We start from the raw sequence: 71,813 nt of genomic DNA, 5'->3' as shown, positions 1-71,813 counted from the left end.
TTGAATGATTGAATGAATGAATGAATAAAAGTCAATAATGATGATGACAATAAAGAGCCCAAAAGCCAGGTTTTTTCATGCAATTTACCATGGAAATATGTGGGCACAAAGAAATTACTTAATTTGCTCAAAACCACCACATTCCCTCCTTCACAGCCTTGTATACAGAGTTCTGTTACCATTCTAAGGTGTAAAAACCTCCTTTCCAAGCAGTTTGCCTCAGGAAAATAACTCATTAGCAAGTGACCCTGCTACAGTGCTTCATTATAGGGAAAGATTTTACAGTTGACATATGGAAGCTGACTTTCTTTTTCATTTTTGGCAATTTGAGCCCCAATTTCAGGTCGCAAATCTGTTGAAAAGATACATTTGAGAAGGGTTGGATTCCAGATGCTGGGCTTTTGGCATTATTAGGCACTTTTGCAGAAAGCAACTATTTCTAAGACACCAGGCCTGCCTCAAACTCTGTATTGGAAAAGGATCATAATGAATATACCGGGACCCTAACCAGTGACCCCTCTGACCAGTTACCAAGACTTCAGCCTTGGCTTTTTCGGGGCTTTTAGCTGGACTTTCTTCTTCTTGGAAAATCATGAAGGACTTTCATGCACTGCAGGCAGTTTTGGAGGTGTTCACGGTGACCTTCACTAACTTTCAAGGAAGATTAATTCTACCACTTAGAGTCAATCACTAATCAATATGGATAGGCCAATGGCTAGCTAGTCAGTCAGTGAATCATATTTATTGAGTGCTTACTGTGTGCTAAGTACTGTACTAAACATTGGGAGAGTACAATATAACAATGTAACAGAAGCAGCGTGGCTTAGTGGAAAGAGCATGGGCTTGGGAGTCAGAGGTCATGGGTTCCAATCCCAGTTCCACCACTTGTCATCTGTGTGACTTTGGGCAAGCCACTTAACTTCTCTGTGCCTCAGTTACCTCATCTGTAAAAATGGGGATTAATACCGTGAGCCCCACATGGGACAACCTGATTACCCTGTATCTACCCCAGCGCTTAGAACAGTGCATGGCACATAGTAAGCACTTAACAGATACCATCATTATTATTATTATTGTTACCTACAGTGAGCTTACAGTCTAGAGGGGTGAGACAGACTTCAATATAAATGAATAAATTATGGGTATTCATTCACTAAATAAATTCAATAGTATTTTTTGAGCACTTAATGTGGGCAGAGCACCTTACTAAGTGCTTGGAAAAGTATAATACAGCAATAAAGAGTGAGAATCCCTGCCCACAGTGAGCTCACAGTCTAGAGGGGGAGACAGACATCAATACAAATAAACAGAAAGCAATATAAATAAATAAAATTACAGATATATGCATAAGTGCCATAGTTTGGGGGAGAACAAAGGGAGTGAGTCAGGTTGACGTGGAAGGGAGTGGGAGATGAGGAAAATTGGGGCTTAGTTTGGGAAGGCCTTTTGGAGGAGATGTGCCTTCAGTAAGGCTTTGAAGCGGGGAGTAGGACATGGGCCACGGGTCGGCAGTGAGACAGGCGAGACTGAGGTACAGTGAGATGGTTGTCATTAGAGAAACAATGAGTGTGGGCTGGGTTGTAGTAGGAGAGTAGGGAGGTCCGGTAGGAGGGGGCAAGGTGATTGAATGTCTTAAAGTCAATGGTAAGGAGTTTCTGTATGATGAAGAGGTAAGGGCCCACCACGTCTGAAAAGTATTTGTCACCATCAAACTACACTTCAGACAAAAGTTTCAACCTCTTCCTTTCAGCCTTTTTCCCATCTGCCTCTGCATCAAGTAGAAACTCCTTGCCATCTGCTTTAAAACACACTATCAGCCCTTCCTACCTTAACTCACTGATCTCTAACTACAAGCCAACCCACACACTCCGCTCCTCTGGCACCAGCTTGCTCACTGTGTCCCGATCTCGTCTATCTCACTGCTGACCCCTTTTCTGTGTCCTCCCCTTCTCCTGAAACTCCCCCCAGCCCTCCCCCAAATACATCAGACCACCACTCCCCACACTTTCAAAGCATTACTAAGGTCATAACTCCTCAAAGAAGCTTTCCCCAATTAAGCCCTCTTGTCCCCTGCTCTGAGACTCCTATGAACTTGAGTATGTGCTGTTTGAGAATTTGATATTCTCTGGATCACTGTTTCCTCATCTGTAAAAAATAAGAATGTTGTGGAGATAAAATGAGATCATAGATGCAAAAGTGCTTGGAAATTTAAAGAACTGTTTGGATATTGTAGATCGCTATTATATTATTCTATCTTCCCTGAATCCACTCCTCTGACCAGCTTCTGAGTCCCGGGAGGAAGGAATCTCATCATTATGGTAGGCATCTAGGCTCAAATAATAATAATAATAATAGCTATTATTATTGTGGCATTTATTAAGTGCTTACTATCAATCAATCAATCAATCGTATTTATTGAGCGCTTACTATGTGCAGAGCACTGTACTAAGCGCTTGGGAAGTACAAATTGGCATCACATAGAGACAGTCCCTACCCAACAGTGGGCTCACAGTCTAAAAGGGGGAGACAGAGAACAGAACCAAACATACCAACAAAATAAAATAAGTAGGATAGAAATGTACAAGTAAAATAAATAAATAAATAAATAAATAGAGTAATAAATATGTACAACCATATATACATATATACAGGTGCTGTGGGGAAGGGAAGGAGGTAAGACGGGGGGATGGAGAGGGGGACAAGGGGGAGAGGAAAGAAGGGGCTCAGTCTGGGAAGTCCTCCTGGAGGAGGTGAGCTCTCAGCAGGGCCTTGAAGGGAGGAAGAGAGCTAGCTTGGCAGAGGGGCAGAGGGAGGGCATTCCAGGCCCGGGGGATGACATGGGCCGGGGGTCGATGGCGGGACAGGCGAGAGCGAGGTACGGTGAGGAGAATAGCGGTGGAGGAGCGGAGGGTGCGGGCTGGGCAGTAGAAGGAGAGAAGGGAGGTGAGGTAGGAGGGGGCAAGGTGATGGAGAGCCTTGAAGCCCAGGGTGAGGAGTTTCTGCTTGATGCGCAGATTGATCGGTAGCCATTGGAGGTTTTTGAGGAGGGGAGTAATATGTCCAGAGTGTGTCAAGCACTATTCTCAGCAGTGGGGTAGATGCAAGTAAATCAAGTTGAACACAGTCCCTGCCCCACACGGGGCTCACAGTCTAAATAGAAGGGAGATCAGGTATTCATTCATTCATTCAATCATTCATTCAATTGTATTTACTGAGCACTTACTGTGTGCAGAGCACTGTACTAAGTGCTCAGAAAGTACAATTCAGCAATAAAGAGAGAGACAATCCCTGCCCACATCAGGCTTACGGTCTAGAAAGGGGGAGACAGATATCAAAACAAGTAAACAGGCATCAATATAAACAAAGAGAATTATAGATATATACCCACCAAAACAAGTAAACAGGCATTAATATCAATAAATAAAATCATAGATATATACATATATACACAAGTGCTGTGCAGCGGGGAGGGGGGTAGAACAAAGGGAGCGAGTCAGAGCGATGCGGAGGGGAGGAGGAGCTGAGGAAAGGGGGGCCTTAGTCTGGGAAGGCCTCTTGGAGAAGGTGAGCCTTCAGTAGGGCTTTGAAGGGGGGAAGTGTGATTGAATCCCCATTTTACAGATGAAGAAACTGAGGCACCAAGAAGTTAAGTAACTTGCCTAAGGTCATGCAACAGGCAAGTGGAGGAGGTAGAATTAGAACTCAGGTCCTCTGACTCCCAAGCCAGTGCTCCTTCCACTAAGCCATGGCTACTCCTAATCAGCTCGCTCTCTTTCCCTCTCTCTCCTCTCTCCCTCTCTCTTCCCCACCCATCCTTTTCTCTACATTCTAGTGGTTGCTCAAAGTTGCCACATCTTCCCCTTACTGTTCTCCTCAGCCACCTAGTGAAATCTCTGGTTGCTGTTAGATCATAAAGCTTGTTGAGGGCAGGGACCATGTCTTTCTTAATAGTAGAAATAGTATGATTAATAGTAGTGCTAGTTGTATCTATTGAGCACCCACTTGGTGAAATGCACTGTACTGGGCACTTCGGAAATTCAGAATAGCAATGTGGAAGACTCCCGTCCCATAAAGAATTTGTTCATTCATTTATTCATTTCATCACATTTATTGAATGCTTACTGTGTGCAGAGCACTGTACTAAGCACTTGGGAGAGTACAACAATGAACAGTCACACTCCCTGCCCACAACAAGCTTAAAGTCTAGAGCGGGGGAGACATTCATCAATACAAATAAATAAAATTACAGATATGCACACAAATGCTGTGGGACTGGGACTGGGACAGGGGAACAACAAAAGGAGCAAGTCAGGGCAACACAGAAGGGAGAGGGAGATGAGGAAAAGTGGGGCTTATTCTGGGAAAGCCTCTTGGAAGAGATGTGCCTTCAATAAGGCTTTGAAGGAGGGGAGAGTCATCATCTGTCAGATTTGAGGAGGGAGGGCCTTCCAGGACAGAGGTAGGACACGGGCTAGGGGTTTGTGGCAAGACAGGCAAGATCAAGGCATAGTAAAAAAATTAGCACTAGAGGAGAGAGGTATGCCAGCTGGTTGTAGAAAGAGAGAAGAGAGGTGAAGTAGGAGGGGACAAGGCGGTGGAGTGCTTTAAAGCCAGTGGTGAGGAGTTTTTGTTTGATGTGGAGATGGATGGACAACCACTGGAGTTTTTTGAAGAATGGGGTGACATGTCCTGAACATTTCTGTAGAAAAATGATCTGGGCAGCAGAGTGAAGTATGGACTGGAGTGGAGAGACAGGAAGCGAGGAGGCCAGCAAGGAGGCTGATGCAGTAATCCAGATGGGATAGGATGAGTGATTGGATTAGCATGGTACCAGTTTTAATGGAGAGGAAAGGGAGGATTTTAGTGATGTTGTAAAGGTGGGACCTACTGGATTTAGTGGAGGATTTAATATGTGGGTTGAATGACAGAGTGAAGTCAAGGATAACACCAAGGGTACGGGCTTGTGAGACAGGAAGGATGGTGGTGCTGACTACAGAGATGGGAAAGTCAGGGGGAGGACACGGTTTGGGTGGGAAGATAAGGAGTTCTGTTATGTACATGTTAAATTTGAGGTGACAGAAGGACTTCCAAGTAGAGTTGTCTTGAAAGCAGGAGGAGATGTGAGACTGGAGAGAGGGAGAGAGATCAGGGCTGGAGATGTAGATTTGAGTATCATCCGCATAGAAGTGGAAGTTGAAGCCATGGGAGCAAATGAGCTCTCCAAGGGAGTGGGTGTAGATGGAAAATAGAAGGGGACCCAGAACCGAACCTTGAGGGACTCCCACAGTTAGGAGTTGGGAGGTAGAGGAGGAGCCCATGAAGGAGACTGAGAATGAATGGCCACAGAGACAAAAGGAGAACCAGGAGAAGACAGAATCAGTGAAACCTAGGCTGGTTAACATTCCAGGAGAAGGGGTTGGTCCACGGTGTTGAAGGCAGCTGAGAGGTCGAGGAGGATTAGGATGGAGTAGAGGCTGTTGGATTTGGCAAGAGGGAGATCATTGGTGACCTTCGAGAGAGTGATTTATGTGAAGTGAAGGGGTGGAAGTCAGATTGAAGAGGGTCAAAGAGAGAACTGGAGGAGAGGAATTTAGTAAAACCTAAGAAAGTTTACAACTAGAGTGATCAAAATAAATAAAGAGGGTGTGTGTGTGGTGGGGGGGTGAGTGTATGTGTGCTTTATAAGGAGTAAATTCATATGTGCTAGAGATGACTGAGGCAAAGCCAAATCAGGCAAAGCTTGTTAGAGAGATGGGATTTTGAGAGGACATTGACTGTAGGAAGAGCTTTAGTCTGTCTGATGTGGAGAAGGAAGAAGTTTCAAGATGGGAGAACAGCAAAAGCCAGGGAATGAGAAGCAGCATGGATAGAGAATGGGCCTGAAACTCAGAAGGACCTGGGTTCTCATCCCGTCTCTGCCACTTGTCAGCTGTGTGACCTTGGGCTCAAATCCCGGCTTCGCCAATTGTCAGCTGTGTGCCTTTGGGCAAGTCACTTAAATTCTCTGTGCCTCAGTTACCTCATCTGTAAAACAAGGATTAAGACTGTGAGCCTCCCGAGGGACAACCTGATCACCTTGTAGCCTCCCCAGTGCTTAGAACAGTGCTTTTCACGTAGTAAGTGCTTAATAAATGCCATCATTATTATTACTACTGGGCAACTCACTTCATCTTTGAAATGGGGATTATGACTGTGAACCCCGTGTGGGACACAAACTGCGTCCAACTCGATTCACCCTTGTGCTTAGTAAAGTGCCTAGCACATGTTGAATGCTTAACAAATACCACAATTATTATTATTGAGAAAACAGTATGGTCTAGCAGATGGAGCATGGGCCCGGGAATCAGAAGGTTTTGGATTCTAATCCTGGCTCCTCCACTTGTCTGCTGTGTGACCTTGGGCAAGTCACTCCGCCAATCGGTGTCTCAGTTATCCTGACTGTAAAATGGGGATTAAGACTGTGAGCCCCAAGTGGGACAGGGACTGTGTCCAATCTGATTACCTTGTATCTACCTAGTGCTTAATACTGTGTCTGGCACATAGTAAGCACTTTTTTTTCAATCGTATTTATTGAGCACTTACTGCGTGCAGAGCACTGTACTAAGTGCTTGGGAAGTACAAGTTGGCAACAAGCCAAGCACTTAACAAATAACATACAAAAAAAAAAAAATAGTACCTAATCTGGTCTGTGACCTTGGGAATCAGAGGATGTGAGTTCTATCCCCAGCTCTGCCACTTGTGTCCTCGGCGACCTGGGGCAAGTTACAACTTTTCTGTGCTTCAGTTACCTCATCTGAAAAATGGGGATTAAGATTGTGAGCCCTATGAGGGTCAGGGACTGTGTCCAACCCGATTGTCTTGTACCTACTCCTGTGATTAGCCTGGAATATAGTAAGTGCTTACCACAAAAAAAAATGTGGACGAATAGAAAGTGAGGTATAGCTACAGGGTTTGCTTGAGAGGAGCCATGACAGCAAATTGGGGAATAGTGGTTGAAGAGTGCAGATAGATAAAGTGTGGTCAGAAAGTGAAGGGTCCTGAAGCAGACTGTGAAGAGATAATAATAATAATAATAATGATAATATTTGTTAAGCACCTACTATGTGACCAGCACTGTTCAAAGGGCTGGGGTAGATTCATTCATTCATTCATTCATTCATTCATTCAATTGTATTTATTGAGCGCTTACTGTGTGCAGAGCACTGAACTAAGCGCTTGGGAAGTACAAGTTGGTAACATATAGAGACGGTCCCTACCCAACAGTGGGCTCACAGTCTAGAAGGGGAAGACAGAGAACAAAACAAAACATATTAACAAAATAAAATAAATAGAATAAATATGTACAAATAAAATAGAGTAACAAATACGTACAAACACAAGCACATGGTGCTCACAGACTTAATTCCCATTTCACAGATGAAGTAACTGAGGCACAAAGAAGTTTAGTAACTTGTCCAAGGTCACACAGCACACAAGTGGTGGAGCTGGAATTAGAACCCTCATCCTCTGACTCCCAAAACCGGGCTCTGGACGCTAGGCTATGCTTATTTCCAATGCTAAGAGTCGGTGTTTGATGGAGAGAGACACAGGGACCCAGTTATGAGGAAAGGAGAGTTGTGAGCCAAGTGATGTCTTTTACTTTAATTTTATATGGCCAAGTGCCTACATACTTGTCCTTCATACTTAAGGAAGACTCCCAACAGTAAAATTCATTGCCAGGTGGGTGTGTGCTAAGGCCCAGTGTGAGACCCACACTTGAACAGACATAAAGACGGGGCCTTCTTTTGTTCTTAGGTTTTCTTTTGCAGCCTCTGGTGCTGTTTTTGTTTTGGCCTCCTTATCTCATTATTCTTATGAAGTTTCTGCCTTCTAAAGAGTTTCTTCTTTCCTATTGGCAGGTGCACCTGGATAGGGTGGCCAGTCACTCAGTCGCTTGTATTTATTGAGCGCTTACTGTATGCAGAGCCCTGAACTAAACACTTGGGAGAGTATAGTATAAATAAAGAGAAGCAGCGTGGCTCGGTGGAAAGAGTCCGGGCTCTGGAGTCAGAAGTCATGGGTTCAGATCCCGGCTCCGCTACTTGTCAGCTGTGTGACTTTGGGCAAGTCACTTAACTTCTCTGTGCCTCATTTCCCTTATCTGTAAAAGGGGGATTAAGACTATGAGCCCACTGTGGGACAATCTGATCACCTTGTAACCTCCCCAGTGCTTAGAACAGTGCTTTTCAGTGCTTAGAACATTGCTTTGCACATAGTAAACACTTAATAAATGCCATTATTATTATTATTATTAACATAGCAGACACATTCCCTGCCCACAACAAGCTTACAGTCTAGAGGGGGTCAGTCAATCTATATGACACTGGGATATTTAGGCTTTAACAGTTACCAGCGGGTTGGATCCAGCCCCACTGAGAAGCAGCATGGCCTAGTAGATAGAGCCCGGGTCTGGGAGACAGAAAGACCTGGGTTCTAATCCTGGCTCTGCCACTTGCCTGCTGTATGGCCTTGGGGCAAGTCACTTCACTTCTCTGTGTCTCAGTTACCTCATCTGTAAAATGGGGATGAATGCTGTGAGCTGTGTCCAATCTGATTAACTTGTATCTACCCCAAAGCCAAGAACAGTGCTTGACACATAGTAAGAGCTTAACAAATGCCATCATTATTATAATAATTATGACTATTATTACCACCAGGTGCCTGGAGTTCACTCCCGGCCCCTCAGCAGCTCCTCTTGCTGCCATCCAGAGCCCAGAGGCACCAGCCGGGCTCAGAGGGATGTGGGTGAGGAGTGCAAAGGCCCGAGAACTGAGTCAACTTGGCATACAGCCACCAGACGGAAGACAGGATGGCATTACCTGCAGCACTGTGCCCTGAGGGATGCATGTGCAATCCTGGGCGTCTCCTCGTCCAGTCTTCGTGAGGACTGTCTTGAGACCTAGGGCAGAGAGCTCTAATAACAGGAAGTCAGTGCATTGCTCTGTTCTCAGAAAGCTCCCAGTACCACCCTCTGTCCTCAAATAGGCCCCCAGAGAGTGCCCTGCTCTCAGAACGGAGATTCATCACAATTGAAGGAATTTCTTCTTTGGCTCCTCTCTTTCCCTCTTTCTCCCTTACAGTCTCTTCTTTGGAGAAGCAGCATAGCCAAGTGGATAGACCAAGTGGGAGTCAGAAGGAACTGGGTTCTAATTCCAGCTCTTCCTCTTGTCTGCTCTGTGACCTTGGGCAAGTCACTTCTCTTCACTGGACCTCAGTTACCTCATCTGTAAAATGGGGATTAAGATTGTGAGCCCCATGGGAATGTTTCCAACCTGATTTACTTGTGTCTACCCCAGTGCTTAGTACAGCTCCTGGCACATAATAAGTGCTTAACAAAAGCCTTCAAAACAAAGTCAACCCAAATGCAGTGGCCAAAATGATCTTCCTTTGCCATGATCTATGAGACCTCCACCCTACTCTCCTCTTAAAGCTCTTCACCCAAACGGGGAATTGGATTCGCTGAGCGCTTTCTGATCCAGGATGGGGAATCACTGGCCATTTAACTTCTGGGACAACTTGGCAGAAAATCTCAATCGAGGTCTTCTCCAAAATCCCCCTGTCCAGAACAGTGATGTTTGTTCAGCCGGCACAACTTGGCAGAGAAAAGTCGTCAAGGAGTGGCGTTGTGGGATGAGTTCAGTAACTTCCTCAAAAGAACTTTGGACACAGTACTCTTGGGGTTTCAGAGGCTGCTGTTTTTGGAAAGAGAATTAGACACTTCACTTCTGTTCTCATAACCCCTCCCCTCTCTCCCCCATCCCCCCCAAGGGGTCTGGAGACAGAAGAATAAAAAGCCCAACTTGGGTGGGGAAAACCAGCTGACCATAGCTTTGGACTTGCTTGTTTTTCAGTTCAAGCAGGGAAACAGAAGTGCAGGAAGAAATTATTTTTATTTTTAAATTATTAGGTGCATTGTCTCATTATTAAGGGAAGAAAAAAGCAGGGACTAGTGGAAAGAGCGTGACTATGGAAGTCAGAATCTCGGACTCTAGCCCCAACTCTGCTCCCGGCTGTCTGGGTGACCCTGGACAAATCACTTAGCCTCTCTGCACCACTGTTTCTTCATCACTTCTATCTTTGGGGTGGTAGTATCTACCCCTCCCTATCTGATAGGGATGTTATGGGGATAAAATAACACTACTGATATCTACCAACTCTGCTATATTGTACGATCCCAACTTCAGTTCGGTGCTCGGCACCAGGTAAGCGCTCAATAAATACCATTAATTGATTGCTGATGTGAAAACGCTTTGTGGAAAATAAAAGAGCTAGACAAGTTCAGGGTGTTATTACTTTTAGTTCATAAAATCAACTCTATTAGAAAAATAAATGTAGCAACCTGAATAGCCAGTTCAAAGGAAAATTATGCAGCTCCTAGAAAGAGAAGGGCACGAGTATCTGACGCAAAAATAGGTTATTGTACTTATTTCGTTCATCATATTTATTGAACACTTACCATGTGCAGCACACTGTACTAAGCACTTGGGAGAGTACAATACAACAGAATTAGCAGACACATTCCCTGACCATAATGAGCTCAATTGAGAGGGAAAGAGGGGGAACTGGGTTAAAAGTTAAGACCAAAAGACAATTGGTCATGGAAAATGTCAGTAAGGAGCTGAGGAAATCGAGTCAATTTAAGTTTTATTTGATGACTAATGGCCCCAGGGATGGACCAGACCCACACTGCAGGCGAAGCTGGAGCCAAGCACACTTTGACCAACCCTAAGATTTGGACAGATCAACGGAGCTGGGCCCCTCCCCTCCCCTCACCCCATGGCCCCTCGCCCCAAGCTCCAAGCAAGGGACTTGGGCTCCGTGACTGGCCCCCATCAGAATTTCCAGGATCTGAAGATGCAATCTTCAAAGCTGGAGGGAAGCGGGACCCACTATTGTTTGCTGAAATTGGCGTTTGGGCCGACAGCAGTTTTGAAGACCTTCAGGACATTTTCCAGGACGAATTCCCCCCCACCCCACCCCAGGCTGGGTTATCCTAACAGCCAGTCGGGCATCTCATGGATGATTGCTCGGGATAATCTACTTCTGTTTTCACTTATTTATTCATCTTTCCATACTCCTTTGAGGGCCATTTGCGACTTGGTTCTTCCTTCTGCTCCACTTTCTGAAAAGAATCTGCATTGCCTGTTTGCCCCATTAGGTTATAATTGTTGTGAGGGTGGTGTCCTTCACACCTATTGTACTTTCCCAAATGCCCAAGACCGCAGTGGCACACAGAAGACCCCCTCACTTCCGCCGCAACATGGGCTTCCAATGTGTATTTTGGTTAGAGCATGATTAGTAGTAAATGTATTTATTAAGTGTTTATTATGTGGAGTACACTGTAGTAAACTCTGGAAAAGAGTACACAGATGGGAATAAGACACAGTTCATGGCCCATATGGGGTGTTCAATTATTTTTATGGTATCTGTAAAGCTCTTACTATGTCAAGGATGTTCTAAACACTGGGGTTCTGTATTGTCTTATGCCGTCAGGTTGTTTCCAACCCATAGCGACACCCCGGACACATCCCTTCTAGACTGTGAGCCTGCTGTTGGGTAGGGACCGTATCTATATGTTGCCAACTTGTACTCCCCAAGCGCTTAGCACAGTGCTCTGCACACAGTAAGCACTCAATAAATATGATTATAAATAAATAAAATAAATATATCTGCCAGAATACCCCGCTCTCCATCTGCAATCATTCTGGTAATGTATCCATAGAGTTTTCTTGGTAAAAATGCAGAAGTGGTTTACCTTCCACACAGTAAACTTGAGTCTCCACTCTCGACTCTCTCCCATGCCGCTACTGCCCAGTATGGGTGAGTTTTGACTTGTAGCAGATTGCTTTCCACTCACTAGCCACTGCCCAAGCTAGGAATGGAATGGGTAAGCTTCTGCTTGACTCTCCCACCTGTAGCCAAGACTGGTAGAGTACTGGAAACTCTCCAGATGTGACCCTCAGAGGGGAATCGCTGTGTTAGATACAAATTAATTAAACCAGATATAGTCCCTGTCCCACACGGGGATCATGGTCTAAGTAGGAAGGAGAACAGGTATTGAATCCCCATTTTTGTATTTGAGAAAACTGAGGCACAGAGAAGTGAAGTGACTTGTCTAAGGCCACACAGCAGGCAAATGGCAGAGTGGGATTAGAACCCAAGTCCTCTGGCTCCCAGGCCTGTGCTTTATCCACTAGGCCATGCTGCTTCTCAAAATTCAAATATAAGAAATGAGGGAATTAGGGAACGTCCCTCTGATAATGAGGGGGAGTTTTGGCTTGACATGCCATCGAATGATTTGTGCTCAGGTCCATGACAACAAAACCGGTGACCGCTGTAGCATGAGCTTTCCTATAGGCCAGGTTTTACGTGAGTACACCACTCATATTCTAGGTTTACTGGGTGCATGGAGTTCTACATGCAGAATGTGTCCAGTACAGAGCTCTGCTCTGCACCCAGGCAGCTCTCCATGAGTGCTACTGATGCGTAATAGTGATAATAATAATAATAATGGCATTTGTTAAGCGCTTACTACGTGCAAAGCACTGTTCTAAGTGCAGAATACAGGGAATCCTCAGACTGATGACACAGGAGAACTGTGTCTTGAAAAGCAGATAGAGCACAGGCCTTGGGAGTCAGAAGGACCTGGGTTCTAAACCCAGCTCTGCCACTTCACTGCTGTGTGATCTTGAGCAAGTCACTTCACTTGTCTGTGCCTCAGTTACCTCATCTATAAAATGGGGATTAAGAATGTGAGCACTATGTGGAACATGGACTCTGTCTAACCTAATTAACTTATATCTACCCCATGCTTAGTATAGTGCCTGGCACATAATAAGTGCTTAGCAAATACCACAATCGTTATTATTATTAGTAAAAATAATAATAATAAATGAAACAATGTAAGTAGGAAACAATTTTCTCATAGAGACAATGTTATAACTGTAAAATTGGTTCCTGAACAGAGATTGGATCCATTACTTATACTGAAATTATCAAGAATTATGTACTCCATAACAGATGGGTAATAGAGCTACATTTCTAATCATCTCAGATTCCATCCTCCCCTTAACTGCCACTTCTGCATCACCTAGGAACTTGTGTACACACAACCACCAAGTAGCACTTAGGTGCACACCTCACATACCCTATTACATGAGTATCCCACCACTTAAGTACATGGTATCCATCCCCTTACTGTAGGGGTTCTTCAAGGATCAGTTCTTGGTCCCCTTCTGTTCTCTATCTACACTCACTCCCTTGGTGAACTCATTCACTCCCACAGCTTCAAGTATCATCTCTAAGCTGATGACACCCAAATCTACATCTCTGCCCCTGCTCTCTCTCCCTCCCTTCAGGCTCGTGTATCCTCCTGCCTTCAGGACATCTCCATCTGGATGTCTGCCAGCCATCTAAAATTCAATATGTCCAAGACTGAACTCCTTATCTTCCCTCCCAAACCCTGCCCTCTCCCTGACTTTCCCATCACTGTAGACGGCACTACCATCCTTCCCGTCTCACAAGTCCACAAACTTGGTGTCATCCTCGACTCTGCTCTCTCGTTCACCCCTCACATCCAGTCTGACACCAAAACCTGCCAGTCTCACCTCTGCAACATCGCCAAGATCCGTCCTTTCCTCTCCATCCAAACCACTATTTTGCTGGTTCAATCTCTCATCCTATCCCGACTGGATTACTGCATCAGCCTCCTCTCTGATCTCCCGTCCTCCTGTCTCTCCCCACTTCAGTCTATACTTCTCGCTGAGAGCCCCACGTGGGACTACCTGATTACCTTGTATCTACCCCAGCACTTAAATAGTGCTTGGCTCATAGTAAGCGCTTAACAAATACCGTCGTTATTATTATTATTAGATCACAGGTCTGAGAGTCTGGAAGTCATGGGTTCTTATCTCAGCTCTGCCACTTGTCCACTGTGTGATGTTGTAAAGCTGAAAACAATATGTTGTAAAGCTGAAACTGGGTGAGTTTATAAGACAAACCTTAATGACAAACATCCTGAGTAGATGACTTCCTGTACCTTGCATCATAATAATAATAATAATCGTGGCATTTGTTAAGCACTTTCTATGTTCCAGGCACTGCATGCAGCGTTGAGGTGGTTACAAGCAAGTCAACTTCTAAAAAGTCTCTATTCTACATTGAGCTCACAGTCTTAATCCCCATTTTACAGATGAGGTAGCTGAGGCCCAGAGAATGAAGTGACTTGCCCAAGGTCACACAGCAGACATGTTATAGAGCCTGGATTAGAACCCAGGTCTTTCTGACTCCCAGGCCTGTGTCCTAGCCACTAGGCCATTCTGCTTCTCAGTGCACGTCCTTTCTCCAAAGCATGTTCAAACAGATGTCTGTGAAGGGCCCAATCTGCTCCAGAAGGGAGAACATGAGGTGGACTGAGGCAGATATCAAACTAGCCCTTGCTGGAGTCTGGGAAGGGGAGTTAGAGACCGGTGAAAGAGAAATGAGGTTTTTGGCCTGAACTAAGAAACATATTCTCACAGGAAGGCATCGCTTCCTAATACATTCCAAGTACAACTCAGTAAGGCTGAAATGATAACGATAGCTGTGGTATGTGATAAATGCTTGTGGTGTGCCAAGCACTGTACTGGCTGCTGGGTAGATATAAGATAAGGAGAGCAGAGGTGGACCTGCTCTACTTTACAAAGCTTTGAGAGAGAGCAGGCCTGGAGAACTCTGGCCTAGACCTTGGGGGAAGCACTGCGAAGCACTCCCAGGACAAGCTCTGTCCTCCCAGACAAGCCCTCTCCTCCTTATCCCACCCCAGTGCAGCGAGGTCATGCCTGAATTGTGGAGGGACTTTCAAAGATTTATCCTCCCTCCTTCCCTCTCTCCTTCCCTCTCTCCATCCCTTCTTCACTTTCTCCCTTCCTTCCTCCCTCCCTCCATTCCTTCCTTCCTTTCTCATTCCCTCCCTCCCTCCCTTTCTCCCTCCTTTCCTTCCTTCCTTCCTTCCTCCTTTCCCTCTCTCCTTCCCTCTCTCCCTCCCTTCCTTCCTCCCTCCCTTCCTTCCTCCCTCCCTCCATTCCTTCCTTCATCCTTCCCTCCTTCCTTCCTTCTTTCCTTCCTTCCTTCCTTCCTTCCTTCCTTCCTTCCTTTCTTCCTTCCTTCTTTCCTTCCTTCCTTCCTTCCTTCCTTCCTTCCTTCCTTCCTTCCTTCCTTCCTTCCTTCCTTCCTTCCCTCCTTCCCTTCCTTCCTTCCTCCCTCCCTCCTTTCCCTCTCTCCCTCCCTCTCTCCCTCCCTCCCTTCCTCCCTTCCTTCCTCCCTCCCTCCATTCCTTCCTTCCTTTCTCCTTCCCTCCCTCTCTCCTTCCTTTCTTCTTCCTCCTTCCCTCCCTCTCTCCTTCCTTCCTTCCTTCCTTCCTTCCTTCCTTCCTTCCTTCCTTCCCTCCCTTCCTCCTTCCCTCCTTCCTTTCAGCTCCTCTCCTTCCCCTTTTTCTGCTCCGCCTAGAGGTCTGGCTCACACCTAGCAGGCCCACCCTCCCACCTGCTGACAAATGCATTTCTGCTTGGGAGCCATAAGGGCAGAGTCTCCTGTGGCTGAACTGGGTGGGGGGGTGCTCTACACACACAAGGATCCGAGGCTTATTCCCTCTCCCCTCCTCTCTTCACCCTCACTTACATCTGGTCTTTTTGTCTCCTATGGGGACTATTTTTTTTATTTCCCCATTTCCTCCTTGCCCTCTCCAGGGTAACATAATACTTCGCTCTGTTGCCCTTTATTGCCTTTTTTGAAAACAACTCACCCTCCTTTATCCAAAGCCACCGTGCAAAGCAGACTCTGCAAGCCAAACTTTTACCCCTCAAAAGACAGTCCCTGGTCATCCCCTCTGCGGGCTCCCAGCAAGGCAGCAGTCCTCAGGCCTCCCCTTTCTCACTTCCCACAGCTCTAAGGTGGGTTTGAGCAAAGGCAGATGTTGTCTCCAGTTTCCAAGGGCAAAAGCTTTTCCCCCTCACACTGCTCAGTGCGCAGCAGGAGGGGGGGGGGGACTGACCACACTGTTCCTGAAAAACTAAACCTTAGTGGAGGATGCGAATTTCATTCATTCATTCATTCAATCATATTTATTGAGTACTTACTGTGTGGAGAGCACAGTTCTAAATGCTTGGGAAAGTACAATGCAACAATAAACAGACACATTCCCTGCCCACAACAAGCTTACAGTCTAGATTTACATCAGAACTTCTTTAAGGCCTCGGGGAAGGGACTCATTCAGAGCTGGAATTCAGCAGCTCTGCACTCTGCCACTTGTCTGCTATGGGACCTTGGGCAAGTCACTTCACTTCTCGGGTCTCAGTTTCCTCATCTGTAAAATGGGGGTTGAGACTGTGAGCCCCATGTGAAATAGGGACCGTGTCCAACCCAATTTGCTTGAATCCACCCCAGTGCTTAGTAGAGTGACTGGAACATAGTAAATGCTCAACAAATGCCATAGTTATTATTAGTATTATATTAGTATATTAGTTATATTAGTATTATAGAATTATTATTATTCTGCCATCCTTGCTATCTCATCGGTATTTCCTAAATGCTTACTTAATCCATCGCCCCGCATGGTCCCCTATTGAAGCCAAAGGGCCATAGTGGGTGTGCATGAAGATGGACACAGAAGCTGTGTTCTTTCTTCATCAGCTCCATCAGTCTTGACGTATGCAACGACAACAAAAGCCACACCGGATGTGTAACATCAATCCAGCAATGTCCCACTTATTCTGTTACTCACTTCGCCTCCCTTCTCACTGCAGCATTCGATAATAATAATAATTATTATTATTATTGTGGTATTTGTTAAGTGCTTATTATGTGCCAAGCATGTTCTATTCGATTTGAATGCTGTTTGACTTCTGCTCCATTAGAAATCAGGAGTTGAACTTCTTCCTCCCCTTGACCTCTAGTAAGGTTCACTGATAGTTCCCTGGTGAGGAATAAATCATTATTTGTCATTCATTCATTCAATCGTATTTATTGAGTGCTTACTGTGTGCAGAGCACTGTACTAAGTGCTTGGGAAGTACAAATCGGCAACATATAGAGACTGTCCCTACCCAACAATGGGCTCACACCAAGGTTGTGGGCTTGTGAGACAGAAAAGATGGTTGTCCTCTAGTCTGAGTGAGAGAGCAGCATGGCCTAGTGGATTAGAGCACAAGCCTGGGAGTCGGAAGTGCTTGGGTTCTAAACCTGGCTCCACCACTTGTCTGTTGTGTGACCTTGGGCAAATCACTTAACTTCTCTGTGCCTCAGTTTCTTCACCTGTAAAATGGGGATTTAGACTCTGAGCTCCATGTGGGACAGAGATTGTTATCCAATCTGATTAACTTAACAAATTCCATCATTATTATTATTAGGTCTAATCAATCAAGTAATCAGTGGTACTTGTGGAGTGCTTAATGTGTGCTGAGCCTTGTACTAAACAATTTAGGGGGAACAACACAAGTGCCCAGAAGGAGCTTACTGTCAAGCAATACTCTGTGAGCATGCACTGTGCAGAACACTTTAATAATAATAATAATGTTGGTATTTATGAAGTGCTTACTTTGTGCCAAGCACTGTTCTAAGTGCTGAGGGAGAAACAAGGTAATCAGGTTGTCCCACGTGGGGCTCACAGTCTTCATCTTCATTTTACAGATGAGGTAACTGAGGCTCAGAGAACTTGCCCAAGTCACACAACTGACAAGTGGCAAGCTGAAATTAGAACCCATGACCTCTGTCTCCCAAGCCCGGGCTCTTTCCACTAAGCCATGCTGCTTCTCTGCTAAGAACTTGGTGGATGACAATGGACTGAATAAACATGAGTGCTTAGGATTTCTTTACCCTGATCCTTTTGATCAGCTGGGTGACATTGGGCGAGTCACTTAATATCTCTGTTCCTCAGTTCCCTCATCTACAAAAAGGGGATTCAATACCTGTGAATCACCTGTGAACCTGGGATTCAAACAGTGCTTGAGACATAGTAAGGACTTGACAATCAATCAATAGTATGTATTGAGGGAAGGAGCGTGGCTCAGTGGAAAGAGCATGGGCTTTGGAGTCAGAGGTCATGGGTTCGAATTCCGACAGCCACATGTCTGCTGTGTGACCTTGGGCAATTCACTTTAGCTTCTCTGAACCTCAGTTACCTCATCTGTAAAATGGGGATTAAGACTGTGAGCCCCACGTGGGACAACTTGATCACCTTGTATCCCCCCAGCGCTTAGAACAGTGCTCTGCACATAGTAAGCGCTTAATAAATGCCATCATATTGAGCACTTACTGTCTGCAGAACACTGTACTAAGCATTTGGAAAGTACAATTCAGCAACAAATAGAGGCAATCCCTGTCCACAATGGGCTCATAATCTAAAAGGGGGTAGACAGGCATCACAACAAGTAACAGGCATCAATAGCATCAATATGAATAAATAGAATTATAGATTGATTCATTCATTCAGTTGTATTTATTTAGTGCTTACTGTGTGCAGAGCACTGTACTAAGCTCTTGGGAAGTACAAGTTGGCAACATATAGAGATGGTCCCATCCCAACAATGGGCTCACAGTCTAAAAGGGGGAGACAGACAACAAAACAAAACATATTAACAAAATAAAATAAATAGAATAGTAAATATGTACAAGTAAAATAAATAGAGTAATAAATCTATACAAACATATATACAGGCGCTGTGGGGAGGGGAAGGAGGTAGGGCGGGGGGATGGGGAGGAGGAGCAGAAAAAGGGGGTTCAGTCTGGGAAGACCTCCTGGAAAAGGTGAGCTCTCAGTAGGGCTTTAAAGGGAGGAAGAGAGCTAACTTGGCGGATGTGTGGAGGGAGGGCATTCCAAGCCAGGGGAAGGATATGGGCCGGGAGTCGACGGTGGGACAGGAGAGAACAAGGTCCAGTGAGGAGGTTAGCGGCAGAGGAACAGAGGGTGAGGGCTGGGCAGTAGAAGGAAAGAAGGGAGGTGAGGTAGGAGGGGGCGAGGTGATAGAGAGCCTTGAAGCCAAGAGTGAGGAGTTTTTGCTTGATGCGTAGGTTGACAGGCAGCCACTGGAGATTTTTGAGGAGGGAAGTGACATGCTCAGAGCGTTTCTGCACAAAGATGATCCGGGCAGCAGCGTGAAGTATAGACTGAAATGGGGAGAGACAGGAGGATGGGAGATCAGAGAGGAGGCTGATGCAGTAATCCAGTCAGGATAGGATGAGAGCCTGAACCAGCAGGTATATGCACATCGTTAATATAAATAAATAGAATAATAAATATGTACATATTACACTTATATACACAATTGGGGGGAGGGGTAGAGCAAAGGGCAATGGGGAGAAGAAGGGGAGCAGAGGAAAAGGGGAACTTAATTCACAAGGAGTTTAGGAGTCCTTTCCTTTGACCCTTTTGATCAGCTGGTTCAATCAATCAATCAATCAATGATTGCTATTGAGAGCTTACTGTGTGCAGAGTACTGTACTAAGTGCATGGGGGAATATTACCCAACAGAGTAGGTAGATACAATCCTGTTTCCTGTATCTTGTGATTATAGGGGTTACCTTCTGCCTCCTATCTTCTCACAGTAATAATAATCGTGATATTTGCTCACTGTGGGCAGGAAACATGTCTACCAACTCTGTGACACTGTACTCTTCCAAGCACTTAGTACAGTGTTCTGCACCCAGTAAGCACTTAATATATACTATTGATTAAATCGTTAGGCACTCACTATGTGCAAAGCGCTCTTCTAAGTTCTGAGTAGATACAAGATGCTGAGTAGATACAAGATAATCAAGTCCCACATTGGGCTCACAGTCTAAGTAGGAGGGAGAACAGATATCAAATTGCCATTTTGCAGATAAGGGAACTGAGGCACAGAGAAATTAAGTGATTTGCCCAAGGTCACCTAGATGACCAAAAGGATCAATTGAAAGAACTCCTAAATACTATGAGTAGATGTGATGAGGAGTTGGGCGTGAGGTTGGGGGAGGCTGCTTATGCTCTTAGTGAACCAGCAGATGAGTGGCAGAGCTGAAATTAGAATCCAGGTCCTTTGACTCCCAGGTCTGTGATCCTATGCATATAGGTGGAAAATAGAAGGGGACCCAGAACTGAACCTTGAAGGACTCCCACAGTTAGGGGGTGGAAGGTGGAGGAGGAACCTGCAAAAGAGACTGAGAATGAGCCACCTGAGAGATATGAAGAAAATCAGGAGAGAACAGTATCATAGAAGCTGAGGTGGGATACGTTTCCAGGAGATGGAGGTGGTCGACAGTGAAAAAGAAAACTTAGAGGTGAAGGAGAATTAGGATGGAGTAAAGGCCTTTGGATTTGGCAAGAAGAAGGTCATTAATGACCTTTGAGAGGGCAGTTTCAGTGGAGTAAAGGGGATGGGAGCCAGATTGGAGGTGATCAAGGAAAGAATTGGAGATGAACTTGAGACAGCAGGTGTAGACAACTCGCTCAAGAAGTTTGGAGAGGAATGTTAAGAAGGAGATAGTGTGATAACTGGAGGGAGCCATGGGGTCAAGGGAGGGTTTTTTTAGGATGAGAGAGATGTGAGAATGTTTGAAAGCAGTGAGGAAGAAGCCACTGGGGAGTGAATGGTTGAAGATGGCAGTTAGGGAGGGGAGAAGGGAGGAGGAAAATGCTTTGATAAGGTGTAAAAAAGATGGGGTAAGATGCACAGATGGAGGAGGTGGATTTTGAGAGAAGGCAGGAGATCATCTTTTAAGATACTGCTGGGAAAAAGGAGAGAGTTGAAGAAGAGGTAAATGGAGGGAGGGATTGGGAAGTAACAGGGGAGATTTTAGAGAGATTGTTCCTGATAGTTTCAATTTTCTCAATAAAGAAGGTGGTCAAGTCATTGGGCATTAGGCAGGAGACAGGGGGTTTGTGGAAGGAGTTAAAAATCTGAAACAACTGGTGAAGGCAGTAAGTAAAGATAGAGAAATAATTTTTCCAGGCCAAGGAGAAGGCAGAGTTAAAACACTGTGAACCAGCAGGTACTCCATTAGTCTGGAGTAGAGACCTTTGGATTTGGCAAGAAGAAGGTCATTAGTGACCTTTGAGAGGGCAGTTTCAGTGGAGTAAAGGGGATGGGAGCCAGATTGGAGGGGATCAGGGAAAGAATTGGAGATGAACTTGAGACAGCAGGTGTAGACAATTCGCTCAAGAAGTTTGGAGAGGAATGTTAAGGAGGAGATAGGGTGATAACTGGAGGGAGCCATGGGGTCAAGGACAAACTTGAAGTGGATGAGTTTGGCCTGATATCTAAATTTCCACCAGCAGTACTCTGTGACGCGTGCATAGGAGCGAAGGTAGCAGACTGTGGAGGTGATCCAGGGTAATGGTTTAGTTGTACAAGATCAACGAAGGGATAGGGAGTGAGTAAGTTGAGTTCAGTAGAGAGGGTGGTCCCGAGAACATCAATTTGGTCGACAAGGGAAGGGAATTTGGGTATGAAGGCTAAATGGAGCATGATGACTTGAGAAAATTGAATGGGTTCAAAAGACTGCAGGTTTCTGTGAGGGAACAGGATAGATTTGAGGGGATGAGGTGTGTGGGAGAGAAGGCAGGTGAGGAGGCTGTGGTGAGATAAAGGAATTTCAGAGTTGGTGAGGGTAGAGATTGTACAATAACTGGAGAAGAATTACAGAAACTACAGAATTTGTTCCTTTAGGATTCTACAAAAGGATCCCACAGGTCTTTCTACACAGAGGCTTATATTAGTTTGTTCCTCGTTTTCACGACTGACCCTCTGCCTATCCCAAGTGGTTTACTTGTAAATTACTCTTCCCCGGTAAAAGAGGTTTTTTTGTTGCTGTGATCCTTTTGCCTCAGTTCTGAACTTTATTCCTTAATTCCAATTGATTTTATTTTATCCTTGCTCCCAACACTGAGTGTTTGTGTGCAGAGGACTGTACTGGGTAGCTGCTATGTGCAAAGAACTCTACTGGAAAGCCTCTGTGTGCAAAGGTCTGTACTGGGAGCCTTCTGTGTGCAGAGCACAGGACTGAGCACTTAATATCAATCAATAAATTAATCGTATTTATTGAGCACTTACTATGGGCAAAGCACCTAAGAGCTTGGTAGAGTACATTATAACAGAGTTGGTAGCTATGTTCCCTACCCACAATGAACTTACAGTTTAGAGGGGAAGACAGACATTAATATAAATCAATAAATTGAATTACAAATATGCACATAAGTGCTGTGGGGCTGAGGGAGGGGTGAGTAAAGGGTGCAAAGCTTAGTGCAAGAGCAATGCAGAAGGGAGTAGGAGAGGAGGAAATGAGGGATTAGTCAGGGAAGGCCTCTTGGAGGAGCTGTGCTTTGAATAAGGTTTTGAAAGTGGGGAGGGTGGTCTTTTGTCCGATATGAAGTGGGAGGACATTCTAGGCCTGAAGCCAGATTCATTCATCCTTTCAATCGTATTTATCAAGTGCTTACTGTGTGCAGAGCACTGTACTAAGAGCTTCGGAAGTACAAGTTGGCAACATGTAGAGACGGTCCCTACCCAACAACAGGCTCACAGTCTAGAAAGGGGAGACAGACAACAAAACAAAACACGTGGACAAGTGTCAAGTCATCAGAAGAAATAGATTTAGAAAGCTAAATGCACATTATTAACAAAATCAGTAGAATAGTAAATACGTACAAGTAAAATAGAGTAATAAATCTGTACAAACATATATACAAGTGCTGTGGGGAGGGGAAGGAGGTAGGGTGGGGAGATGGAAAGGAGGAGAGGAAAAAGGGGGCTCAGTCTGGGAAGGCCTCCTGGAGGAGGTGAGCTCTCAGTAGGGCTTTGAAGGGAGGAAGAGAGCTAGTTTGGCAGATGTGTGGAGGGAGGGAATTCCAGGCCAGGGGGAGGATGTGGGCCGGGGGTCAACGGCAGGACAGGTGAGAACGAGGTACAGTGAGGAGGTTAGTGGCAGAGCAATGGAGGGTGTGGGCTGGGCTGGAGAAGGAGAGAAGGGAGGTGAGGTAGGAGGGGGCGAGGTGATGGACAGCCTTGAAGCCAAGGGTGAGGAGTTTCTGCCTGATGCGTAGGTTGATTGGTAGCCACTGGAGATTTTTGAGGAGGGGAGTAACATGCCCAGAGCGTTTCTGCACAAAGATGATCTGGGCAGCAGCGTGGAGTATAGATTGAAGTGGGGAGAGAAAGGAGGATGGGAGATCAGAGGGGAGGTTGATGCAGTAATCCAGTCAGGATAAGATGAGAGATTGAACAAGCAAGGTAGTGGTTTGAATGGAGAGGAAAGCAAAGACGATGTGTCAGTGACAAGGTAGACAAGACTGAGGTACAGTGAGTAGGTTGGCATTAGAGGAGTGAAGGGTGCAGGCTGAGTTGTAATAACTGTCTGCTTGTTTTATTTTGTTGTCTGTCTCCCCCTTCTATACTGTGAGCCCGTTGTTGGGTAGGGATTGTCTCTACCTGTTGCCAAATTGTACTTTCCAAGTGCTTAGTACAGTGCTCTGCACACAGTAAGTGCTCTATAAATACGATTAAATGAATGGATGAATGAAAAAATCAGAGAGATAAGGTAGGAGGGGGCAAAGTGATTGAGTGCTTTAAAGCGGATGGTAAGCAGTCTCCGTATGATGCAGAGATGGATGGGCAGGTCTCTTGAAGAGGTCCTTGAAGGGTGGAAAAGCATGGACTGAACAGTATTGTAGACAAATGATCCAGGCAGCAGAGTGAAGTATGGACTGGAGTGGGGAGAGACAGGAGGCTGGGAGGTCAGCAAGGAGACTGATGCAGTAATCAAGGTGGGATAGAATAAGTGCTTGGATCAATCAATTAGTCATATTTTCTGAGCACTTTACTGTGTGCAGAGCCCTACACTAAGTGCTTGGGTGAATACAATATAACAGAGTTGGTGGGTACATTCCCTGTCCATAACAAGCTTACATTCTGGTAGCAATTTGGATGGAAAGGAAAGGACGGATTTTAGTGATGTTGTGAAGGTTGAACAGGATTTGGTGTCAGATTGAATATGTGGGTTGGAATTTGACAAGTATTTGTAATGCCAAAGGATGAGAGGGATTTATAACGCCAAGGTTATGGGTTTGTGAGATAGGATTGGCCGTGATGCCCTCTACAGTGATGGGAAGGGGGAGGATGAGGTTAGGGTGGGAAGATGAGGGGTTCTGTGTTGGATATGTTAAATTTTTGGTGTCTGTGGGACATCCAAGTAGAGATGTCCTGAAGGCAGGAGGAAATGAGAGCCTGGAAAGAGAAAGAGAGAGAGAGGGAGAGAGAGAGAGAGAGAGAAGAGGGCTCGAGATGTAGATTTGGGAATCATCCACAAAGAGATGGTAGTTGAAGCCATGGTAGCGAAAGGTAGGAGGAAAAGGTAGGAGGGAGAAGGGATCCCCGGGGTCTAGGCAGGGTTTTTTTTGAGGATAGGGGAGACATGAGTATGCACACAGTATACTGAATTAAGAGCTTGGGAAAATACAATAAAAGAAGAAGACATGATTCCTGCCCTCAAAGAGTTTATAATCAAATTATCAAAAGCCCATTACTTCACTGGCATTGAACAGCTCCTGCATGGTCAGGCAAGAAATGCGGAAATTGGGGTTCGGAGAGGTTCATTCATTCATTCAATCAATCATATTTATTGAGCGCTTACTGTGTGCAGAGCACTGTACTAAGTGCTTGGAAAGTACAAGTTGGCAACATATAGAGACGGTCCCTACTCAACAGCGGGCTCACAGTCTAGAAGGGGGAGACAGACAACAAAACAAAACATAATAACAAAATAAAATAAACAGAATAAATATGTACAAATAAAATAGAGTAATAAATACGTACAAACATATATACATATATACAGGTGCTGTGGGGAGGGGAAGGAGGTAAGGCGGGGGGGATGAGGAGGGGGAGAGGAAGGAGGGGGCTCAGTCTGGGAAGGCCTCCTGGAGGAGGTGAGCTCTCAGAATGGCTTTGAAGGGAGGAAGAGAGCTAGCTTGACAAATAATAATAATAATGGCATTTATTAAGCGCTTACTATGTGCAAAGCACTGTTCTAAGCACGGGGGAAGTTACAAGGTGATCAGGTTGTCCCACAGGGGGCTCACAGTCTTAATCCCCATTTTACAGATGAGGTAATTGAAGCCCAGAGAAGTTAAGTGGCTTGCCCAAAGTCACACAGCTGACAGTTGGCAGAGCCGGGATTTGAACCCCTGACCTCTGACTCCAAAGCCCGTGCTCTTTCCACTGAGCTATGCTGCTTCTGCGGACCGTCTCCGCAGACGTGCGGAGGGAGGGCATTCCAGGCCAGGGGGATGATGCCAGAGGTGGTCAGGTTAGTAATTAAGTGCTTAATACAGTGCTTTGCACACAGTAAGCACTCAATAAATATCATTGTGGAAAGAGCAGAGGCTTTGGAGTCAGAGGTCAGGGGTTCAAATCCCAGCTCTGCCAATTGTCAGCTGTGTGACTTTGGGCAAGTCACTTAACTTCTCTGTGCCTCAGTTACCTCATCTGTAAAATGGGGATTAAGACTGTGAGCCCCTCGTGGGACAACCTCATCGCCTTGTATCCCCCCAGGGCTTAGAACAGTGCTTTGCACATTATCAAATACTATTATTATTATTGTTCTAATGTGCTCTCTCAAGTACTTAGTACAGTGCTCTGAGCTGTAGAGAAGCAGTGTGGGGTAGTGGATAGACCACAGGCCTGAGAGTCAGAAGATTTTGAGTTCTAATCCTGGTTCAGCCACTTGTCTGCTGTGTGACCTTGGGTAAGTCACTTCACTTCTTCAGGGCTCATTTATCTCACCTGCAAAATGGGGATTGAGACAGGGAGCCCTATATGGGACAGGGACTGTGTCCTGCTCGATTTGCTTGCATCCACCTCAAAGCTTTTCCAGTGCCTGGCATATAGTAAGCGCTTAACAAATACCATTATCATTATTATTATTATTATTATTATTATTATTATTATTATTATTATTATTATTATTATTATCCTCCAGATTTTGCTACTTCACAGTAAATACAATAGATGGATAATGTATTTTAATGTCTGACTGCCCCTAGGCTGTAAGCTCATTGTGGGCAGGGAAAGGGCCTACTAACTGTATTGTACTCTCCCAAGTGTTTAGTACAGTGCTCCGCATACAGTAAAAGCACTCAGTAAATACCATGGATTGATTGATCTGATGGAGTCTGATTCACTGGAAAAGTCAAAATTTTCGAAGTCGAGGTTTCTCCCTGCCCCTTCTGAAATGGCAGTAAAGTTAAGGTGTGAAAGCAATTATGGAGGGTTCAGCCCTAGAGAAGCTCTTTCTCCTGACCGCAGGGAAACCCATTATTTCCTGATGAGGTGTTTTCCTGTCTTTCAGCATTTAATTTGGGTCCTTTCAGGGAAGGGACCTTCAGGGGTTTGGGCAGAAAACCCTGTTCTACGGAACAGGGGATAAAGAACATCAAAGGGATTATTTTTATAGAATGGTGAATTTACGGCTTTGGAAAAGATCAGACCCCTAACCTCAGGCTGCCATCTGTCACACCCCTGGAAGGAAGGATCCAGAAGAGGGAGGGCCCACAACCCGTCCGTCCATCTGTCCATCCCCATGCCAAGGACCTGGCCTACGGCCTCTGGGTGGATGCCTTTTCTGGGCATCTCCATTTCTCCTCCTGGTCTGGGTTGGACCTGCAGTTTATAATGGATATGCTGGCCCATATCTTTGCCGGACGTTAGACTCTGGACTTCAGAAGTTCGTGTTAATGCTGGGGTGATTCAAATTAAGGGAGCAGTGTGTGTGTGTTTGTGTGTTTGTGCATGTGTGTGTGCCTGTACCTTTGCTCATTCATTCATTCAATCATATTTATTGAGCACTTACTATGAGGGAGAGTACGATACAACAATAAACACATTTCCTGCCCACAACGAGCTTACAGTATGGGGGGGGGGGAGACAGATATCAACTTGTAAGTGTGCATACATATATTTATATAGGCGAGTATGTGTGTAACCCCCTCTCAGGGTCACACCTGGAGAGTTTCCAGTACTCTACCAGCCCTGACTATGGGAGGGAGAGTCAAGCAGAGGCCTATCCATTCCATTCCTAGCTTGGGCTAGCAAGTGGAAGGCAATCTGCTACAAGGCAAAACTCACATGTGCTGGGCAGCAGCAGAATGGGAAAGGGTACAGGATGGAGACTCAGGTTAACTGCATGGAAGGAGGCAAAGGAAAACCACTTCCGTATTTTTACCAAGAAAACTCTAAGGATACCCTACCAGGATGATTGCAGGTGGAGGTGGGGTGTTCTGGGAGAGATCAATCAATCAATCAATCGTATTTATTGAGCGCTTACTATGTGCAGAGCACTGTACTAAGCGCTTGGGAAGTACAAATTGGCATCACATAGAGAGATGTGTCCATGATGTCGCTATGGGTCAGATATGACTCGACAGCAGAAGACAACAACATGTATGTAAATCCTTGACCAGCAGAGTGAACTTCCCCAGCCCTCCATACTCAACCCAGCCTGGGGATTCCAGGTTCAAGGTTTTTTATTTTGTTTTGGGGTTTTTTTGTTGGTTTTTTTTTAATGGTATTTGTTAAGTGCTTGCTATGTGCCAGGCACTTTACTAAGCACTGGAGTAGACACAAACTAATCAGGTGGGACACAGCCCCTGTCCCTCATGGGCTCCCAGTTTTAATCCCTATTTTACAGATGAGATCCCTGAGGCCCAATGAAGTGAAGTGACTCACCCAAGTTTACACAGCAGACAAGTGGCGGATGCAGGATTAGAACAAGGATTAGAAGCAGCGTGGCTTAGTGGAAAGAGCTCGGGTTTGGGAGTCAGAGGTCATGGGTTCTAATCCCGGCTCCACCACTTGTCAGCTGTGTGACCTTGGGCAAGTCACTTAACTTCTCTGTGACCTTGGGCAAGTCACTTAACTTCTCTGTGCCTCAGTTCCCTCATCTGTAAAATGGGGATTAAGGCTGTGAGCCCCACGTGGGACAACCTGCTTACCTTGTATCTATCCCAGTGCTCAGAACAGTGCTTGGCACATAGTAAGCGCTTAACAAATGCCATCATCATCATCAACCCAGCTCCTTCTGAATTCCAGACCTGTGCTCAATCCATTGGGTCATGTTGGTGTCCAAAACTTCTGGTTGTTCCACCTGTTTCCATAAAGCAGAATGGAAATAACAGGGATGGTTTTCTTGTCCTAGCTGGGTTGAGTGTGTCTGGAGGCTTTTGTGATGGGGCTGTGTGATCTAATTTGGGTGGCCTAATGGCTAGAGACTGGGCCTGGGAGTCAGAAGGTCATGGGTTCTAATCCTGGCTCCGCCATGTGTCTGCTGTGTGACTTTGGGCATGTCACTTCACTTCTCTGGGCCTCAGTTACCTCATTTGTTAAATGGGGATTAAGACCGTGAGCCCCGCATGGGGCAGAGACTGTGTCCAACCCAATTATCTTGTATCTACCCCAGTGCTTAGAACACTGCCTGGCACATAGTAGGCACTTCACAATTATCATAATTATTATCATTGTTACTACTTGCAGCTGCAGAGATGCAGTGAGAAATGCAATAAATGGATACCCAGAATCCAGAACAAGGGCCCTTCCCTAGCTTTCGGATGGAAAAATGGACAGCAAACCTTTGGCCAGGATGAAATTGAGAAACTGAATACCAGCGCTTAATACAGTGCCCGGCACATAGTAAGCACTGAACAAACACCATAAAAAATTTCTGAATTTGGGCCCAAGAGCTTGCTGTTATTTATAGCTAGAGGGAGACAAGATTCACCGTTGGGAAGCAGATTGGGAAGCAGCTTGGCATAGTGGATAGAGCATGGGCCTAGCACTCAGAAAGAAAGAAATAAATTTCCTGAAAGAAAGCAGGATGCCAGCCCTCGAAGAGGCAGTGCCTATGGGTTTTCAACCTTCCTTAGGCATTGCTGACTGTGACTTAGCAAAATGGAGAAATAAAATAACATGTTTGGGGCCAAACCGGAGCTGATAAGGAGGGAGTGAAAGGGCATAAGAAACAGAGGCACAGGTGCAGTCATGGGGCTGTTCAGCAGAAGGAAAATTGTCTTGCTGCTACCTGCTGTTGTTTAAGAATGCTGCTTTGCTCCTCCTTTCCCCACCCGTCCCCATGGCCCCACTCCACATCTCTTTTAAACTTCTATTCTTGGTATGCACCCCAACAACCCTTTCCCCCAGACCAAATTTAGAACTGTGCCAATCACTACAAATAATGAGGAGCAGCTTGGACTAATGGAAAAACAGAGGCTTGGGAGGACCTGGGTTCTACTCCCCGTTCTGCCATTTGCATGCTGTGTGACCTTGGGCAGATCACTTAACTTCTCTGAGCCTCAGTTTCATCTTCAGTAAACTGGCAATTCAATTGATCTGTTCTGCCTCCTACTTAGAGAAGCAGCGTGGCTCAGTGGAAGGAGCCCGGGCTTTGGAGTCAGAGGTCATAGGTTCAAATCCCAGCTCCGCCAACTGTCAGCTGTGTGGTTTTGGGCAAGTCACTTCACTTCTCTGTGCCTCAGTTACTTCATCTGTAAAATGGGGATTAAGACTGTGAATCTGCTGTGGGACAACCTGATCACCTTGTAACCTCCCCAGCACTTAGAACAGTGCTTTGCACATAGTAAGCGATTAATAAATGCTATTATTATTATTCTGATATTTGTAAAGCACTTACTATGTGCCAAGCACTGTTCTAAGCACTGTGAACCCCATGTGAGACAGGACCTGTATCTGCCTTGATTGAATCTATCCCAGTGTTTAAATAGTGCTTGACACATAGTAAGTGCTTAACAAAGACAGTAATAATAAAATGACAAATGTAATAGCACTACATAGGACAGTCTGTGGGTGTGCATGGTGTATATAATCAGATCTGTGGGTCCCACCTGGGCCTTTCTAGCCACATGCACCTCCACTTGTCAGGCACAAACATATCCATCATTTGTACACATACACACCTGTGTGCACACAAACATCCAACATGCATACACTTTGCACACAGTAAGCGCTCAGTAAATACAATTGAATAAATGAACACATGCACCTATGCACACGTACACCCATCACGTGCACATATAAACCCATTGCTCATGTCCATAAACACCCAACATGTATGCATATAGAGCCCCATGGGCGAAGCTCACCAACTCTCGTATCTTCTATGAAGCCAATTTTCCTCTGCAACTCTTTCTCAGGTCTGGGGAGAGGACTGGAAGTTTCCTTCTAAAATGTGCTTCATGCCCCAAACCTCATTCTCTGAGGGTAAAACAGGGTCAGCTGTGGAGATGCAGTAAGAAATGCAATAAGTGGATACCCAGAATCCAGGGCACCCAAGGGCCTTTCCTTATCTGTTAGATGGAGAAATGGGCATCAGATATTTGGCCAGGGTGAAATTGAGAAACTGAATACCAGCACTTAGTACTAGTAATAATAATAATAATAGTATTTGTTAAAAGCTTACTATGTGCCAAGCACTGTTCTAAGCACTGGGGTAGATACAAGGTAATCAGGTTGTCCCATGAGGGGCTCACAGTCTTAATCTTCATTTTACAGATGAGATAACTGAGGTCCAGAGAAGTTAAGTGACTTGCCCAAAGTCACACAGCTGATAAGTGGCAGAGCCGGGATTAGAACCCATGACCTCTGACTCCCGAGCCCGTGCACTTGCCACTAAGCCATGCTGCTTCAGTTAGTACAGTGGCCAGCACATAGTAAGCGCTTAGCAAATAACATAAAATAGTGCTGAATCTGGGGCCAAGAGCTTGCTGCTATTTACAGTTAGAGGGAGATAAGATTCACTCTTGGAAAGCAGATTGGGTAGCAGCATGGCACAGTGGATAGAACAAGGGCATGGGTCTCAGAAGGTCATGGGTTCTATTTCCAGTTCTGCCATTTGTCCGCTGCGTGGCCTTGGGCAAGTCTTTGTGCCTCAGTTACCTCATCTGTAAAATGGGGATTAAGATTGTGAGTCCCATGTGGGACAGAGACTGTGTCCGATCCAATCTGCTTGTATCCACCCAAGTGCTTAACAAATACCATTATTATCATTGTTTTATTATTATTATTATTATTATTATTATTATTATTATTGTTATCATTCACAATCCCCAGTCTTCTCACCCACATCCAGTTTTGGGATTGGAACTCCCTCCCTCTTCATATCTGACAGACGATCTCTCTCCCATCCTACAAAGCCTTATTGAAGACACCTCTTCTCCAAAAGGTCTTCCCTGACTAATCCCTCATTTCCTCCCGCTCCCTTCTGCATTGCCCTTGACTTAGATTAGCTCCCTCTCTCAGGCCTGCAGCATTTATGTACCTATCCATAATTTATATTTATTTATAATAATGTCTGTCGCCCCTTCTAGACCATAAGCTCGTTGTGGTCAGGGAACGTGTCTACCAACTCTGTTGTATGGTTGTGCTGTAGCCTCCCGAGTGCTTGGTAAGTGCTTGGTTGACTGACTGAATGAATACTCCTTCATACTATCAGCTCTCTTCCACTGAGGGACAGGACAGTGTTGAGGGAAGCTTGCAGGGGTTGAACTTCAGAGAATCTCGATTCTACCTCTGGGGCTTAGCTCAGTTCACTTTTGGGTCCTCATTTTCCTCTTTTGCAAAATGAGCATACCTGTACTTCCCTTCCTCCTGGGGGTAATAGGAAAGATGAAGTCAAATCAATTATGTAAAAGTGCTTAGGGAAATAAACATGTGGTATGAAATCAAGGAATTGTTATGCAAAGTTGAGGTCAGTTTGGAACAACTAATTTTCATTTACACAAATCCTTAAAAATGCCTAAAATCGAGTCCAGACGGTCCAGTGGAGTGGTGGGTGGCTGAACTTGAGTGTCGGCCTTTTTAAGAATTTGGGTCATTGAAAATTAGACGTGAAGTGTTGGGAAGAAATGAAGGGCTTTCTCAGTCTTGATGGGAAATGAGCCACCTCCTTTCTTCCCCCTTTGTCCCTCTTCCTTCCCTTCCTCCACCCCAACACAATAAAAATCTGCAAACCATAAAATGAGTCCTGAATCAGATGGGTTACACCCTGAAATAGATCTGTCTGGTTTAATCCCAAATCAATTAGACTCCAAAGACTTGGAGAAGTGAAAAGGCTTCAGAACTCCATGGAGATTCCAAGAAACCTACAGCTGGTGGAGAATTGCATGGCAGACCAGAGAGATGACCTCATCGTCATCTGCAGGATTTACTTTTAACAAATTGCTTTGGGTTCCCTTTATGCAAACCGGAGGGGTAATTTGTGGTGTTGAAGTCCAGAGTCTCTTCATGATGCTGTAGAGTTTTTCCTATAAAATATCCTCCACAAGCTGCTATCCTCCAAGGCTTCGTCATATTTTCCTGGTGAATAACAGCGGCCATGGTCAGGTTGATGGATGGAATGCAACCAGGGCAGAATCTCTCTTTCCAACTATAAAGTTGGCTTCTTCCCACACGAGTTCCCAGGTAGTGGCATTTCACTTAGCAGGCTAGCCCTATACGGAGACAGCTGGCTAGCCCTTCAGTTAGTCAGCAGGCTATCTCTTCATACAGATAGCAAGCTAGTCCTTCACATAAACAGCAGACTAGACCTTCACATAGACAGCAGGCTAGCCCTTCACTTAGCAGACTAGACCTTCATTTAGCAGGCTAAACCTTCACATAGACAGCAGACTAACCCTTCACACAGACAGCAGACGAGCCCTTCACATAGACAACAGGCATGGCCTATTGGCAAGAGCACGGGCTCGGGATCTTGAGCTTGTGGGTTCAAATCCTGGCTCCATCACTTGTCTGCTGTGTGTCCTTGGGCAAGTCACTTAACTTCTCTGTGCCTCAGATAACTCATCTGTAAAATAGGGATCGAGATTGTGAGCCCTCATGGGTCAGGGGCCGTGACCAACCTGCTTTGCTTGAATCATCACTCCAGCGCTTAGTACAGTGCTTGGCACATAGCGCAATTATTATTATAATCAACTACTCGGAGACAGCAGACTAGCCCTTCACATAGACAGCAGCCTAGCCCTGAAATAAATCAATACCACTGATTGATTGATTGGCCAGAAATGTCACAGGAAGGGATAAGAAGATTTGAAGCAGTTGGTGCAGTGGCAGTAATGTCACACCACACCATCACTGGGTAGAATATAGGAGAAGCACAGACCACAGCAGGAAACCCAGACTATTGCTAGAACACAGCACTTACGTACATGTCTGTAATTTATTTATATTAATGTCTGTCCCCCCACCCCTACCCCTGCTCTAGAATATAAGCTCATTGCAGGCAGGAAATGTGTTTGTTTATTGTTGGATTGTACTCCCCCAAGCTTAGTACAGTGATCTGCATGCAGTAAGCGCTCAATAAACATGACTGAATAAATGAATGAACAATAGAAGCAGTGGTCAGAAGAAACACTTTGAAGATACAGGGAAGCCAAACCCAAACGATGTGGTAGGGCAGTGGACGGAAGTCAAATGGATCTGGCGGGTGCCAGTTGGGCTGTGGGGTGACCGTCAGAGGAGGGACTTTGGGAAGATCACAGCACCAAGCGAAGAAACCCAAACAACTCCTGGCACTAGGGAGTGGACAAAGAGCAGGAGCCACACTCTGGGAGCACACACGGGACAAAAAGGACTGTTAGTCACAGCCACTGGTCTTGGCAGACACCCACACACACCTGGATAGAATCTCACCATCAGGAATAGCATCATCAAATGAAGGACAGCTAGATGTACACATAACTCATCCATATGTAATTAATCTGCCTGTTTGTTGGCTGGGTGACCTTAGAAAAGTCACTTCACTTCTCTGGACCTAGGTTTCCTCATCTATGAAACTGGGAATAAACTGCTCTCTTTCTCCTTAGACTGTGATCCCCATGCAACAGGGATGAAATCTGACCTGATTATTCATTCATTCATTCAATCGTATTTATTGAGCACTTACGGTGTGCAGAACACCGTACTAAGTGCTTGGAAAGTACAATTAGGCAACAGAGACAATGATTAGCATTTAGTTCAATATTTGGCATATTGAACGAGCTTAATAAATCCCACAATTATTATTGATAATATTCATTTATTCATTCAATTGTATTTATTGAGCACTTGCTGTATGCAGAGCACTGGACTAAGCGCTTGGGAAGTACAAGTTGGTAACATCTAGAGATGGTCCCTACCCAACAACGGGCTCACAGTCTAGAAGGGGGAGACAGACAACAAAACAAAACATGTAGACAGGTGTCAAAATAGTTGGAACAAATAGAATTATAGCTATATGCACATCATTAACAAAATAAATAGAATAGTAAATATGTACAAGTAAAATAGAGTAATAAATCTGTACAAATATATACACGTGCTGTGGGGAGGGGAATGAGGTAGGGCAGAGTGGGGGATGGGGAGGAGGAGAGGAAAAATGAGGCTCAGTCTGGGAAGGCCTCCTGGAGGAGTTGAGCTCTCAGTAGGGCTTTGAAGGGAGGAAGAGAGCTAGCTTGGCAGATGTGTGGAGGGAGGGCATTCCAGGCACGGGGGATGACGTGGGCCGGGGGTCGAGGGCGGGACAGGCGAGAGCGAGGTACGGTGAGGAGGTTAGCGGCAGAGGAGCGGTGGGTGCAGGCTGGGCTGTAGAAGGAGAGAAGGGAGGTGAGGTGAGGTATAATAATACCTCCATACCTCCATAATACCTCCATAATATCTCCATAATACCCATGGAGCTTTCACTATGTGCAGAGTCCTGTACCAAACACTTGGAAGGGTACAATATCGAGCAATCAATCAATCAATCATCTTTACTGAGCTCTTCCTGTGGGCAGAGAACTGTACTAACTCCTTGGGAGAGTACAGAATAACAGAGTTGTTAGACATGTTCCCTGCCCACAATGAGCTTACAGCCTAGAGGGGGAGATGGACATTAATATAAATAAGCAAATTATGGATGTGTACTTAAGTGCTGTGGGGCTGAGGGAAGGGTGAATAATGGTGACTAGGCAATGGTGAATAGAAGGGAATGGGAGAAGAGGAAATGAGAGCCTAGCAGGGAAGGCCTCTTGGAGGATTTGTACCTTCAGTAAGGTTTTGAAGATAGGGAGAGTCTGTCGGTTATGAAGATAGAAGGTGTTTCCTGCCGGAGGCAGAATGCGGGTGAGAGGTTGTCCTCAAGATAATAATAATAATAATGATAGTATTTGTTAAGCGTTTACTGTGTGCAAAGCACTGTTCTAAGCGCTGGGGGGATACAAGGTGATCAGGTTGTCCCACGTGGGGCTCAGTCTTCATCACCATTTTACAGATGAGGTATCTGAGGCACAGAGAAGTTAAGTGGCTTGTCACACAGCTGACAAGTGGCAGAGCTGGAATTCAAACCCATGACTTCTGACTCCGGAGCCTGCGCTCTTTCCACTGAGCCACACTGCTTCTCAGCATGATAGATGAGATAAACGAGATACTATAGCATACCTGTATACACACACAATACCTGTATATACCTAAATAACTGCATGTATATATATATATATATAGAAACTGAAGGTAATGTTTTGTTTACCATGGACTTTCCACAAAACATGCAGTCTTTCTTTTTGGGACTTAACATGTCCCAAACAGAACTCCTCACCTTCCCACCCAAACCCCGTCCTCCCCATATTTCTCATCATTGTAGCCAACATCAACATGCACCCTGTCTCACAAACTTGAGAAGCAATATGGCCTAGTAGAAAGAGCACAGGTCTAGTAGTAAGAGGATTTGGGTTTGAATTCTGGCTCCGCCACTTGTCTGCTGTTGACCACGGGCAAGTCACTTTACTTCTCTGCGCCTCAGTTACCTCATCTGAAGAATGTGTATTGAGTGCCATGTGGGACATGGACTGTGTTCAACCTGGTTATCATGTATCTACCCCAGCACTTAGTACAGTGCTGGGCACATAGTAAGTGCTCAACAAACACCATTGCAAAAAAGCTCATAACCTTGGAACCCTGGCAGTGTCTTTGACCCATCTCTCTCATACAACCCACATATTCAATCTGTCACCATATCCTCGTACTTCCCCCTTCACAACATCACTAAAATTTGCTCTTTCCACTCCATCCAAACTGCTACTCTGCTGATCCGGGCACTTATATTCTACTTTGACTACTGCATCGGCATCCTGGCTGACCTCTCTGCTTCCTGTCTGCTCCCTCTCCAGTCCATACTTCATCCTGCTGTCTAGATCATTATTCTAACAATCCATTCAGTCTGTATCTCCCCACTTCTCAAGAACCTCCAATGTTTAGCCCATCCACCTCCGCATCAAACCGAAACTCCTTATTATCATCATCAGAGAAGCAGCGTGGCTCAGTGGAAAGAGCCCAGGCTTTGGAATCAGAGGTCATGGGTTCAAATCCTGGCTCTGCCACTTGTCAGCTGTGTGACTTCGGGCAAGTCACTTAACTTCTCTGGGCCTCAGTTCCCTCATCTGTCAAATGGGGATGAAGACTGTGAGCCCCACGTGGGACTACCTGATCACCTTGTAACCTCCCCAGTGCTTAGAACAGTGCTTTGCACATAGTAAGTGCTTAATAAATGCCATCATTATTATCATCGACTTTAAAGTGCTCAATCACCTTACTCCCTATCTTACCTCGCTGATTTCCTACTTCAACCCAGCCCATACACCTCCCTCTCCTGATGCCAATCTACTCACTCTACCTCAGTCTTATCTATCCCACAACCAACCCCTTGCCCCCCATCCTCCCTCACGCCTGGAACTCCCTGCCCTTCCATATTTGACAGACTATTGTTCTCCCCACTTTTGAAGCCTTATTAAAATTACGTCTCCCCCAAGAGGCTTAAGCCCTCATTTACCCTACTCCCTCTTCCTTCTGCATCATCTATGCACTTGGATCTGTAAAAAAAATAGTATTTGTTAAGTGCTTACGATGTGCCAAGCACTGTACTAAACACTAGGATAGATACAAGCAAATCGGGTTGAACACAGTCTCTGACCCACCTGGGGCTCTGTACCCTTTCAGAACTTGATATTCACCGCATCTTCATCCCCACAGCTCTTTAGATGTGTATTCTTACACTCTGTCATTTTCCCATGTCTGTCTGTCTCATTCATTCATTCAGTTATATTTATTGAGTGCTTACTGTGTACAGAACACTGTACTAAGCGCTTGGGAAAGTACAATACAACAATAAACAGTAACATTCCATGCCCACAACGAGCTCACAGTCTAGAGTTGGGGAGACAGACATCAATGCAAATAAATAAAATTACAGACGTGTACATAAGTGCCTAGGGGCTGTGAGGGGGGAAGAGCAAAAGGATAAACAAAATTTCAGATATGTACATAAGTGCTTTGGAGCTGGGAGGGGAGAAGAGCAAAGGGAGCAAGTCAGGACAATGCAGAAGGGAATAAGAGATGAGGAAAAGTGGGGCTTAGACTGCGAAGGCTGCTTGGAAGAGATGTGCCTTCAATAAGGCTTTGAAGTGGGAGAGAGTGGTTGTTTGTCAGATTAGAGGAGGGAGGGCGTGGGTTAGGGGATGGCGGTGAGACAGAAAAGATCGAGGCAAAGTGAGAAGGTTAGCATTAGTGGAGCAAAGTGTACGAGCTGTGTTGTAGAAGAGAAGCAAGATGAGGTAGGAGGGGGCAAGGTGCTGGAGTGCTTTAAGGTCAATGGAGAGGAGTTTTTTTTCTGTGGAGTTGGATGGGCAATTACTGAGTTTTCTAAGGAGCAGGATGACATGTCCAGAACATTTCTGTAGAAAAATGAGCCGGGCAGCAGAGTGAGGTATGGCCTGGAGTGGAGAGAGACAGGTAGCAAGGAGGTCAGCAAGGAGGCTGATGCAGGAATCCAGGCGGGATAGGATGAGTGATTGGTATTAAAATGTTAACAGTATGGATGGAGGGAAAGGGGCAGAATCTCCCTCTCTAGACTCTACATTTACTGTGGGCAGGGATGGCCCATGGCCCCAGAGGTAGAGCAATGGAGAACTCTGAACAACCTCCTCCAGGAGGAACAGCCCAACACTTCCTCCTAGCTCCAGAGAGTCAGAAAATCTCGGGCTAGCCCTGCCCAGTCAGATGGCCAACCTATAGGGGGATTGAGCCCATTTTGCACACCCAGACACATACACCCAGGCCCACAGACTCACATAATAATCGTGGTATTTGTTGAGCATTTGGTTTATGCTAAGCACTGTAATAATAATAATAATGTTGGTATTTGTTAAGCGCTTACTATGTGCGAAGCATTGTTCTATGCGCTGGGGGGAATACAAGGTGATCAGGTTGTCCCACGTGGGGCTCACAGTCTTAATCCCCATTTTACAGATGAGGTAACTGAGGCACAGAGAAGTTAAGTGACTTGTCCAAGATCACACAGCTGACAAGTGGCTGAGCCGGGATTGGAACCCATGACCTCTGACTCCCAAGCTCACGCTCTTTACACTGAGCCACGCTGCTTCTCTTACTAAGCACTGGGGTAGATGCAGGATAATCAGGTCCTACAGGGGCTCATAGTTTTAGGCGAGAGAACAGGTATTGAATTCCCATTTTGCAGATGAGGGAACTGAGGCACAGAGAGGTTAAGTGACTCGTCCAAGGTCACACAACAGGTAAGAGGTAGAGCCAGGCCTGGACTCCCTTAACTTCCAAACTCATACTATAGACAAAGCCGCTCCCAAGAGGCACAGACTCCAAGTTACAGATACGCAATGACACAGACACATTCAAAGACAGGCACAAACCTAGACACCCCTACGATAGATACTCACATACACACCATCACCATCACATTGGAAAGCGACCTGGACTAGTGGATAGAGCACGAGTTTGAGAGTCAGAAAGACCTGACTCCACCTCTTATCTGTTGTATGACCTTGGAAAAGGCATTTTGCTCTGCACACAGTAAGCGCTCAATAAATACGATTGAATGAATGAATTTAATTTCTCTGAGACTCAGTTACCTCATCTGTAAAATGGAGATTAAAACTGTGAGCCCCTTGTGGGACCTGGACTGTGTCGGTCAATCAACTAGTCAATCAATTGTATTTATTGAGTGCTTGCTGTGTGCAGACCACTGTATAAGTGCTTGGAAGAGTACAACATAACAATATAACAGGCACACCTACTGCCCACAATGAGCTTACAGTCTAGAAAGGGAGACAGACATTAATATAAATTCATTCATTCACTCATTCAATCACATTTACTGAGCACTTACTGTGTGCAGAGCACTGTACTAAGCAATTGGGAAGTACAAATCGGCAACATATAGAGACGGTCCCTATCCAACAACAGGCTCACAGTCTAGAAGGGGGAGACAGACAACAAAACAAGTAGACAAGTGTCAATACCATCAGAATAGATTAATAGAATTATAGCTATAGCCCAATCATTAATGAAATAAATAGAGTAATAAATATGTAGAAATATACACAAATGCTATCGGGAGATATACACAAGTGCTGCTGGGAGAATAAATAAATAAATAGGTAGATAAATACATCAATCAATCAATCAATCAATCAATCAGTAATGGATAAGTACATAAGTGTTGAGGGACTGGGAGGGGGGAATGAATAAAGGGAGCAAGTCAGGGCCATGCAGAAGTGAATGGAAGAAAAAGTAAAAAGGAGCTAGTCAGAGAAGGTATTGTGGAGGAGCTGCGCTTTCAATAAGGCTTTGAACTGGGGGAAAGTGATTGTCGGATATCGGCTAATCACCTGAGTTGAGTACAGTGCCTGGTAGATAGATAACGCTTTACAAATACCATAAAAAAATCGCACTCATTCAAAGTCACTCACATTCACTTAAAGACACAGACACAAGTGTACACAATCACATCCACAGACACACACATGCACTCAGAGACACAGACACATGTATGCATAGCCCTATCCACAGACACCCAGACATTCAAAGACACAGACACCCTTAAAGATGGACACAAAATTCCCACACACAAGGTACACATATAGAGAAGCTGAACTATATAAAATCACACAGACACTCACATCATAACAGGGACACCCAGATTCTCTCTCTCTCTCTCTCTCTCTCTCTCTCTCTCTCTCTCTCTCTCTCTCTCTCTCACACACACACACACACACAAACACACACAAACACACATATACACCACATAATAATAATAATAATAATGGCATTTATTAAGCACTTACTATGTGCAAAGCACTGTTCTAGTACAATCACTCATCCTATCCCGACTGGATTACTGCATCAGTCTCTTTTCTGACCTCCCAACCTCCTGTCTCTCCCCACTTCAGTCCACACATCACTCCCCTTCCAGAATTATCTTTCTACAGAAATGTTCTGGGCGTGTCACCCCCTCTTCAAAAATCTCTCCGGGTTGCCTATCAACCTATGCATGAAGCAAAAACTCCTCACTATTGGCTTCAAATCTCTCCATCACCTTGCCCCCTCCTACCTCACCTCCCTTCTCTCCTTTTACAACCCTGCCTGTACACTCCGCTCCTCTGGTGCTAACCTTCTCATAATAATAATAATAATAATAATAATAATAATAATAAATATTTGTTAAGTACTTACTCTGTGCCAAGCACTGTTCTAAGTGCTGGGAGAGATGCAAAGTAATCAGGTTGTCCCACATGGGGCTCAAAGTCTTAATCGCCATTTTACAGATGAGGCACTTCTCCGCAACTTGCCCAAAGTCACACAGCTGACAAGTGACGGAGCTGGGATTAGAACCCATGACATCTGATTCCCAAGCCCGTGCTCTTGCCACTAAGCCATGCTGCTTCTCACGCTGCTTATTCTCACTTTGCCTTGTTCTCCCCTGTGCCGCCGTCGACCCCTCGCCAGCATCTTACCTCTGGCCAACAATGCCCTCCCTCCTCAAATCTGCCAAACAATCACACTATCCCTCTTCAAAGCCTTACTGAAGGCTCACCTCCTCCAAGAGGTCTTCCCAGACTAAGCCCCCCTTTACCTCAGCTCCTCCTCCCCTCCTAGTCGCCCCGACTCACTCCCATTTCTCTACTGCCCTCTCCCCACCCCACAGCACTGCATAAATATGTGCATAGCTATAACTCTATTTATATTAGTGCCTGTTTACTTGTTTAGATGTGTATATATCTACAATTCTATTCATTTTTATTGATGCCTTTTTACTTGTTTTGAAATCCGTCTCCCCCCTTCTAGACTGTAAGACCAGTGCAGGCAGGGACTGTCTGTCTTTATTGTTGAATTATACTTTCCAAGCGCTTAGTACAGTGCTCTGCATACAGCAAGTGCTCAATAAATATGATTGAATTCATTCATTCATTCATTTATATTTATTGAGCGCTTACTGTGTGCAGTAGATGCCTGTCTACTTGTTTTGTTTTGTTGTCTGTCTCCCCACTTCTAGACTGTGAGCCCGTTGTTGGGAAGGGATTGTCTGTATCTGTTGCCGAGTTGTACTTTCCAAGCGCTTAGAACAGTGCTCTGCACACAGTAAACGCTCAATAAATATGATAGAATGAATGACTGAATGCAGAGCACTGTATTAAGCGCTTGGAAAGTACACTTTGGCAACATGAATGAACACACACACACATGCTTGCACACACCTAGACAGGGGAGCATGTCCATTCAGACCCATAGATCACCCTGGCACACATGGGCAGACTTTATCCCCTTTCCCCGCCCCCGTCATCCTTCCTTCTCCGGGACCTCCGGGGCTGCTGCTGCTGCTCTGCGGCCCGTTGCCATGGCGATAGAGGATGGAGCCAACCTCCGCCCTCCCGGGCCCGGGCGCCTGATATAAAGCGGGGCGGAGAGGGGCGGTGTGAGCGGGGAGCGGGACGGGGACCGGAGCGGACCCCCGGAGCGGACCCCCGGAGAGGATCCCCGGAGCGGACCCCCGAAGCGGACCCCCGGAGCGGACCCGGGCCCAGGGCGCTGAGCGAGGACCATGCGGAGCGTCTGGATGCTCCATCCCGGCGCCCGCAGCCTGCGCCCCGCCTTCCTCACCCTCCTCCTGCTCCTGGCCCAGGCCAGTGGGGGCCACCTCTGACCTCTGACCCCCAGCCCCGACCCCCAGGCTCCTGCCTTCTTACCACCGCCCGACTCCTGCCCTCCTAACCTCCGGCTCCCGCCCTCCAACCCCGCTACTCTCCAAATTCACATCTTTCCCTCCTGCCCCCCGCCCCCTGCCCTCCTATCCCCCGGACGGTCCCCCGCCATCCCCCCTATCCCCGGGCCCCAGTCCTCCATCCCCCTACCACTCCCCTCCTATCCCCCTACACTTTCCCCACTATTCCCCGACAACTTCCCCCCTATCCCCAGGCTCCTGCCCCCCTATCCCCCCACCACCTCCTTCCTATCCCCGACCCTTTCCCCACTATTCTCCGACCCCTACCCCACTATCCCCGGACCCCCTCGACCCCTCTCCCCCTATCTCCGGACCCCTTCCCCCCATCCCCAGACCCCTCCCCACCGTCCCCGGACCCGTCTCCTCTCATCCCCCGACTCCTCTCCTCCCCTCTCCGGACCCCTCTCCTCCCATTCCTCGACCCCCTCTCCTCCCATTCCTCGACCCCTCTCCCCCTGTCCCCGGACCCCTTCCCCCCTCCCCCGAACCCTCTCCCTCTATCTTCGGACCCCTACCCCCCATCCCTCGACCCTTCTCCCCCTATCCCCGGACCCCTTCCCCACTATTCTCCGACCCCTCTTCCTGTTCCCCGACGCTTTTCCCCATCCCCTCGCCCCTTCCCCCCCCTCCCCCGGCCCCTCTCCCCCTATTCCCGGACCCCTTCCCCCTATCCCCGGACCCCTCTCCTCCCATCCCCGGACGCCTCTCCTCCCATTCCTCGACCCCTCTCCCCCTATCCCCGGACCCCTTCCCCCCACCCCCGAACCCTCTCCCTCTATCTCTGGACCCCTACCCCCCGTCCCTCGACCCTTCTCCCCCTGTCCCCAGACCCCTTCCCCCCATCCCCAGACCCCTCTCCCCCTATTCCCGGACCCCTTCCCCACTATTCTCCGACCCCTCTCCTCTGCCCCCCGACCCTTTTCCCCCATCCCTGCGCCCCTTCCCCTCATCTCCCAACCCCTCTCCCCCCCATCCCCGGACCCCTCTCCCCCCTCTCCCCCGGACCCCTCTCCCCCTATCCCCGGACCCCTCTCCTCCCATCCCCGGACCCCTTCCCCATTATTCCCCGGACCCCTTCCCCGCTCCCGCCGGGCCCTTGGCCCTGTCCGCCCCCGGGCCTGCCCTCCAACGCCCCGCAGCCCCCGATGCCCCCCGCGGCTCCCCGGGGTGGGGGTGGGGGGTCCCCGGGCGGGGGCGGTCCGCGGGCTGACGTGTGTGGGGGGTGGGGGGGGGGTCCTCCCTCAGGTGACCCTGGGTGAGCGCTGCCCGTGGCCGTGCCCCGGCCCCTGCCCGGCCCAGCCTGCGGCGCCGCCCGCCTGCGCGGCCGGGGTGCCCGCCGTGCCCGCCGGCTGCCCCTGCTGCCTGGTGTGCGCCGCCCAGCTCGGGGAGCCCTGCTCCCACACCCGGCCCTGCCACGAGGCCCGCGGACTCCGCTGCAGACCCGACCCCACCCCCGACGGACTGCCGGGCATCTGCACCGGTAACGCCCACCCCACCCACCGCCGGACCAACCCCTGACCTCTCCAAGATCCCCGACCTCCCCGCGCCCTCCTGTCCTCCTGCATTCATTCGATCGCATTCACTGGGCGCTTACTGTGTGCGGAGCACTGCACTAAGCGCTTGGATAGTACAGTTCGGCAGCAGAGACAACCCCTACTCAACAACGGAGCTCCCCCGGAGCTCTCCGCGCCCTCCTACGCTCCCAGCTCCCTGCTGCCCTCCCCAAGCTCCAACAGCATCCAAGCTCCCCGCGCCCTCCTGCGCTCCCAGTTCACTGCTGCTCTTCCCAAGTTCCCACATCATCCAATCTCCCTGCGTCCTGCTGTGCCCACGAAGCCCCCTGCGCTCCCCAAGCTCCCCGCGCCCCCGGAGCTCCCAGCTCCCTGCCGACCTTCCCAAGTTCCAACATCATCCAATCTCCCTGCGTCCTGCTGTGCCCACCAAGCCCCCTGCGCTCCCCAAGCTCCCCGCGCCCCCGGAGCTCCCAGCTCCCTGCTGCTCTCCCCAAGCTCCAACAGCGTCCAAGCTCCCCGCGCCCTCCTGCGCTCCCAGCTCCCTGCTGCCCTTCCCAAGTCCCAACATCATCCAATCTCCCCGCGTCCTGCTGAGCTCTCCAAGCCCCCTGCGCTCCCCAAGCTCCCCGCGCCCCCGGAGCTCCCAGCTCCCTGCTGCCCTTCCCAAGTTCCAACATCATCCAATCTCCCTGCGTCCTGCTGCGCTCTCCAAGCCCCGTGCGCTCCCCAAGGTCCCCTCGCCCCCGGAGCTCCTAGCTCCCTGCTGCTCTCCCCAAACTCCAACAGCATCCAAGCTCCCCGCGCCCTCCTGCCCTCCCAGCTCCCTGCTGCCCTCCCCAAGCTCCAACAGCATCCAAGCTCCCCTTGCCCTGCTGCGCCCTCCAAGCCCCCGGAGCACCCCAAGCTCCCCGTGTCCCCCAGCGCTCCCCAAGCTCCCCGCGCCCTCCTGCCCTTCCAGCTCCCTGCTGCCTTATCCAAGACCCCTGCGCTCCCCACGCCACCCTGCGCTCGCCGCGTCCCCTGAGCTCCCCAAGCCCCCCGTGCCCCTGGATCTCCCCTCGTCCTCCGGAGCTCCCCAAGCTCCTCGCATCCTCCTGCGCTCCCCTCATCCCCTGAGCTCCCCAAGCCCCCCGCGCTCCTGGATCTCCCCGCGTCCCCCTGCGCTCCTCAAGCCCCCCTGCGCTCCCGGAGATCCCCTCGCCCCCCGGAGCTCCCCAAGATCTTTGCATCCTCCTGCGCTCCCCGCGTTCCCTGAGCACCCCAAGACCTCCGCGCTCCCGGATTTCCCCACGTCCCCCTGCGCTCCCCGCGCTCCCCAAGGTCCCCTGAGCTCCCCAAGCCCCCTGCGACCCCGGAGCTCCACGCGCCCTCCTGCGCTCCCCAGGCTCCCCTCTGCTCTCCAAGCCCCCCTGTGCTCCCCAATCCCCCTGTGCTCCCGGAGCTCCTCTGAGCTCCCCAAGCCCCCTGTGCTCCCGGAGCTCCCCGCGCCTCCGAGCTTCCCGCGCCCTCCTGCGCTCCCCAAACTTCCTTGTGCTCCCCAAGCTCCCCTGTGCTCCCCAAGCCCCCTGCTCCCCCAGAGCTCCCCGCACCTCCGAGCTCCCCGAGCCCTTCTGCGGTCCCCGAGCCCTCTTGCACTCCCCAAGCTCCCCTGTGCTCCCCAAGCCCCCTGCGCCCCCAGAGCTCCCCGGGCCTCCGAGTTCCCCGCGCCGCCCTGCTCTCCCCAAGCTCCCCGCTCTCCCAGTTTCCTGGGGAGGAGGTCGGGGAGGAGGGAGGGTCGCGGTTTCCACCAAGGGAAGGGTTTGGGACCATCTGGCGGATGCGGGGGTTAGGAGAAGCAGGGAAGCAGACCGTCCACCTCTAGACTGTTAGCTCCTTGTGTGCACACAACATCCCTGCCGACTTCCTGACAGTGGAATAATAATGATGGTATTTGTTAAGCGCTTACTATGTGCCCAACACTGCTAAACGTTCGTATAGTTACGAGGTAATCTGGTTGTCCCACGTGGGGCTCACAGTCTGGTCCCCATTTTACAGATAAGGGAACTGAGGTCCAGAGAAGTTAAGTGACTTACCCAAGGTCACACAGTAGACAAGTGGTGGGCCTTCTCTGACTCCCAAGACTGTGCTCTTGCCAGTAAGACTCGCTGCTAATAATAATAATAATTATTATGGCATTTGTTAAGCACTTACTATGTGCCAAGCACTGTTCTAAGCACTGCAGGAGATACAAGGTAATCAGGGTATTCCACGTGGGGCTCACAGTCTTGATCCCCATTTTACAGATGAGGTAAATGAGGGACAGAGAAGTTAAATGACTTGCCCAAAGTCACACAGCTGATAAGTGGTGGAGCCAGGATTAGAACCCATGACCTCTGACTCCCAAGCCTGGGCTCTTTCCAATCAATCAATCAATCAATCGTATTTATTGAGCGCTTACTATGTGCAGAGCACTGTACTAAGCGCTTGGGAAGTACAAATTGGCATCACATAGAGACAGTCCCTACCCAACAGTGGGCTCACAGTCTAAAAGGGGGAGACAGAGAACAGAACCAAACATACCAACAAAATAAAATAAGTAGGATAGAAATGTACAAGTAAAATAAATAAATAAATAAATAAATAGAGTAATAAATATGTACAACCATATATACATATATGCAGGTGCTGTGGGGAAGGAAAGGAGGTAAAACGGGGGGATGGAGAGGGGGACGAGGGGGAGAGGAAAGAAGGGGCTCAGTCTGGGAAGGCCTCCTGGAGGAGGTGAGCTCTCAGCAGGGCCTTGAAGGGAGGAAGAGAGCTAGCTTGGCGGATGGGCAGAGGGAGGGCATTCCAGGCCCGTGGGATGACGTGGGCCGGGGGTCGATGGCGGGACAGGCGAGAGCGAGGTACAGTGAGGAGATTAGTGGTGGAGGAGCGGAGGGTGCGGGCTGGGCAGTAGAAGGAGAGAAGGGAGGTGAGGTAGGAGGGGGCGAGGTGATGGACAGCCTTGAAGCCCAGGGTGAGGGGTTTCTGCCTGATGCGCAGATTGATCGGTAGCCATTGGAGGTTTTTGAGGAGGGGAGTAATATGTCCAGAGCGTTTCTGGACAAAGATAATCCGGGCAGCAGCATGAAGTATGGATTGAAGTGGAGAGAGACACGAGGATGGGAGATCAGAGAGAAGGCCCTCTACTACTCTGCTACTCTCCCAAGTGCTTAGGGCAGTGCTTGGCACACAGTAAGTGCTGAATGCATACCACTGATCCATTAATTGATTCAAGTTGCTGCTACCCAAGCCCCGCTGGAGGTCAGGCCTGCAGTGTCCCTCGGCAGGGAGCACTGGCTGCAAGGAGTGCGCCCCGAGCCCAGAGGGAGGAACCGGGAGATGATTGAGGCCATGGGGCTGGGAGCCCCAATGCTGGGACCTTGGGAACCCTACCCAGCCCTAGCCCTGCCAGCTCAGGGGCCACAGACCACTCACAACATCTCCAGGCCTCAGTTTCCTCCTTTGCAAAAGGAAGGGTAGTCGTGGATGGATGGAGAGAATAGTTCCTTCCTCCCAGGGACACTGTGAGGGTAAAATGAGACTGAGCATTGAGCATGCCTGGCACATAGTAAGCACTTAACATAGTAAGCACTAATGTTATTATTATTATAGCTTTAGAAAAGCTGGAGCCAAAAACTAGAGCAGCATCAATCCATCAGTGGTAGTTGTTGAAGGCCTATTCTGTTCATGACACTGTACAAAGCAATTGGGAGAGTATAATAGAGATGGCAGCCGCCATTCCTGCCCTCAAGGATCTTCCAATTTATGATGGAGAAAGGTATTAAAAGAAATTACAGGTAGGGGAAACAAGAGAGTATAAGACTATATACAGGAGTGCTGGAGGTTGGAGTGAACATCAAAGGGCTCACGAGGTACCAACTCAAATGCATAGGTGACACAGAAGGAAGGGAAAATAGGTTGGGGAAGAACAATAATTGTTGTTGCTGTTCATTCATTCATTCATTCAATTGTATTTATTGAGTGCTTACTGTGTGCAGAGCACTGCACTAAGCACTTGGGAAGTACAAGTTGGCAACATATAGAGACGGTCCCTACCCAACAATGGGCTCACAGTCTAGAAGGGGGAAACAGACAACAAAACAAAACATGTGGACAGTGTATTATGCTGTCGAGTCATGTCCAACCCATAGCAACGGCATAGACACATCTCTCCCAAAGTGCCCCACTTCCATCTGCCATCGTTCTGGAAGCGTATCCACAGAGTTTTCTTGGTAAAAATATGGAAGTGGTTTACTCTTGCCTCCTTCCATGCAGTAAATGAGTCTCTGCCCTTGACTCTCTCCCATGCTGCTGTTGCCCAGCACAGGGGAGTTTTGACTTGTAGCAGATTGCCTTCCACTCGCTAGCCACTGCCCAAGCTAGGAATGGAATGGGTAGGCCTCTGCCTGACTCTCCCTCCTGTAGTCGTGACTGGTAGAGTACTGAAAACTCTCCAGGTGCGACCTGGAGAGGGGAGAGCAATAATAGAGTATTAAGTACCTTCAGTTGTGTAGCACCCAATACTAAGCACTGGGAGAGAGGACAGCCTAGTGGGAATTAAACACATTCCCACCCCTCAGGTGCCTCACAGTCTAAGAGTATAAATGGGGAGAAAGGACTGGAGCCAGACATAACAACAAAGATGAAGTATTAAGACATTAAAATATTAATATTGAGAAGTACTGTGGAAAGAGTCCGGGCTTGGGGTCAGAAATAGTGCGGTTTAATCCTGGCTCCACCACTTATCAACTGTGTCACTTTGGGCAAGTCACTTAACTTCTCTGTGCCTCAGTTACCTCATCAGTAAAATGGAGATGAAGACTGTGAGCCCCACTTGGGACAACCTGATTACCTTGTATCTACCCCAGTGCTTAGAACAGTGCTTGGCACATAGTAAGTGCTTAACAAATACCATTATTATTATTATTATATTAAAACACAAAACAGAAAAATACACAAAGTAAAAACATGAGATGTTAGTCATGGGAGGCTTCTTGGAGGAAATGGGATTTTTACAAGGGTTTGGAAGATGAGGAGAGCTGTGAAGGCGGAGAGTGTTCCAATCAGTCAATCAATCTAACAGTGGTATTTATTGAGCACTTACTATGTTCAGAGAACTGTACTAAGCACTTGGGAGAGTACAATACAACAGAATAAGCAGACACATTCTCTGTCCATAATGAGCTTACAGTCTAGAAGGAGAAGGGAGGATGCAGGAGGGAATGTGTGAGTAAAGGATTGATGGCAAGGTAGACAAGATCGAGGTACTTCATTCATTCATTCATTCATTCAGTCGTATTTATCGAGCACTTACTGTGTGCAGAGCATTGTACTAAGTGCTTGGGAAAGTACAATACAGCAATAAAGAGAGACAATCCCTGTCCACAACGAGCTCACAGTCTGGGGGGGTCGGGGGTAGAGGCACCGATACAAGTAAACAGACATCAATATAAATAAATTAAATCAAAAATATATACATAAGTGCTGTTGTGGGGGGAGAAGGGGGAAGAGCAAAGGGAGAGAGTCACGGAAATGCAGAAGGGAGGGAGAGATGAGGAAAAGTAGGGCTTAGTCTGGGAAGGCCCCTTGAAGGAGATGTGCCTTCAATAAAGCTTTGAAGTGGGGGGGAGAGTAATTGTCTGTCAGATTTGAGAAGGGAGATTGTTCCAGGCCAGAGACAGGACATGGGCTAGGGGTCGGCGGTGAAACAGGAGAGATTGAGGCACAGTGAGAAGATTAACACTGGAATAGCAAAGTGCATAGACTGGATTGTAGGAGAGAAGAGAGGTGAGGTGAGTGGGGATAGGGGGTGGGCGGGCAGGGCAAGGTAATATAGAGCTTTAAATCCAATGGTGAGGAGTTTTTGTTTGATATGGAGGTGGATAGGCAACCACTGAAGATTTTTGAGGAGTGAGGTGACATGTCCTGAACATTTCTGTAGAAAGATAATTCAGGCAGCAGAGTGAAGTACAGACTGGAGTGGGGGAGAAGCAGTAAGTTGGGAGGTCAAAAAGGAGGCCAACGCAGTAATCTAGGCGGGATAGGATGAGTGATTGTACTAACGTGGTAGTGGTTTGGATGGAGAGGAAAGGGCGGATTTTAGTGATGCTGTAAAGGTGAAACCAAAAGGATTTGGTGACGGATTGGGTATGTGGGTTGAATGAGAGAGCAGAGTCAAGGATAAGGCCAAGGTTATGCACTTGAGAGATGGGAAGGATGGTGGTGCCATCTACAGTGATGGGAAAAATCTGGGATAGGACAGGGTTTGTGAGGGAAGATAAGGAGCTCTGTTTGGACATGTTATGTTTGAGGTGGTGGGAGGACATTCAAGTAGAGCTATCTTGAAGGCAGGAGGAGATGAGAGCCTGGAGAGGGGGAGAGAGATTGGGGAGGAGATGTAGATTTGGGTGTCATTAGAGGGGCAATAGTGTGCAGACTGGCTTGTAGTAGGAGATCAGCAAGGCAAGGTAATTGAGTGCTTTAAAGCCATTGCAGAGGTGGATGGGCAACCACTGGAGATTCTTGAGGAATGGGGAGATGAAGACGGAATTTTTTTTTTTTAGAAAAATGATCCTGACAGGGCAGAGCAGTATGTACTGGAGTGGGGAGAGACAGGAGGCAGGGAGGGTCCCTGAGGAGGCTGATGCAGGTTTGTAGGTGGGAAAGAAGACACCAGCAGTGGTAGAAATGAGGGAGGGACTCCAGCATGGGTCATTGCTAAAATATTGAATTCCGATGAGCTTGTTTCAGGTGGAATGATTTTTAGTTGAAGCGGCTTGTTCTTGACTGGAGACTCCAGACTGTAAGCTCCCTGTGGGTGGGGATCGTGTCTAACAACTCTGTTCATTCATTCATTCATTCAATCATATTTATTGAGTGCTTACTGTGTGCAGAGCACTGTACTAAGCGCTTGGGAAGTACAAGTTGGCAACATATAGAGGTGGTCCCTACCCAACAGCAGGCTCCCAGTCTAGAAAGGGGAGACAGACAACAAAACAAAACATATAAATCAAATAAAATAAATAGAATAAATATGTACAAGTAAAATAAATAAATAAATAGAGTAATAAATATGTACAAACATATATACATATATACAGGGGCTGTGGGGAGGGGAAGGAGGTAAGGCGGGAGGGATGGGAAGGGGGAGTAGGGGGAGAGGAAGGAGGGGGCTCAGTCTGGGAAGGCCTCCTGGAAGAAGTGATCTCTCAGTAGGGCTTTGAAGGGAGGAAGAGAGCTAGCTTGGCAGATGTGCAGAGGGCGGGCATTCTAGGCCAGGGGGAGGACGTGGGCTGGGAGTCGACGGCGGGATGGGCAAGAACGAGGCACAGTGAGGAGATTAGTGGCAGAGGAGCGAAGGGTGCGGGCTGGGCTGTAGAAGGAGAGAAGGGAGGTGAGGTACGAGGGGGCAAGGTGATGGACAGCCTTGAAGTCAAGGGTGAGGAGTTTCTGCCTGATGCATAGGTTGATTGGTAGCCACTGGAGATTTTTGAGGAGGGGAGTAACATGCCCAGAGCGTTTCTGCACAAAGACAATCTGGGCAGCGGCGTGAAGTATGGATTGAAGTGGGGAGAGACAGGAGGATGGGAGATCGGAGATAGAGGCTGATGCAGTAATCCAGTCGGGATAGGATGAGAGATTGAACGAGTAGGGTAGTGGTTTGGATGGAGAGGAAAGGGCGGATCTTGGCAATGTTGCGGAGGTGAGACCAGCAGGATTTGGTGACGGATTGGATGTGAGGGGTGAACGAGAGAGCGGAGTCGAGGATGACACCAAGGTTGCGGGCCTGTGAGACGGGAAGGATGGTAGTGCCATCAACAGTGATGGGAAAGTCAGGGAGAGGGCAGGGTTTGGGAGGGAAGATAAGGAGTTCAGTCTTGGACATGTTGAGTTTTAGATGGCGGGCAGACATCCAGATGGAGATGTCCTGATGGCAGGAGGAAATGCGAGCTTGGAGGGAGGGAGAGAGAGCAGGGGCAGAGATGTAGATTTGGGTGTCATCAGCATAGAGATGATAGTTGAAGCTGTGGGAGCGAATGAGTTGTATCATACTCCCCCAGGTACTCAATACTGTATCCAACCTGATTACCTTGTGTCTACCACAGCCCTTAGAACAGTGCTTTGCACATTTTTGCTTGTCTTTTGCTGTTGGTTCATCTCTGGTCATGGACACATCTCTCCCAGAACACCCCACCTCCACTGGCAATCGTCCTGGTAGTGTAACTGTAGCATTTTCTTGGTAAAAGTACAGAACTGGTTTACCATTGCCTCCTTCCGTACAGTAAACTTGAGTCTCCACCCTCGACTCTCTCCCATGCTGCTGCTGCCCAGCACAGGTGAGTTTTCCCTTGTAGCAGATTGTCTGCCACTCGCTAGCCACTGCCCAAGCTAGGGATGAAATGGATAGGCCTCCGCTTGACTCTCCCTCCTGTAGTCGAGAATTGTAGAGTACCGGAAACTCTCCAGCTGTGACACTGAGAGGGATTCTTGGCACATAGTAAGCACTTAATAAGTACCGCAATTAGTATTGTTAAGTAAGCACTCCATAAATAGGACCGATCGGTGGGTTGATAGATTGACCTACTCATCCCCATTCCTATGTCTCTCTCCTCTGCCTCCTCGGGTTCAAGCTGTGGAAGGAGACAACTGTGTATTCGATGGGACAATTTACCGTAGCGGGGAGACCTTCCAGCCCAGTTGTAAGTACCAGTGCTCGTGCAGAGACGGGCAGGTGGGCTGCGTCCCTCGCTGTCACCAAGACCTGCTGCTCCCGGGCCCTGACTGTCCTTTCCCAAGAAAGGTGGAAGTGCCGGGGGAATGCTGTGAGCAGTGGATTTGTGACCCACGGGACGGGACGCCATTGGCTGGTGTGGCTCTAGCAGGTGAGAAATGAAGACTACATCTATTGATCATAAATACGATAAGCATCAGAGAAGCAGAGTGGCCCAGCAGAAAGCGCATGGGCCTGGGAAGACTGAAGGACCTGGGTCCTAGTCCTGGCTCCGCTAGTATTCTGCTGTGTGACAAGATACTTCTCTTCTCACTTCTCACTTCACTTCACTTCTCAGAGAAGCAGCATAGCTCAGTGGAAAGAGCCTGGGCTTTGGAGTCAGAGGTCATGGGTTCAAATCCCGGCTCCACCAATTGTCAGCTGTGTAACTTTGGACAAGTCACTTAACTTCTCTGTGCCTCAGTTACCTCATCTGTAAAAAATGGGGATTAAAACTGTGAGCCCCACATGGGACAACCTGATCATCTTGTAACCTCCCCAGCGCTTAGAACAGTGCATTGCACATAGTAAGTGCTTAACAAATACCATCATTATTATTATTATTCTCTGGGCCTCAGTTACCTCATCAGTAAAATTGGGAGAGTGACTGTGAGCCCCATGGAATGTGTCGATATATTATTATTGGGTACTCTCCAAGTGCTTAGTACAGTGCTCTGCACATAGTAAGCACTCAATAAATACAATTGACTGACTGACTGACTGACCGACATGGACTGTGTCCAACCTGATTACTTCATATCTACCCCGGCACTCAGAACAGTGTCTGACACATGGTAAGTGCATAACAAATGCCATCAAGTAATAATAATACTGGTAATTGGGTTATTTTTAAAATTCTCACTATGTTCCAAGCACTGTAATAGGTGCCGGGGTAGAAACAAGATAATCAGGTCAGGCACAAACCCCTTCCCAATGTAGGGTTCACAATCTGAGGGGAAAGAGAACAGGTATTTGATCCCTATTTTATAGATAAGGAAATCAATCATTCATATTTATTGAGTGCTTATTGTGTTCAGAGCACTGTACTAAGTGCTTGGAAGAGTGCAGTATAATAACTTTGGAAGACACGTTCCCATCCCTCAAGGAACTTGCAGTCTAGAGAGGGAGAGAGACGTTAGTGTAAGAGACATTAGTGTGAATCTAATGTCTAGTGCAATGAATTATGGATGCACGTGTAACTACTGTGGGGCTGAGTGTGGATTGAGTAAAGGGTGTGAATCCAAGTGCACTGGTGATGCAGAAGGGAGAGGGAGTAAGGGAAATGAGGGCTTAGTCAGGGAAGGCCTCCTGGAGAAGATTTGATTTTAATAAGACTTTGAAGGTGAGAAGAGTGGTGGTCTGGCACATTTGGAGGGAGAATGGTTTCCACGCCTGAGGCAGGATTTGGGAACAGCTTCAGTGGTGAGATAGATGAGATTAGGGCCCGGTGATTAAGCTGATGCCAGAGGAGCAAAATGTGTGGGCTGGGCTATAGAAGATCAGTAAGGTAAGATACAAGGAGGATAGCTGAGGAGTCAAATAAGGAAAATGAGGCACTGCCTAGTGGAAAGAACACAGACATGGAAGTCAGAGGACCTGGGGTGTAATCCCGGCTCTGCCATGGGCCTGCTGTATGACCTTGAGTAAGTCACTTAACTTCTCTATGCCTCAGATACATTTGTCAAACGGGGACTCAGTATCTGTTCTTCCTTCTACTTAGACTGAGAGCCCCCGTGGGACAAGGACTGATTGTCTTGCTTCCCCAGTGCTTAAAACAGTGCTTGACACATAGTAAGCACTTAACAAATACCACAATTATTGTTGTTACTATGAAGTGCCTTTGCCAAGCATCAAGAGAGCACAGGCTAACAGAAGGAGTACAGGCGTGAATGGAAGTCAGGAGATATGGGTTCTAAATGCAGCTCTGCCACTAGACAGTGATCTTGGGCAAGCCCTTTACCCACTTTTGGTGTCAATTTCCTGATCTGCAAGGTGAGAAGAATGAGATCTGCTTAGTTCTAATCCCAGCTCTGCTGCAAGTCTGTTGTGTGACTTTTGGCAAGTCACTTCGGTTCTCTGGACCTCTGTTATCTCAGGTGAAAAATGGGGATAAGATTGTGAGCCCCACATGGGACAGGGATTGTGTCTAACCTGATTAACTTGTGTATAGAACAGTTCTTAGCACATAGTAAGCACTAAGTGCTTAAGAAATAATTATTACTGTTATTATTATTAGAAAGGATCAAAAGAGATAGGCAATGTGGAAGCACCTTGCCCAAAAGAAGCAAACCATTCAGAGTCAGGCCAGTAGTAGTGGTGGTAATATATTAGACTGTAAGCTCCTAGTGGGCAGGGAATGTATCTACCAACTCGATGTTAATGTTGGTATTCTGTTTAAATGCTTATTATGTGCCAAGCACTGTTCTGAGCGCTGGGGTAGATACAAGATAATCAGGTTGTCCCATGTAGAGCTCACAGTCTTCATCCCCATTTTACAGATGAGGGAACAGGAGGCACAGAGAAGTTAAGTGACTTGCCCAAGGTCACACAGCTGACAAGTGGCAGGGCCAGGATTAGAGCCCACGACCTCTGACTCACAAGCCCAGGCTTTTTCCACTAAGCCACTAAGCCATGCTGCTTCTCTGCTTCACGCTGCTACCAACTCTGTTACAGTGTACTCACCCAAGTGCTTAGTACAGTGCTCTGCATACCATAAGGGCTCAGTAAGTACAGTTTAGTGATACTATCGGGCCCTTGTCCAGATTTGATGATGTCGGTTTCTAATTTGGTCAAATAGGTTTGTCCCAAGTGGTCCCTCTGTCTCCAGGACTCTGCTGCTTCTCTTGGGTGTGCTCAAAAAAGTGTGGCGAGAACTGGGGTCTTACAAGGGAATCTTGGGGGAGTGAGGTCACTATGGGCAGGGAACCTATCCACTAATTCTCTTTTACTGTACTCTCCCAAGCGCTTACTACAGTGCTGTGCACATAGTAAGCTCTCAATAGACAACATTGACTGACTGATTGAAGGGGTGTTCTCCCAAAGGCCCTTCTCTCCTTAGTAGGAGGATGAGCCCCTGGTAGGAGAGGGGGCAGCTCAGCAGATAGAGGTGAGGGTCACATTTCAAAGGGATAACAATGACCTTGGATAAGTCACTTCATTTCTCCAGGCCTCAGTTCCCTCATCTGTAAAATGGGGATTAAGACTGTGAGCCCATGTGGGACAGGGACTGGATCCAATCTGTTTAGTTTGTATCTACCCCAGCGCTTAGTACAGTGCCTGGCACATAGTATGTGTTTAACAAAAAACATTAAAACAAAACAAAACTAAAGAAATCTTACCCAGGGAACCCAACCCACCCCTGGGCTCCAGAGCTGGTTTGATGGCTGTGAATCCAACCATCAAGATAATTGCCCCTCCAAACTACTTCAGCATAGCTCAGTGGAAAGAGCACTTGCTTTGGAGTCAGAGGTCATGGGTTCAAATCCCGGCTCTGGCAACTGTCAGCTGTGTGACTTTGGGCAAGTCACTTAACTTCTCTGTGCCTCAGTTACCTCATCTGTAAAATGGGGATTAAGACTGTGAGCCCCCCGTGGGACAACCTGATCACCTTGTAACCTCCCCAGTGCTTAGAACAGTGCTTTGCACGTAGTAAGTGCTTAATAAATGCCATCATTATTATTATTATTACTTCAGGAGATGGCTTACAGCTTGCGACATTAAAAATCTATTTCATGACCATTTTTTATGGATTAAGTTTTTCTTCCAAATAAACACATTCCTGTGGTTTGACATTTTTGGGCCGGTTAAAGATTACTTATGTTATTTATTTTATGAAAGGACTTTGACTTTCCTGAGAAAGGCCTATTTTACTGGGAGACCCAGTATGGATTAAACTGCACAATTCCAAGGCTGAAGGTCACCCAGTTCTCCTTCAAGCAAGGTTGCATTCTTGCAAAATCCCTCACCCAGGAAAACCCCACCTGTTGCTCCTCAAAAAAAAACAATTTTTTTCTGATCCTGGGGCTTCATAATTATTATTATTATTACGGTAGTTGTTGAGCACTTACTATGTGCCGCACTGTACTAAGTGCTGGGGTGGATACAAGTAAATTGGGTTGGACACAGTCCCTGTCCCACATGGGGCTAACAGTCTTAACCCTCATTTTACAGATGAAGTAACTGAAGTAACAGCAGACAAGTGGTGGATTGGGGATTAGAACCCAGGTCCTATTGATTCCCAGGCCCATGCTCTAACCATTAGGCCACGGTTCCTTCACAAGACTAGACAAAATGCGGAGTGAGAAGTATCTTGCTCCCAGTGGAAGGAACATGGGCCTGGAAATCACTGGACCTAGATTCTAATCCTGGCTCTACCACTTACCTGCTGGGTGACCGTGGTCAAATCACTTCATTTATCTGTGCCTCAGTTCCTTCACCTGCAAAATGGGGATTCAATACCTGTTCTCCCTCCTACTTAGAATACAAGCCCCAAATGGGACCTGATTGTCTTGTATCTACCACAGGACCTGGCACATAGTAAGCACTTAACAAATACCACGATTGCTATTTCTTGCACTTTATGGCAGAACTAGAAGTAAGAGCATATAAAAATAATAGTAATAATAATGATGGCATTTATTAAGCACTTACTATGTGCAAAGCACTGTTCTAAGTGCTGGGGAGGTTACAAGGTGATCAGGTTGTCCCACGTGGGGCTCACAGTCTTAACCCCCATTTTACAGATGAGGTAACAGAGACTCAGAGAAGTTAAGTGACTTGCCCAAAGTCACACAGCTGACAGTTGGCGGAGCCGGGGTTTGAACCCATGAACTCTGACTCCAAAGCCCGTGCTCATTCCAGTGAGCCACGCTGCTTCTCCGAAATGAGAAATGAAAAATGAGGTAAGCAGCATGGTTTAGTGGATAGAACGCAGGCCCGGGAGTCAGAAGGTCATGGGATCTAATCCTGGGTCTGCCACTTGTCTGCTGTGTGACCTTGGGCAAGTCACTTCACTTCTCTGTGCTGTGGTTCCCTCATCTGTAAAATGGGGATTAAGGCTGTGAGCCCCATGTGGGACAGGAACTGTGTCCAACCTGATTTGCCTGTGTCCACCCCAGAGCCCAGTATAGTGCCTGGCACTTAGTAAGCACTTAACAAATGCCATAATTATTATGAGGGAAACTGAGGGTTTTGAGAATTTAAATGATGTACCCTAAATCACCCCGATAAATGGCGGGGAGAATTGTTAAGTCCAATTATCTCAATTGATCAATTGATGGTATTTATTGAGCACTTACTGTGTGCAGAGCACTGTACTAAGTGCTTGTGAGAGTACACTACAACAGAGTTGTTAGACACAATGATCTGATCCTCAACCCCCCATCAGGCATCATTGGTCAACTTCACCGTCTTATAGCACATTTGCCTTTCCTTAATTTGGGTCTACTAGTAAGCACCTTTGGTTTCAATGAGGGAGTATCCCATCATAAAAGTGGATGACTGCCTGAGCCCATTGTTGGGTAGGGACCATCTCTATATGTTGCCGACTTGTACTTCCCAAGCGCTTAGTACAATGCTCTGCACACAGTAAGTGCTCAATAAATACGATTGAATGAATGAATCCGGTCACAAAGATCATGTAAACACTGCCGTTGGTCGCAAAAACCACGGAAATGAGAGCCTGGGTACAGGAATCAAATCTGTTCATTCATTCCATGGCACTTATTGAGTGCTTACTATGTGTAGAGAACTGTACTAAGCGCTTGGGAGTGTAACAGAGTTGGCAGACATGTTCCCTGTCTACAATGAGCTTACAGCCTAGAGGTATTGCCTTGCCCAATGCTGTTCCCACTCCCCCCTCATACCGGTTGTGTTCCCCACTGGTGTGTGAAGGCCACAAACTCATCCTATCCCGTCTGGATTACTGTATCAACCTCCTCTCTGATCTCCCATCCTCCTGTCTCTCCCCACTTCAATCCATACTTCATGCCGCTGCCCAGATTGTCTTTGTCCAGGGGGCATGTTACTCCCCTCCTCAAAAATCTCCAGTGGCTACCAATCAACCTACACATCAGGCAAAAACTCCTCACTTTTGGCTTCAAAGCTCTCCATCACCTCACCCCCTCCTGCCTCACCTCCCTTCTCTCCTTCCACAGCCCAGCCCGCGCCCTCCGCTCCTCTGCCACTAATCTCCTCACCGTGCCTCCTTCTCACCTGTCCCGCCATCAACCCCCGGCCCACGTCATCCCCCGGGCCTGGAATGCCCTCCCTCCGCACATCCTCCAAGCTAGCTCTCTTCCTCCCTTCAAGGCCCTATTGAGAGCTTACCTCCTCGAGGAGGCCTTCCCAGACTGAGCCCCCTCCTTCCTCTTCCCCTCCTCCCCCTCCCCGTCCCCTCCGCCTTACCTCCTTTCCATCCCCACAGCACCTGTATATATGTATATATATTTGTACGCATTTATTATTCTATTTATTTATTCATTTTATTTGTACATATTTATTCTATTTATTTTATTTTGTTAATATGTTTTATTTTGTTCTCTGTCTCCCCCTTCTAGACTGTGAGCCCACTGTTGGGTAGGGACCGTCTCTATATGTTGCCAACTTGTACTTTCCAAGCGCTTAGTACAGTGCTCTGCACACAGTAAGGCCTCAATAAATATGATTGAATAAATGAATGAATAATAGTTGGGTAGGGATGAGAGATGCTGACAGACAAGTGCACACATTGATTTTCCACACATTGGTTTTGTGCAGTATATCAATCAATGGTTTTTATTGAGCACTTACTGTGTGGAGAGCACTGTATTAAGCGCTTAGTGTTGATGCAGGACTGGGGACCACAGAGCAGCCGGCAACTAACTGCTTGGGTAGCCGCTTGGAAGCCAATGCAGCATTCACCACCCAGGACAGCCAGCTATTTTCAAGAATCCCTCTGAGTTTGTCAACCGTCTGTTCCCGGTAGTAGTAGTAATAGTAGAGAAGCAGTGAAGCAGTGTGGCATAGTGGAAACAGCATGGACTTGGGATTCAGAGGACTTGGGTTCTAATCCTACCTCTGCCATTTACCTGTAGTGTGATCTTGGGCAAGTCACTAAACTTCTCTGGGCTTCAGTTCCCTCAGCTGGTAAGTGGGGATTCAATAACTGTTCTTCCTCCTACTTAGACTGTGAGCTCCATGTGGGACCTGATGATCTTTTTCTACGCCAGTGCTCTGTACAGTGCTTGGCACATAGTAGAAGTGCTTAAAAACTACTACAAGTAGTAGCTCCCTCAGAAGTCTTTGCCACTTATGGCTGAACCCCAGCAGATTTGTCCCTACTTTTAGCTGTTTCAGCCTCCTTTCGCAGTAAGCCATGGCCTGGGCTCTAGAGGAGGCTAGCCTTTTTTAAAATAATGGTATTTATTAAGCGCTTCAATACTACACAATACTGTTTCCTGGACAATTAACAATTGCCTAACAGCAACGCATTAAAGAGGCACTAGCTTGCTCACGATTTAACCTGTAAAAACAGCAACTATTGAAAGGAGGAATTGGGAATCGATGGATTTTTTTCCCCAAGAGGAATGATGTCACTCTCTGAGTGTGTGTGTGCATGCACATGTGTGTGTGTGTGTGTGTGTGTGTGTTTGTGTGTGTGTGTCTCCCCCTCTAGGCTGTATCTCCCCTCTAGACTGTAAGCTCAATTGTGGGCAGTGAATGTGTCTGTTTATTTTTCTATTGTACTCTCCCAAGGGAGAGTACAGTGCTCTGCACATCCGTTATGGGCAGGGATTGTCACTAATAGTAATAATAATGATGATGGTATTTGTTAAGTGCTTACTATGTGCCACACACTGTTCTTAGCACAAGGGTAGATGGAAAGTAATCAGGTTGCTCCAAGTAACCTGAGCCCCAAGTAACCAAGTAACTGTGAGCCCCCTGTGGAACAACTTGATCACCTTGTAACCTCTCCAGAGCTCGGAACAGTGCTTTGCACATAGTAAGCACTTAATAAAGGCCATTATTATTATTATTATTATTATGATGTAGGGCTCACATTCTTAATCCCCGTTTTACAGATAGGATAACTGTGACATAGAGAAGTTAAGTGACTTGTCCAAAGCCACACAGGTGACAAGTGATGGAGACAGATTAGAACCCACGACCTCTGACTCCAAAGCCCATGCTCTTTCCACTAAGCCACACTGCTTCTCTTTATTGCTGTATTGTATTTCCAAGCACTTAGTTTGGTGCTCTTTGCACAATAAATATGCTTGAATGAATGAATGAATAAATATGATTGACTGACTGACCCACTGACTGCCTGTGTGTGTTTGTGTCTGTCTCAGCTTTCAGAGAAGAAGCCACCGTGGGGATCACCGGGCCCGACTCGAGCCTCAACTGTATCGAACAGACGACGGCGTGGAGCGCATGCTCCCAAAGTTGTGGCTTGGGGGTCTCCACGCGGGCCACCAATAAGAACCGACAGTGTGAGATGGTTCAACAGGCCCGGCTATGTGTGGTAGGGGTCTGTGGACAGGAGGATCGGCCCCAGGTTGGAAAGGTAAGGGTCCGGTCTCAGGGACTGGGGCACGTGCGGGGATGGGGGACGAATGGACAACCCCAGCCCTCCGCTCTGGACGAAAATGACTTCCTTTCTCTGGTCACGGAGGGAGGGGTGGGCTCGAAAACTGGGAGGAGGTTCCCGAACCTCAGATAATAATAACTACGGTATTTGATAAGCACTTACTATGTGTCAAGCACTTTCTAAACACTGGGATAGATACAAGCTAATCAGGTTGGACCCAGTCTCTGTCCCACATGGGGCTCATGGTCTCTATCCCCATTTTACAGATGAAGTAACTGAAGCACAGAAAAGTCAAGTGATTTGCCCAAGGTCGCATGGCAGACAAGGGGCAGTTCTCGTTGCTTTTACTTCACTGAAAAAATACCAAATGTGTTTTACTCAAATCCAATGCTAGAGGTGAAAAGTTAGATAAAGGGGCCAGCAAGAGGATGCATGCGACAAATGACAGTTGCAGGGACAGGAATGTTAAAGAGCCCTGGTTACACTGGGCTAAAGCGTCCAACAGGATTTCCAGCAAAGTCTCACCACGCTGCACGGTTCTTCCCTTCTCAAGATTCAGTCCTAAGCTAATAATAATTAATAATTACTGTGGTATTTGTTAAAAACTTCTGTCACAGCCAACCACTTTTCCAAGTGCTGGGGTAGATACCGGTTAATCAGGTTGGACACAGTCCCTGTCGCACATGGGGCTCACCCTCTTAATCCCCATTTTACAGATGAGTTAACTGAGGCCTAGAGAAGTTAAGTGACTTGGCCAAGGTCACACAGCAGACTTGCGGCGGAGCCAGGATTAGAACCCAAATCCTTCCAAGCACGTGCTCTTTCCCTTAAGCCATGCTAACATTTCAGCAAGCTCGAGACAAGTCCAGAGAGCTCACTCCTCACATCCGGGTCCCAAATAGGCTCCCCCTCGACCCCCATGTTCCCTGAGCAGCCCCTTCTGGCTACTTTGACTAGGGTCTCTGTTGCTTCAGGAGGCCACACCCAAGCAAAGACAACAGTACCTTCCTCTCTTCCCACACCTTCAACCCCTCCCTTGCTCCAATCAATCAATCAATCTTGAGGGCTTACTGTGCATAGGACTGTATTAAGCACTTGGGAGAGTACAATATACCAGTTGGTAGACAGGTTCCCTGCCCACAATGAGCTTCCTAACCCAAACCCAGCTCCCGTAGGGCTGGCACACGGTCTTCTCCATCTGACCAAGATTCCAAAGGTCGACTACAGTGTCCTGCACACAACTGAGGCCCGATGTGGTGCCCTGCGCACAGTTGGCATCCAATACAGTTGTCTACACCTAGGAGGTGCCCAACACAGTGATAGTACCCATGCTAGATACCCAATAAATATAGGACAATGCTCAAAATGCAACGCACTCGAAGAGACACTCAATCAGTGATACTGACTGAGCACTTACTGTGTGCCAAAAAGTCTGTACTAAGGGCTTTGGAGAGCATGATACAATAGAGTTGGTAGACATGATCCCTGCCCTCAGAGAGCTTATAATTTACACCTCCCCTCTCCCTTTCCTTCAAGCAGAAAATAAGAGTTCCCAAGTCTCCCATATACAGCATCCACCTCATGGGAAAGATGAACCTGGAACCTTTGGCATAATAATAATAATAATAATAATAATAATAATAATAATAATAATAATGGCATTTGTTAAGCACTTACAATGTGCAGAGCACTGTTCTAAGCACTGGGGGGGATGCAAGGTGATCAAGTTGTCCCACGTGGGGCTCACAGTCCTAATCCCCATTTTGCAGATGAGTTAACTGAGGCTCAGAGAAGTTAAGTGACTTGCCCAAAGTCACACAGCAGACATGTGGGAGAGTCAGGATTCGAACCCATGACCTCTGACTCCAAAGCCTGGGCTCTTTCCACTGAGCTAGTGGATAGATCACGGGCCTGGGACTCAGAAGGTCATGGGTTCTAGTCCTGACACCACCTCTTGTGTGTTGTGTGACCTTGGGCAAGTCACTTTGCTTCTCTGTGGCTCAGTGACCTCTTCTGTAAAATGGGGATTGAGGCCATGAGCCCCATGTGGGACGGGGAGTGTGTCCAGCTCGATTTGCTTGTATCCACCCCAGTGCTTAGTACAGCGCCTGGAACATAGCAAGAGCTTAACAAATAATAATAATAATAACAATAATAATAATAACGGCATTTGTTAAGCACTTACTATGTGCAAAGCACTGTTCTAAGTGCTGGGGAGGCTACAAGGTGATCAGGTTGTCCCACCGGGGGGCTCACAGTCAATCCCCATTTTACAGATGAGGTCACTGAGGCACAGAGAAGTTAAGTGACTTGCCCAAAGTCACACAGCTGGTAATTGGCGGAGCAGGGATTTGAACCCATGACCACTGACTCCAAAGCCCGGGCTCTTTCCACTGAGTCACGCTGCTTCTCCATACCACAGTGATTATTATTAGTAGTAAACTAATAATAAACTTGTCTCCCCCTTTTAGACTGTGAACCCACTGTTGGGTAGGGACTGTCTCTATATGTTGCCAACTTGTACTTCCCAAGTGCTTAGTACAGTGCTCTGCACACAGTAAGTGCTCAATAAATATGATTGATTGATTGATTGATAGTAAACGCTTAACAAGTACCATTAAAAAAAAGTTCCAGGGGGAGGAATTACTCTGCTCTTGAGAGAAAGGGAACCACGTATCCCACTCACACCATGGATCTAATCTGGGGGATCAATTCCCCTTTTTCCTTTTCCCTTGGCCCAAGCCAGCAAAGTCCTAAAGCCCGTCCCTGTCCGATTCCCTGAAAGCCCTCTTTATCACCGCATCATCCACCCCGCCTTCCAAATGCCCAGAAACTCCAGAGGGCAATGGGTGAGCATGGGCTTCAGAGCGACGAGCTGGGTTCTCTTTTGTCCGTTCTGCTCAGAAGGGGAGGAAGTGTCTACGCACCCAGAAGTCTCTCCAGGCCATGGTCCTGCACCACCAGAACTGCACGAGTCTGCAGACGTACAAGCCCCGGTTCTGCAGGACTTGCGGGGACGGGCGCTGCTGCACCCCTCACCACACCAAGACCATCCAGGTGCCCTTCCGCTGCCCCCATGGACGCATCATCGAGAAGCCGGTCATGTTCGTCACGACTTGCACCTGTCACACCAACTGCCCTGAAAACGACGCCGCCTTCATCCAGGGGTGAGGCCCCGGGGCCCTCCTCGGGCTGCCCACGCTGAGACTATCACGTCCACCTCCTCGCTGGCACTTATCCTGCGGGCCGCCAGCACCCCAAAGGGGCTCTGGAGCCGTCAATGACTGGGAAATTCTGGTATTGACTAACCTGTCGAACAGGCGCCCCACTCCCGTCGTGACACAGTTGTGCGGACCCTTTCTCTTTGAGCTCAGGGAATGGGTGGGCATTGATGGGGAATGGGTGAGTGAAGGAAGACTCCCTGCAATGGCCCTCTCCACATACCCTAACTCCGGTCGACTCTCCCATGTGTCTTGGGGATGATTTGCCCTGTTATAAATTCAGCAAAAAGGAATCTGGTGATACTGGTGATGGCTCTACCATCCTGGAGTTGGTGGGAGGTAGAAATCACACTGCTGCTCTGGTCAGGCTCCAGAATTTTTAAGACTGTCCCAAATTTATTCCATCTCTAGGGAGGCTTTCTCTCAAGTGTGGACTTTCTGATGAATTTTGGTTCTGAGCTACTTCAGGAAGGGCCCAGGGGAGAGTCAGTCATGCTGATAAAGAGGTCACTGTCGGCTTTCTCACAGTCATTTCATTCACAAGATTTCTGCCTTAAGATAAGTCTCCAGCACTGGCCAAAAAACGTTCCTCAGAGTGTGGCTACATTGGTGTATACAGTAAGGATAGAGCCTGGGGCAGGGCTTCTCACATTCATTTTTTTAATTATTATTATTAAATGCCATGGGTCACAAGAATTCTCTCCAGACCTCTTCCCTCAAAGGGGAAGCAGTGGTAACCTTGTGGAAAAAGCCTGGGCCTGGGAGCCAGGAAATCTGAGTCCTAATCCTGACTCCACCACTTCCCTGCTTTGTGACCTGGAGAAAGTCACTTAACTTCTTTGGGCCTCGGCTTTCTCGCCTGTTAAATGGGGTTTCAAAGTTTGTTCTCTCTCCCACTTCGACTATGAGCCCCATGTGGGACAGGTACTATATCCAATCTGACTTTATTGTATTCTCTAGACTGTAAACTCATTTTGGACAGGGAACATGTCTACCAATTCCATTGTAGTGTTCTCCCAAGTGCTTAGTACAGTGCATTCTCACTGACCAATCGATTGATTGATATTGTATCCAGTGCTTGGCACAAAGAAAGCGTTTAACAAATTTGACAATTGCTAACATGATTTCCCCAGGGAAATGAAGAGGGTTATAGAGCTCTCCAGGGATATTTTAGATCAAAACAAAAAGCTTGGAGATCGCAGAAGGTTTTGTTCCCATACTGCCATGCCATACCCATGACGACTCCCACCCAGTAGCGAATGGGGCATCTCTGAGGAGAGAAGTGTCTGTAGTTGACAGTGAATTTGTCCACCAACTCTGTCATATTATACTCTCCCAAGCGCTTAGTACAGTGCTCAATAAATACGATTGATTGAGTGACACTGATCCTGCCAGTGACCACTCATCAGAACCTGTTTCAGAGCACATGACCTCTCTCTTCTTCCAAGAGGGAAATGAATATGCAGTTGACAGAGAAGTAATTTCCACTGAAAGACTCCTCCTGGTGCTGCCACCTAAACAGCTTCCACTTCTGCTGAAACTCTTTGAGTCACCTTTTTTTTTTTATAATTCCTTCCCCTCCGTTTTTATTTCTCTATTGGCTAGGCTTTGGGGAAGGCCGCATCGCTTTCCCCCAAAGTGGGGGACTGGGAGCCTTAAAGACTGTGTGTGTTGTAATTGTGTCACTCAGGCTATTAACGTTTAGCTGCAAAGTGTATGTTCTCAAATGATTTCTGTAAATTCCTTTACAGTATTGTTTTATGTACCTGGGGCCCTTCCCTCAGAGAATGTATTGCTGTAAAAAGAAAGTGTCTATGTGGTGAAAGTATCCTTTCTCTGTCCTGGCTGTAATTGGTGACCATTGCAGAAGAAGCGTGTGGCCTTGCTTATTATTAGGTTATTGGTTCCATTGTTTTCTGAAAGTGTTCTGTGTCTTTACTGAAAAGTGGCATATAAACTTACCCTGGAAATATCAGCGCTAAATTTAATCCATCAGTGGTAGTTAGTGAACACTCTCTGTGTGCAGAGTACTGTATCTAAGCACTTGAGAGGGTACAATGCAATTGAGTTGGTAGACACATTCTCTGCCCATACTGGAGCTTACCAAATTATAAGTCTCTGGTTCATTCATTCATTCAATCATATTTATTGAGCACTTACTGTGTGCAGAGCACTGTACCAAGCACTTGGGAAGTACAAATAGGCAACATATAGAGACAGTCCCTACTCAACAACGGGCTCAGTCTAGAAATGGGCTCACATTAGTACTTAAAGGAATAGTTTATAATTCAGTGACCATCTATTTTGGGATCAATCAGTCAATTTCATTTACTGAGTGTTTTCTCTGTGCAGGGCACTCTACCTAACACTTAACTCTGCACACAGTAAGTGCTCAATAAATAATTCATTGATTAGGAGAGTACTGAAGAGCAAACAGACAGGATTTTTGCCCTCCAGGAGCTTACAATCTAAGCAGGGAGACAGGCAATACTTTGACTGTGAGGCCCAGGTGGGACAGTGACTATGTCTGATTTGATTAGCTTGCATCAACCTCAGTGATTAGCACGGTTCCTGGCACATAGTAAGGTGCTTAATAAATGCCACAACTATATTTTTATAAGTAATAGGTAGGGAAAGCCACAAAGTCTAGAGTAGAGGGAAAGGATTAGTACCCATGGATAAAAACATTAATTCTCATGGAAGAGGGGCACATAGTCAAGAATGACCAAGTCTGTGGGTGTTTGCTCTAAATCCTTAGCCACCATTCTGTCACTTTCTCTCTCTCTCTCTCTCTCTCTCTCTCTCTCTCTCTCTCTCTCTCTCTCTCTCTCTCTCTCTCTCTCTCTCTCTCCTCTCTCTCTCTCTCTCTCTCTCTCTCTCTCTCTCTCTCTCTCTCTCTCTCTCTCTCTCTCTCTCTCTCTCTCTCTCTCTCTCTCTCTCTCTCTCTCTCTCTCTCTCTCTCTCTCCATTCTTAGCCATAAAAAAACACTTCATGGGCAGGCTGACTGAAAGACTTCCTCTAGTGAAAAGCCCAAAGTGGCTTAGATGTGCCTCTTGGTTCACGGGCATGGTAGAGCAGTTCCTTGTCCACACATCCCCTGTTCTCAAGGGCACAGGATAGGTTCTGCACCCAGCCTAGTCTGGATGAGGGTGGCTGTGCGCAGTGGTCGGGGTTGGGGGAAAGCATGGATGCATCTCCTTCCTTTGCGCATTATCCCATAATGAGCCCAGCCCCAGCTCATTGTCCCATCGCCCTCAGGACAGCAGGCCTACTGCTGAAACCATTGGCCCATCAGCCCCCAGGGCAACAGGCCCACTGCCGGAACCATTGGCCCATTATTCATTGATTATTCATTCATTATTCATTGGTCTGTTATTCATTATTCACTGGTCCATGAGGGAAGCAGTGTGGCTCAGTGGACAGAGCACGGGCTTGGGAGTCAGAGGTCATGGGTTCTAATCCTGGCTCCACCAATTGTCAGCTGTGTGACTTTGGGCAAGTCACTTAACTTCTCTGTGCCTCAGTTCCCTCATCTGTAAAATGGGGGTTAAGACTGTGAGCCCCACGTGGGACAACCTGATCACCTTATATCCCCCCAGCGCTTAGAACAGTGCTTTGCACATAGTAAGCGCTTAACAAATACCATCATTATTATTATTCTTATTCCCTGGGCCAACATGCCCAGCTCAGTGCTGGAACTATCAGTCCATCTTCCCACAGGACAGCAGGCCCAGCCCAGTGCTAGAACCATTGGCCCATCATCCCCCAGGGCAATAGGCCTAGTTCCGATGGACCAATGGGTCCGGTCCATCATAATATAATAATAATAATGTTGGTATTTGTTAAGCGCTTACTATTTGCAAAGCACTGTTCTAAACGCTGGGGTAAATACAAGGTAATCAGGTTGTCCCATGAGGGGCTTACAGTCTTCATCCTCCAGTGCTTAGAACAGTGCTTTGCACATAGTAAGCACTTAATAAATGCCATTATTATTATTATTATTATTATTGTGCAGATGAGGGAACTGAGGCCCAGAGAAGTGAAGTGACTTGCCCAAAGTCACACAGCTGACAAGTGGCAGAGCCAGGTTTTGAACCCATGGCCTCTGACTCCAAAGCCCGTGCTCTTTCCACTGAGCCACGCTGCTTCATCCCCTGGAGCAATGGACCACTGATCATCTCAATCACTCATTCAATTAATGGTATTTGTTGAGTGCTTACTACACGTAGAAACTGTAGAAAGTGCTTGAGAGAGTACATAACAACAGAATTAGCAGACATGTTCCCTGCCCACAATGAGTTTACAGTCTAGAGGAGGAGACAGACATTAATGGGAATAAAATCTCACAGGATGGCAGGGCAGAGGCCACACCCAAAGTGGAGACCGGGGAGTGGGAGTGCAGCTGCTGAGGAGGGTTTCAGGCCCCCGGGGAGGCCTGGCCTAACCTTGTGCTCTGTGCCAGAGCTGAGGCACTGGCTTAGCTGCCCAGCCAGCCCTGCTCCAGGGCTGCTGCCACCTGATAGGCCAAGGGACTCAGCTCAGACACCATCCAGCCCTCGATGATTAAATAGTCACCAGAGAGGTGACTGTTGGCAAGCCCAGAGAGCATGAGTGACTGCAGCAGAAGAGGAGGAGGAAGAGAAGGAAGGGTAAGAGGAGAAGTACTATACCACAGAGCTGGTAGACACATTCCCTACCCATGTCCTGCCTCTGGTCTGGAACACCTTCCATCCTCATATCTGACGGACAATTACTCTCACCTCCTCCCCTTTCAAAGACTTATTAATAATCATCATCATCAATCGTATTTATTGAGTGCTTACTATGTACAGAGCACTGTACTAAGCGCTTGGGAAGTACAAATTGGCAAATAATAATAATAATAAAATAATAATAATAATAATGGCATTTATTAAGCACTTACTATGTGCAAAGCACTGTTCTAAGCACTGGGGAGGTTACAAGGTGATCAGGTTGTCCCATGGGGGGCTCACAGTCTTAACCTCCATTTTACAGATGAGGGACCTCAGGCACAGAGAAGTTAAGTGACTTGCCCAAAGTCACACAGCTGACAATTGGCGGAGCCAGAATTTGAACCCATGACCTCTGACTCCAAAGCCCGTGCTCTTTCTACTGAGCTACGCTGCTTCTCATTGAAGGCACCTCTCCTCCAAGAGGTCTTCCCTGACTAAGCCCTCTTTCCTTTTCTTCAATTCCCTTCTACGTCACCCTGACTTGCTCCCTTTATTCTTCACCCCCCCCCACACACTGCACTAATGTGCATATCTGTAATGTATTCATTTATATTAATGTCTGTCTCCCCATCTAGACTGTAAGCTTGTTGTGGGCAGGAGATGTGTCCATTATATTGTTTTATTGTACTCTCCCAAGCACCTGATACAATGTTCTGCACACAGTAAGTGCTCGAACAAATACAACTGACTGACAGTTGACTACCCACAACGATCTTACAGTTCAGAGAAAACATGGGAGAGAATTAGGAGGAGAAGTAATAAGAGAAAGAGAAGTAATAATAGTAGAAGTAGTGGTAGGAATAGCAGCAGAATTTGTTAAGCATCTACTTTGTGCCACATACTATACGAGGCACGTGAGAAGCACAGAGTGACAAAGTGACATGGTCCCTTTAATTTTTGATTACTTATGGTACTTGTTAAGCACTTACTATCTTCCAAGCACTGTTCTAAGTGATGGGATAGATAAAAGGTAATTAGATTGGACACAATCCCTGACCCTCATGGGGCTCAAAGTCTAAGTAGTAGGGAGTAGGACTTAATCCCCAGTTTACAGATGAGGTACTGGAACATAAACTGATCTCTTCCAATCAGATGACCATTGAGTGGTTAGCCATATCTGTTGATATAATCTGGTAAGGACTTTAACCGATTCCTCTCTGGCTGCCTGAAACACCTCAATAGGAAGCCTATCAAAGCCTGGTGCATTATTTTTGGCAAGACAGTGAAAAGCTGATCTAACTTCACTTTCCATGATGAGTGGCTCTAATTTATAATGAATTTCTTCAAATACTTCTTGTATATTGATGGCCTTCTGGTATAGTTCCTGTGTAAATTCCTTCCGTCTCTGATTCCACCGGCATCATTTTTCATCAGCTTATCCTTGCTTTTAAGAAATACAATCTGAGGATTCCCTTAATTTCTTTAATCTTCTGAAATAGTGATCTTGTCTGCCCACATTTGTTATTGACTTCCATTTCTTTAAAATGCTGTTATAATATTCCTTTTTGTTCTTCCTGAAGTTTATGTTCCAACCAAATGCAACAATTACTGTACAACTTCCTACATCTCACATGCCAGTAAGGTATTACTAAAAATTATATACTATCGACTGTCTCTCTATGTTGCCGATTTGTACTTCCCAAGCACTTAGTACAGTGCTCTGCACACAGTCTGTTCATCCTTTATACTGAATACATAATGAGAAGCTGGATTGGATGAAGACAAACAGGGAGTAAAGGTTGGAGGAAGGAATATCAACAACCTCCGTTATGCTGATGATACTACCCTACTAGAAGAAAGTGAAGAAGAATTGTAGGGCTTATCATTAAAAGTTAAGGAGCAGAGCAAAAAGACGGGCCTGCATTCTACATCAAGAAAACAAAGATCATGACCACTGGAACTTTTAACACATTTATAGTGGATGGAGAGAAGATTGAAATAATTGACAATTTTTCTCTCCTGGGATCGATAATCAATAATAGAGGAACCAGTGGTCAAAAAAGACACCAAAGATTGATATACTGATGTAACAATTGCAACAAATATACAAATTGTCAATTCTATGGTGTTTCCAGTTACTATGTATGGATCCTAAAGTTGGTCAGTGAAAAAACAGTATAGAAAGAACAATGATTATTTTGAAATGTAGTGTTGGAGAAGGCTTTCATGATCACCATGGACTGCCCAAAAAATAAAGGAATGCATTTTGGAGCAAATTAAGCCAATGTGGTCTTTGGAAGGCCAAATGACTAGACTTAGATTAGCACATTTTGGACGCATCATCAGGAGGATAATTCTCTGGAGAAGACACTAATGCTAGGAAAAGTCCAGGGAGAACTTGGAAGAGGCAAGAGTCTTTTAGACTGTGAGCCCACTGTTGGGTAGGGACTGTCTCTAAATGTTGCCAATCTGTACTTCCCAAGTGCTTAGTACAGTGCTCTGCACATAGTAAACACTCAATAAATACGATTGATGATAAATACGATTGATGAGGCAAACAGGCAGCTAGATGGTTAGAGACCATAACAACAGTAATGGAAGAACCATTAGCTATTTTATGAATGTTGGCAGAAGGTAGAACTTACTGGAGAAAATAGATGTCTCTATGAACCAGAAATGACTCAGTGGCATTTGATAATAATAATAGCAGCTACAGATGAAGTAAATGAGGCACAGAGAAGTTAAATGACTTACCCAAAGTCACACAGCAGACACATGGCAGAGCTGGGACTAAAACCCAGGGCCTCTGGCTCTCAGGCCCTCTCCTTTCCTACAAGTAGCTTACACTCTAAGGGGACAGACATACATAAAAAT

General features: G+C 47.0%; 1 protein-coding gene and 3 non-coding genes across 4 annotated transcripts; 2 read left to right on the top strand and 2 right to left on the bottom strand.

The window, feature by feature from the left end:
* Positions 1–11,869: 11,869 nt before the first annotated feature.
* On the bottom strand, positions 11,870–12,007 carry LOC119927638. Its single transcript, XR_005450622.1, has one exon. It is a non-coding gene; the product is annotated as a small nucleolar RNA SNORA7 (small nucleolar RNA).
* Positions 12,008–27,024: 15,017 nt separating this feature from the next.
* LOC119927818 lies at positions 27,025–27,156 on the top strand. Its single transcript, XR_005450787.1, has one exon. It is a non-coding gene; the product is annotated as a small nucleolar RNA SNORA7 (small nucleolar RNA).
* Positions 27,157–41,966: 14,810 nt separating this feature from the next.
* Positions 41,967–66,200, top strand: CCN3 (cellular communication network factor 3). The gene is made up of 5 exons (XM_038745626.1): positions 41,967–42,047; positions 43,392–43,626; positions 52,315–52,566; positions 60,785–60,999; positions 63,928–66,200. The coding sequence occupies exons 1-5, from the start codon at positions 41,967–41,969 to the stop codon at positions 64,192–64,194; spliced, it is 1,050 nt and encodes a 349-aa protein (XP_038601554.1). The 3' UTR covers positions 64,195–66,200.
* LOC119927625 lies at positions 48,022–48,159 on the bottom strand. The gene has a single exon (XR_005450611.1). It is a non-coding gene; the product is annotated as a small nucleolar RNA SNORA7 (small nucleolar RNA).
* Positions 66,201–71,813: the final 5,613 nt, after the last annotated feature.

Source organism: Tachyglossus aculeatus, chromosome 4, assembly GCF_015852505.1.
Source record: "Tachyglossus aculeatus isolate mTacAcu1 chromosome 4, mTacAcu1.pri, whole genome shotgun sequence".
NCBI lineage: Eukaryota > Metazoa > Chordata > Mammalia > Monotremata > Tachyglossidae > Tachyglossus > Tachyglossus aculeatus.
Note: the sequence above shows the minus strand (reverse complement) of the source record. Positions and strands in the feature narration are given on the sequence as shown.

Excerpts from the sequence above, each read along its gene's own strand:
- CCN3 (XM_038745626.1), top strand. The coding sequence starts at position 41,967 with ATGCGGAGCGTCTGGATGCTCCATCCCGGCGCCCGCAGCCTGCGCCCC. Across the intron at positions 42,048-43,391 it reads TCCTCCTGCTCCTGGCCCAG|GTGACCCTGGGTGAGCGCTG; the intron begins GCCAGTGGGGGC and ends GTCCTCCCTCAG. Across the intron at positions 43,627-52,314 it reads ACTGCCGGGCATCTGCACCG|CTGTGGAAGGAGACAACTGT; the intron begins GTAACGCCCACC and ends CTCGGGTTCAAG.